General features: G+C 33.6%; 6 protein-coding genes and 1 non-coding gene across 8 annotated transcripts; 5 read left to right on the top strand and 2 right to left on the bottom strand.

Moving 5' to 3' along the window:
• The first annotated feature begins 3,542 nt into the window (after positions 1-3,542).
• On the top strand, positions 3,543-15,752 carry LOC142639197 (putative WD repeat-containing protein C2A9.03). The gene is made up of 10 exons (XM_075813322.1): positions 3,543-3,843; positions 11,207-11,369; positions 11,579-11,746; positions 11,939-12,025; positions 12,361-12,495; positions 12,629-12,739; positions 13,211-13,302; positions 13,385-13,490; positions 14,445-14,531; positions 14,633-15,752. The coding sequence occupies exons 2-10, from the start codon at positions 11,229-11,231 to the stop codon at positions 15,044-15,046; spliced, it is 1,341 nt and encodes a 446-aa protein (XP_075669437.1). The 5' UTR covers positions 3,543-3,843; positions 11,207-11,228; the 3' UTR covers positions 15,047-15,752.
• Positions 15,753-17,679: 1,927 nt separating this feature from the next.
• TRNAW-CCA (transfer RNA tryptophan (anticodon CCA)) lies at positions 17,680-17,751 on the bottom strand. Its single transcript has one exon. It is a non-coding gene; the product is annotated as a tRNA-Trp (tRNA).
• A 159-nt stretch (positions 17,752-17,910) lies between these two features.
• On the top strand, positions 17,911-18,806 carry LOC142638137 (photosystem I reaction center subunit V, chloroplastic). The gene has a single exon (XM_075812139.1). The coding sequence runs from the start codon at positions 18,071-18,073 to the stop codon at positions 18,557-18,559; it is 489 nt and encodes a 162-aa protein (XP_075668254.1). The 5' UTR covers positions 17,911-18,070; the 3' UTR covers positions 18,560-18,806.
• Positions 18,807-26,589: 7,783 nt separating this feature from the next.
• On the top strand, positions 26,590-32,064 carry LOC142641127 (high mobility group B protein 10-like). The gene is made up of 6 exons (XM_075815519.1): positions 26,590-27,086; positions 28,795-28,873; positions 29,793-29,955; positions 30,047-30,118; positions 31,054-31,409; positions 31,689-32,064. The coding sequence occupies exons 1-6, from the start codon at positions 26,821-26,823 to the stop codon at positions 31,776-31,778; spliced, it is 1,026 nt and encodes a 341-aa protein (XP_075671634.1). The 5' UTR covers positions 26,590-26,820; the 3' UTR covers positions 31,779-32,064.
• A 7,506-nt stretch (positions 32,065-39,570) lies between these two features.
• Positions 39,571-41,873, top strand: LOC142641387 (uncharacterized). The gene has a single exon (XM_075815808.1). The coding sequence runs from the start codon at positions 39,796-39,798 to the stop codon at positions 41,500-41,502; it is 1,707 nt and encodes a 568-aa protein (XP_075671923.1). The 5' UTR covers positions 39,571-39,795; the 3' UTR covers positions 41,503-41,873.
• A 6,275-nt stretch (positions 41,874-48,148) lies between these two features.
• LOC142638564 (uncharacterized) lies at positions 48,149-53,564 on the top strand. 2 transcript variants are annotated; one of them, XM_075812593.1, is made up of 9 exons: positions 48,149-48,433; positions 50,005-50,156; positions 50,410-50,585; positions 51,041-51,108; positions 51,252-51,353; positions 51,507-51,662; positions 52,672-52,785; positions 52,978-53,107; positions 53,182-53,564. In XM_075812593.1, the coding sequence occupies exons 2-9, from the start codon at positions 50,050-50,052 to the stop codon at positions 53,289-53,291; spliced, it is 963 nt and encodes a 320-aa protein (XP_075668708.1). In that variant the 5' UTR covers positions 48,149-48,433; positions 50,005-50,049; the 3' UTR covers positions 53,292-53,564. The 2 variants fall into 2 exon arrangements, with proteins under 2 accessions (XP_075668708.1, XP_075668709.1); XM_075812594.1 differs by having other exon boundaries at positions 48,183-48,433; positions 51,046-51,108.
• Positions 53,565-54,531: 967 nt separating this feature from the next.
• Positions 54,532-59,101, bottom strand: LOC142640607 (WPP domain-interacting protein 2-like). Its single transcript, XM_075814782.1, has 3 exons — positions 58,879-59,101; positions 57,439-58,579; positions 54,532-55,444 (listed from the first exon to the last, which is right to left on the bottom strand). The coding sequence occupies exons 2-3, from the start codon at positions 58,499-58,501 to the stop codon at positions 54,705-54,707; spliced, it is 1,803 nt and encodes a 600-aa protein (XP_075670897.1). The 5' UTR covers positions 58,502-58,579; positions 58,879-59,101; the 3' UTR covers positions 54,532-54,704.
• Between the last annotated feature and the right edge of the window lie 788 nt (positions 59,102-59,889).

Below are 59,889 nucleotides of genomic sequence, written 5' to 3'. Positions count from 1 at the left end.
GAGCTTGAGTTGGACTTATTAGAGAGATATAATTTCACTTCTTGTTAAATTTTGATTAAATAAAAATAATTTTATTTTAAAAAAAATGATAATGATGAATTTGAGTTTAAATTGGACTTGTTAGAAAGATAGAGTTTTACTCCGAGTTAAGTTTGAACTAAACAAAAATAATTTTATTTAAATAAAATGATAATTTATTTAAATATTGTGTTAATGAGAAAAATTGTGAGAGTTTCAGTTTTATATATATATAGATAGATATTAATATAAAACAATATAATACACTTGCACTAATAAATTTGGAAATATATATATATATATATATATTGTAATTTTTAATATCAAATAAATTGCATTAATCTGATCTTTAATTAAATAGTCTTTTTTTCATTCAACCCAACTCAACCCCATCCCCTACCTTTTTCTTCCTCCGATCACTCAACGCAGGCCTAAGATATCCTCCAATGTGAGAAAGCTAGTCACGTCAGGGCATGCTGAAAGGGAAATAGATGTTGAAGAGGTTGAAAGAAAATTGAGGAGCAACAAACAACCATTATTTTTGTGTTGTCATCTCAATCCTTATTCTGCATTTTTTTCCCTATATTATTAAATGAAAAGTAGACATATGTATTTTCTATATAATTATTCTCGTGTATGAGAAACTTAAAAACACTTTTTTTTTTTTTGGGTGCCAAAATCCAAAAAAATAAAATGCAATTACTATTCTTAAAAAGGTTTTTTTTTTTTTTTTTTTTTTTTAAAAAGTTGTATTGGGTGGGGGGGGGGGGGGGAGGGGGAACCTGGGAAGACACCCCTACTGCTCTCCTTTCTTGAAAGTTTGAAGAAGTGTGAGTTACAGTTAGCTCAACTGATAAAGTCTCTGATAGTTGAATAAAAGATCTGAGATTCAATCCTCATCTACATCAAAATTTGATTAGGGTCTTGGTTTGATGATAAAGAGCTATCATCAGGAGCGGATGCTATAAGTTAAAATTTTCTAAAAAAAATTGAATTAAAAAAAAAAAGTTTGAAGAAGAGGATAGTAGAGGAATGAGAGGGAGGGAGAGGAGATATGAATGATTATCATTTTCTATTATTTAGATTTTTTTTTTAAATAGACAAAGTTTTGCTACAAATTTGGTTGACTACAACTTATATTAAATAAATTAAAATAACTACATATTTTGAAAATTTAACTGTTAAATTGGATATTTTTTTATGTTTTTAATTGTCAAATTTTGTATGAATCAAGCGTATTTACTATTTGATTCATAAACTTATATTTTATGTATAATTTTAGACTACAAAGACTTGAAATTAAAACATTTAATTGATGATTTAGCTATTGATATTTGATTTTCTGAAAATTTTGTAAACATGATGAAAGATAGTGCAGTGGATGAAACTTGAAATATGAATTTATAACATGTCTTTCAACTCTATTGAACTCATTGTTCAAATGACCTTAAAGAGACTTTGTTCATGAAAGTTAGCCATTAATTAACCCATAATCATGATCATACACAACATAGTCACAATGCAAAATTTCCTATTTAAGCATGGTCAATAACTATAAAGAATCGATCAAGTGGCAGCATTTTTTTTTTTTTTTTAAGAGAGAGATTGTGGCATCAGATTGGTTTTAGTGAATTTTGGAGATTCAATTTAGGAAATCAAATAGTGTCTTTTTCTCCTTAGTTTCTTTTGAAAGTTAAGTGGATCTCAAATAAGTCAATACGTCATTGTCCAAATAGGTTAGAAATCAATTAGGTAAGCACGTTATTAACCTCTGTTTAGATTGTACCGAAAAGAAAATAAAAAATAAAAAATTGGTGTCTAGAGGTCTTTGTGTGGGTCTGTAGACGGTTTACTGAACAAGTATGAATTTCAACAATTTTTTTTTAAAATTAGGTCTTACAATACTATTTACACATTTAAAAATAATTTATTACAATATTTTTAATTTTCAGTAATAAGCAGTATTCAAACCGATACCAAATTTTTTTTTTTTTTTTTTTTTTAGTATACCACATTCTTAGAAAAGAAATAATAAAATGAGAACAAGTTGGCCTTTAAGAATAGAAAAGGTTATATATATATATATATATATATATAAGAAAAACACCGACGAAATTTTTGACCATATTCAGTAAAAAACACGTATTGTATCATATAATTAAATATAATACACATGTCTTTTTTTTTTTTTTTTTGTGTGGCAAAGATAGACTAACTTTGCAGAGGAGAAAATCTAGAACAAAACAGCTCAAGTGGGCCACATCATTGAATACGTGAAGAGAGAGAAGTGATGATTGAGAAATTGGCAGGTTACAGATTAGTCATGTCAAAATGGTCCGGAAACAGGATTGGTCATTGGCTAACCAGAAATTACAGAATTGATTGAACGTGAATGTGTTTTTTCTCAACAAAAAAAAAAGTTATGTGGGCCTTAGTCTAGAGTTTAATTCAACTGATATCCCCTAATGTTTCTAACTAATGCATTCAGGATTTCAATCCTCCACCTCAACTAAGAGTCTTCATGTGTGCGATTCGAATGAAATATATTAAAAAATATAACTGTGAGGCTCGTTATAAAAGCAAAATTGTTATTTTCGTTCTTCTTGATATATTGTTAATTGGTTTGTAAAAAGTTGACCTCATAAATGTATGATTGGCCTCAACTTATCAATCTTATTTATTTATATATATATATATATATATATATATATATGAGATAGAAATTTTACGTTAGCTTAATCTAAATATATATATATATATATATATGAAACTTCTTCCTGAAGACTTGAACTTCAGTTTTTACTCCTCACACCCTACTAGTACTTATACTTGTGGAGTGACCATCACACAAAAAATGTGCAGTGAATTAACCTATCAATCTTAAAAACGTAAATTTCCTACGATCAGGAGCAAGTATATGATCCTAGAATAGGGTTATTTAGCTCATTGCAAGATAATAATAAACTAAAGAGAGAGTCCAGCTCAAAGATAAATCCTTTGTCCCGTGTGTGTGTGTGTGTGTGTTTATCTTTTTCATGCTAACAAGACTAATTATGTGGCCTATTTGACAAAGAAGCCCCTTAATTTAAATGTATTTAGCTTGAAGAGGTTTCAAAATTTTGGAAACTTTTGAATACATATGATGTTATACAAATTTATATAAATATGATGTTGTACAATGTTAATCAAATAAATTTTTTTATCTTTTATTTTCTTAAAAAAAAAACTCTTAAAGGCTAGTAAAATTAATGTGTTTTATCATATAATTTATTAATTAATAAAATAATTAATCTATTTTAAGTGAAATTCTATTATAACTCAAAAGTGCCTCACTAATTAATAACATAAAATTTTGATAATATTGATAAAAATATATATGATAGGTATAGAATAGTTAGAAATCTTTTATCAAAAAAAGAAAAAAGAAAAAAGAAAAAATCATAGTTAGTAAAAAATTGTGAACATTAAAATATTAAAAAAATTCACTAAAAAAAAGAAAAAGAAAAAACCCACCTGTCCTTTTCATTCAGAAATCCAGTGGATAAAGATAAAGCGAAAAACACCCAACCTCTCTCTCTCTCTTTCTCTCTCTCCTCCTCCTCCTCCTCCTCCTCCTCGCGATCCAACAAGACCCCCAAGTAAATTATATTGATTTTTCCAATTGGGGTTTCGTCAAAAATTAAATAATATATAAAAAAAATTAAAGCTTTTGCTATAATATATATACATAATAAATTAATCTTGCTGACGACGATGCTTTTCATTTTGTGAGAGTTTGGGATTTCCAGATCCATATAGCTTTCTCTAACCCTCAATCTCAAAAAGGTATATTTCATTTCTTTCATTTTATTTTATTTTTTATTTTATTTTTTTTAATATAAATTTTTGTTTTTTTTTAGGATCATGGGGTTTTGTTGTTTGATCTCTGTTGATCTTATTTGATTCTGTTTATGAAAGATTGATTTTTGCACTGTTTTCTGAATCCTGGGTTTGTGTCTGTTTCTAATGTAAATTGTTTTCTTTGATTTGCTATATTCATTGTGCCTTATTTGATTCTGAGTTGTTGTTGTTGTTGTTTTTTTTTTTTTTTTTTTTTAATTTATTTTAGTATCTAATTAAATTAGGGTTTGGTTGATTTGGTAATTAAAAGTTGGGATTAAGTATGGGATCATGATTGTTTGCATGTGGAATATGCAATTTTCAGAAAGTGAAGAATTTTTGTTTGTTGAGCTATGGTTAATTCATGTGCATAAATTGTGGTTTATGCCCAGATAGTCATTTTCAGTTTATGTTAGCTATTTTTGTTTGTTGAAGGTGGAAAGGCCATTGCCCTGTGGTACTTATGCCAAAGCATGCTTTTCTGTGTGTGTGTATATATATATATATATTTATTTATTTGTATACTGAAAGTATAGCAGAAGAGTTAATCTTTTATCTCTACTGAATGATTATATAATTATATAAAAAAATAAAATAAAAACCCTGAATGATTATATTATAATTGTATTAGCAATAAGATGAGAAATGATTAGGATATAGAAGATAATGTTGGTGTAAGCTCCGATGTTAATATGAATTGTATATATGAATATTAATGTTAGAGGTGTTTATACTCTTGTGGATTGCTGTTTGTATTGTGACAATGGTTTGCTATGACTTTAACCCTTGCAAAGCTTTAGAATGGTTTCAGTTAAATAGCATTTTGCCAATAATGTTGACAAATTATTTTTTTGATTAGTAAGTAATGTAATTTTATTAAAAATCAAATATACTTTATGTTTACGATGATGAACACAAAGTGTCAACAAATTACAAAAAACTTGAAAGGAAAATATAAGAGAAACTTGAAACTCTAAAATAGAAGAGCAATGTGTGAAACCCCAAATTCAGGACCAATTAAAAAGAGTACAAGAAAAAAAGTTTTCAATTGATCCAAGTAGCTCTCCAACTCCTCAATAGTACGTCTATTCTGCCTCCTTCCAAACAAGCCACACCAAACAAGCCAGCACCATGTTCCAAATATCTGAGCCATGTTTGCCAAATAAATTTCTCCAGCTAAATGGCATAACCTACTGAATCCCAAACATCTGAAACACATCTCCCCACAAAGCAAAAGCAATATCAGTGGATTGAAAGGTGATCCACTGTTTCCCCATTGCTTTAGCATAGACAACACCAATTAACCAATGACAAACCCCTCTTTGTGAGGTTATCCAAAGTAAGAATGTTTCCCAATGCTACTGTCCACAAAAAGAACGACACCCTCTTGGGAACCTTGATGAACCAAATACCCTTGCAAGGGAAAGGAACAATATTAGCACCCTGAATCTGCCTGTAAAAAGACTGGGTATAAAAAATGACATTCCCCTTAAGACACCATCTCATCTTATTCACCCCTCCCCCCCTAGGAACCCAAGAATAAATGAAATCAAAGAAAGAGGAAGCAACATCCATCTCCCAATCATGAAAGGCCCTGTGAAACCTCAGGTTCCAATTTCTTGCCTCCCCATCTGGTTGAGTCCAACACATCAGAAATAAAAGCATCCTTCTTTGCTGAACATTCAAATAGATTAGGGGATAGTAATTTTAAAGGGAGGTCCCCGGCCCAACGATCACGCCAAAACTGTATATGGTTGCCCTCTTCAACATCAAAAGCCACATGCAAAGAGAATATGTTCCAACCTTCCCATACACTCCGGCATAAGCTACACGCATGAGTTCCTCTGCCAACTTTAGTACACCAACCCCCCCTATACTCCCCATATTTAGAGATGATCACTTGCTGCCACAAATGGGAAACTTCATGCCCAAACCAACATAACCACTTACCAAGCAAAGCTTGGTTAAAGTGCATAAATCTCCTAATCCCCAAACCCCTTGTCTCTATATGTAAACAAACCTTATCCCAAGCCATCAAGGAATATTTGAACTCCTTCGAATCCTTTCCAATCTATTAGCTAGAGACTTTTTTGATAAGTAATAAGTTTATTGATGTCAAAAAAGGGGAACACCCTAGTACACAAGGAGTGTACAAGGGATGAAACAATCAAGAACAAAAATTACAAGAATTTAAGAAATCAAGAAAAGATAAAAATGATTGGTTCTGCAATGCAGCCAACCAATCCATTAAAGTTCTAAAGAAAAATAGTTTCAAGTCGGATATGGATCTCTCCTTGTCTTCAAAGCACCGACTATTTCTCTCCCTTCAAACGCACCACAATAAACAATGGGGAACCATCAACCATATATACCCATTTCGATGACGACCAAATCTGCCTTGCCATCATGCTAGAAGCCCCATTACCGATTGCGGCATAACCTAGCTCACTCCAAACAAACCGAGCACCATAGCCCACAGATCCATTGCAACCGGACAATAAAGAAAAAGATGATCAATCGATTCACCATTACACTTGCACATGTAGTACCAATCCAATATCAAAACTTTCCTTTTCCTTAAATTGTCAATCGTTAAGCATTTCCCTAAAGCAGCAGTCCAAACAAAGAAAGCTACTCGAGAAGGAATCGTTTGTTTCCAAATGCTTTTTCAAGGAAAGGAATAGTCGTTAGAGCCCAGTAAGAGACTATAATAATCCTTAACCATGAAGCCTTTCTCACTATTGGATTTCCAGCACATTTTATCCTCCCCAAACCCTCTCACAGAAGTACCATATATGGTATCTATGAAACCAGCTAGCGCCTCTAATTCTCGAGCATGCACACCCCTAAAGAAACTGACATCCCAAAATAGGGTTCTATTATCAAACTTCATAATCTCAGCCACACTAACCTCTTGATTTCGGCAAAATCGAAATAATTCAGGATAGCTGACTGCAAGAGATGTTTCGCCACACCAACGGTCTTTCCAAAATTTCACCCTAGAGCCATCCCCAATATCATATAGAATGTGGCGGGAAAAAGAAGGCCATCCTCGACTAATAGTTTTCCACAAGCTAACACCATATGTGCCATTAATAGGTCTAGTACACCAGCCACCCCATTCACAGTCATATTTCACTACTATCACTTGCCTCCAACGGGTAGCCCTCTCCATCCCGAATCTCCATAGCCACTTCCCAAGCAAAGCTTCATTAAAAAGTCTTACCTTCCTTATCCCCAAACCACCCAAAGCAATGGGACTGCAGACAGTAGCCCAATTAACCAAATGGAATTTTGGTTCATCACCAATGCCACCCCATAGGAAATTCCTCTGAAGTTTCTCAATTCGGTTAGCCACAGCAGCAGGAATAAGCAATAAATATAGAAAATTCGTGGGTAAATTAGATAGAGTGCTTTTAATTAAAGTGAATCTACCTCCCTTGGATAGGTACAAACGTTTCCACCCTGCTAATCTTCTTTCTATCTTCTTCAGAATTGGATTCCATATTGTCTTATCTTTGACTTTAGCACCCAAGGGAAGACCCAAATATTTCATTGGAAGAGTACCTTGTTCACAGCCAAGGACAGTCAACAGTAAGTCCAAATTATGCACCATACCAACAGGAACCAACTCTAACTTGCCCATATTTATCTTTAAACCAGAAACTGCCTCAAACCAAATGAGGATCATACGGAGAAACAAAACCTGATCTAGATCAGCATCACAAAAAATAGACACTGCCAAAGATCTTCCCTCTAAACGACCCACACCAAAGCCTGACATGTGACCATCATGGACAACTTTATCCAACATCCTCCCAAGGGCTTCCATAACCAAAACATACAGCAAAGGGGACAATGGGTCACCTTGTCTCAACCCCCTAGAACTCTTTAAAAACCCATAAGGAGAACCATTTATCAGGATAGAGAAGCGAACTGTAGATATACAAAAGAAAATCTATTGCCTTCATTTAGCAGAGAACCCACCCTGTTTTAGTAACTGCATAAGAAATCCCCAATTTACATGATCAAAAGCCTTCTCCACATCTAATTTGCAAAGTAGCCCTGGCAAACCAGATTTCACTCTACTGTCAAGGCACTCATTAGCAATAAGCACAGGGTCAAGAATCTGCCTGTTCCTCACAAAAGCATTCTGCGAAGACGAAATTATATCTTCCATAACCGTGCGAAGTCTAGTGGCTAAGACCTTAGCAATGATCTTATAAACCCCCCCAACAAGACTAATAGGTTGAAAATCCTTGACTTCAATTGCTGCATTTTTTTTAGGGATGAGAGTGATGAAAGTTGCATTCAAACTTTTCTCAAACTGACCTTTAGCAAAAAAATGATGAAATACCGCCATATAAGATCAGGTTTGAGAATTCCCCAACAAGCTTGGAAGAAGGCCATTGGAAACCCATCCGGTCCAGGCGATTTATCTCCATTAAAATTCTGAATGACATCAAAGATTTCTGCCTCCTCAAAGGGTCTATCAAGCCAATCTGCTTATTACTGGATATCCTTGGAAATACCAAGACTTCTGGGTAAGAACGAACAACTTGCTGCTCAGAGTATAAATTCATAAAGAATTGAGTAATACAATCAGCAATCATACCTTGATCGAAAGACAAGATTCCATCGACCATAAGGCTCTCAATACTGTTATTTCTTCTATTGGAATTAGCCATTCTATGAAAAAATTTGGTATTTGCATACCCCTCCCTCAAGTGAAGCATCCTAGACTTCTGCCTCCAATTAATCTCTTCAAAAAGGGTGAGCTTTTCAATATTAGTACGGAGATTAAATTGTTCTAACTTTTCCTCAACTGTTAAAGGATGAGTCTCCTCTCTAACATCCAAATCATTCAATTTGTTCCAGAGCTGCTATTTCTTAAAAGTGACATTGCCAAATTTTGCTTCATTCCATTTTTTTAGATCCAACATCAAAGCTGCTAATTTCTTAGCTAGTATAAAACTAGGATTTCCTTGGAACAAATAGGATTCCCACCAGGCTTTTACTTAATTAACAAAATTTTTCACCCTCAACCACATATTTTCAAAACAAAAAGGTGTTCTACCTCTCTGATGACTCCCCCCCCTCCAACATAATTGGGTAGTGGTCTGAAAGTACTCTGGACAGCCTTTTTTGTGAAAATAGAGTGAAGTGACCCGCCAAGAGCAGAGTAAAAAGAAACCGATCTAAAGGTATATCCATCAGCCCATGAAGTGAGAAAAAAATCAGAAAATTCATACATTGCCCGAGTATGTCTTGCAGCCCCTAATCTTTCCGAAGGAAATCGGATTATATTAAAATCACCTCCTAGACACCATGACACATCCCACCAACTAATCAGTCCTATCAGTTCCTCTCACATTTTCCTACGCCTCTTGTTCAAATTTGGTCCATATATACCAGTAAAAGCCCACTCAAATTGATCACCTATATTTTTAAATTTGCATGAAATAGAAAAGTGCCCTACTGCTTCCTCCACCTTTTCCACTGCCCTTCGATCCCACATCAAGACAATACCTCCAGAAGCACCTTCCGAACCCAGGTACAACCAATCTACATATGGGCAGCTCCATATACTCCTGACAATTCCTCTAGTAATCCATTCAAGTTTAGTCTCCTGCAAACACACAATATCAAGCCTCCATGCACGCAGCAAATTACGAATCTGAACCTCTTCTCAACCTCATTCAGTCCTCTGACATTCCAGGAAAGCATCTTCAGGTTCATTTAGGGATAGATAGGGCCCGCTCCCTATTAGTAACACTGCGCCTAGTTGAAGTAGAACCATAATTGTTCGAGCTGAATAGACCTTTCAGCTCTCGTATACCTTTCACTCCAGAGCTAAATAGACCTTCCAAACTAAGATTGCCTTATAGTACGCACCTAAAGGCATTCCCTAATATGTCATTAGGTAACTACCAATTTTGCAGTGGGGAATATTAGTTAGTGCAACCAAATTACTTGCCAACAGGAACTATTTCACTTTTTCCTGCATTAACTTTCAAGCCAATAAGAGCTTCAAAACAAATCAAAACTAGTATGATATATAACAAATGTTCTCTAGAGGCATCGCAAAATAGAATGGTGTCATCTGCAAATAGAAGATGTGAAATACTCACCCCCTCAGAATTATTAAGCCCCACATGAAAACCACGAATGAAGGCTTTCTCAGTTTTCTTCAATAGTCTACTACACTTCCATGACCAACAGAAAAAATAAAAGAGGCAACAAAGGATCTCCGTGTCTCAAACCACGAGAACTACCAAAAGAGCCAGCAGGAGAACCATTAACCAGAATAGAAAATCTAGCAGTGGATACACGAAACTTTATTGAGCTCCTCAATCTCTTCCCGAAACCAAGCATTTCCAACAGATAAAACAACATATGTTAACTCACATGATCATAAGCCTTTTCTCTATCCAGTTTACAGATCATGCCCAGAATATGACTTTTCAATTTGCTACCTAAGCACTTGTTAGCAATAAGAACTGAATCCGAAATCCGCCGTCCAGCAACAAAAGAATTTTGAGATTCAAACTGAGATTGTCCAAGGCCGCCCACAATCTGTTAGCCAACAACTTATACACACTTCCTACTAGGCTAATAGGCCAGAAGTCCTTGATATTCACAGCATTATGCTTCTTTGGAATCATTGCAAGGAAAGAGGCATTAAGCGATTTATTAAAAACACAGTGTCTGTGTCAGCAAAGAATGCCAAAACATCCCATTCCACCACCCTCCAGCACTTTGAAAAAATTCCATAGTGAAACCATCTGGGCCTAGTTTTATCACCCTCCATCTCGTTCAATACCATAATGATCTCCTCCTTAGAAAACTCTCTCTCTCTCTCTCTCTCCAGAATTTGCTTCTCATGAATGCAAGCAAAATCCTGAAAATTGACTCATTATTATATTGCTATTTACATAAATCACCTGAGTTAACTATTGAAGAAGTTTTTAATACGTTGCAAATTTTTATCATCAATGACATATATAATTTGTTTGTGGAATAAGTTACTTTATATGAATATCCATTGTGATAGTCTGATCTTGATACTTGTCTAACAGAAAAAGTTATAGATGAGTTCACCTAAATAGTGGTGATACTCCAAAGTATTGCAGTCCTGCAATCTTTATATGATCCATATTGGTTAATTAATAGCTGATAAGTGTAATACTTAAAACCCTTTTGCAAATGTGGTGGTGTAGCTTGTAATTAGATTTCACTGTCTATTGCTACACATTTTGGGCTGAAGTGTGATCTTCTTGTCTTTGCTGATGATTTGCTATTGGAGTAGGTGTGAAATTGTTAGAAAGAACATGTCCCAATACCAAGGGGATGATGCTGAATACATGGGGGATGAATATGAAATGGAAGATGTAGATGATGAGATGGATGATGAGTTTCGTGGTAGAGACATGGCTGGCTCGGAGTCTGATGTTGATGAATACGACCATGGGGTTTGTGTTTCTACTCATATCCCTTGTGAGATCACATACATGTATAGCTTCAATGAATTTAAGCATGGTCATGTTGCCATATGTTAGTGTAGAATACATATTTCTTTTTAATTATTTTGGTTTTTGTTAGGTAAAAGTATATTATGAAAGTGAAGTAGCCTTTTCTTAGGTTAATGAGTACATGGAATAACTTTCTGTCTCTGGTGCAGAATAGCAAATTAGCTGATACTACTGCTGCTCAAGCTAGAAGTGGAAAAGATATCCAGGGAATCCCTTGGGATAGGCTTAGCATCACTAGGGAGAAATACCGGCAAACTAGGCTTGAACAATACAAGAACTATGAAAACATACCTCAATCTGGAGAGGGGTCTGGGAAGGTAAATTTTTCGGGGGTTGATTTTCATTTTTATAGATCAACTTAATAACAACTGGGTTGATAATTGTAATTAAACCGATTAAATTGATTTATCAAAAAATAAAAATTAGACAGAGTAAATTGACAAAATTATCCTTTTTCTTTATTTATTTTATATCCTTTTTCCCTATTGTTTAAAATCCATTTTAAACAGGATTGCAAAGTTACAAAGAAAGGGGGCTTATATTATGAGTTCAGGCGGAATTCAAGATCAGTGAAATCAACCATTCTTCATTTTCAGGTCAGGTGAATGAAAGTTATTGTAATAACCTGTAGGCTATATTTTCCCTTGTCATTATGAATTCAGTGATTCTTTTTGCGATTCTGGCTGTCATAGAACTGTTTTTCCTCACCTTATTGATCCTCTTATTAGTGTAATTTGCTTGAATGAATTAATCTCATCTCTTTGAGCAACAATTCTTTGTCACACATTTGATAAAACGGGTTACTTGAATTGATGTGCTGATATGGGCACCAGACAGATTAAACACACAGACACATAGGCATAACACTTTCTGGAAAATAAGACTTGTGGTATGACTGGCCAACCTACATTTCTATTTTTTGGTGATGCAGTTGAGGAACTTGGTTTGGGCTACCTCAAAGCATGATGTCTACCTTATGTCTCATTTTTCTGTCGTCCATTGGTCCTCCTTAAATTGCAGCAGGCAAGAAGTTCTCAATGTCTCGGGGCATGTTGCACCATCAGAGGTGGGTGTTTGGGATATGATATTTGGTTTGAAAAACAAACTTGGTTTTGTATATATTTAATGTACTTAATATCCTTCTTTTGATCTTGAATTATGCTCTTCCATGAAATCTATCTATCTATTTTCTCCCACAGAAACATCCTGGAAGTCTGTTGGAGGGATTTACTCAGACTCAAGTGAGTACTCTTTCTGTAAAAGATAAGCTACTAGTTGCTGGAGGATTCCAAGGAGAACTTATTTGTAAGGTAAGTTTCATAATATTCTGTGTGTGTGTGTGTGTGTGTGTGTGTGTGTAGATAGATAAGTTGAGTTTTTGGCTTCAAGGGGAGGGGGAACGGGAGATTTGAACTAGCGACCCTTCGCTTCATGAGAGGTTACAGACTGAATAAGCATTGCCGCTGCAGTTGCAGTCAACCAATGTACATGGTGACAGCACATACTTGGCTTTTGATAGTTACTTGTGCAGTAACAATTTTTTTTATTGGCATTCCTTGGAGTGACCTAGTAATCAAGCTGTCCTTAAATAGAATACTGATCCAATACGAAGAAAACTCTTAAATTTTGAGAATGGACTAGGGTTTTCCAGTAGGCTTTTGATAACTGCTATCATCCAGCCACTCTATCCCTTTAAGAGCTATTAAGTTGCATTATGAACGTATCATAAAATATCGGGCTAAATGTAATTCTCTTTTATTTTCCTTTTCACTGGATTACAGCATCTGGATCGGCCTGGTGTTAGTTTTTGTTCCAGGACAACTTATGATGACAATGCTATCACCAATGCTGTTGAGATTTACATCAGCTCCAGGTATTTATTTGCCCCTTGTCTTGGTGGTGGAACTGTGAACTTCCAAAATAAACCTAATTGAACTTGTCTTCTTCAATTTCAGTGGTGCAGTTCACTTTACAGCTTCAAATAATGATTGTGGAGTTAGAGACTTTGATATGGAGAAATTTCAACTTACTAAACACTTCCGGTATCCTTGGCCAGTGAATGTGAGCCCCCTATATTGTATTTTCTGGCTATTTATATCAATAGTTGGACAATTTTGTAAATCTGGGTTGTAAATGTATTGATGACATGGGTACCAAGTATCACATGCTTCACATCATATCTCATGACATGCATGCGGATCATGTTTACTGACAACGTGGAGCCATGGATTGCAACTTAATATTCAGAATACTCTTTGGGTCATGGATTGAGATATGTACTTCGAATATAAGTATATAGTTTTACTTATTAAGAAAAAACTAAGTACTTTTATGTCATGACTTGTCTAATTAATGGGATATTGAAGCAAAAAATAATGGATGGAGGGAATATATTGGGATATCTGTCTTGGCAACAATGGTTTGACTTGTAATGATGAGAATATTTTGCCAAGGCTCAATTGATAGAATCATATCACATCATTTTGTTTGCCTGGCCATTTCATGCATTTTTGTTTAATACATTATCCTTCGGTAGTTATTTGGTGGCTATGTTGCCAATATTCTTATAGATCAATAGGCACCTCTTAGTGTTTTTAATGGGGGACATCTAGGGTTTAAATCCCCGGCCCCCAACTAATAAATTATCAAAAAAAGAAGTTATTTGCTATGTTCCTATACTTCTTGTAATTCTGCTGGACAAGATGTTAATTGTGTAAAATGATGACTAACTCTTTGGGGTATGGTTGAGATGGTTGTGGTTAAAGATGCGTTATATCTCCTTTTCTGTTTACCAGTATTAGTAGTTTGGATTGCATGCAGAGGTTTATGAGTATGAGACATTGTAATTATATTTTTGTTAGTCTTGGCTCCATTGGGCCACATTTGACTGGGAGAGCCAAACAACTTGATGTTGCTAGATCATGGATGAATTGCAAACTATTGCTACTTCATGTCACTAAGTAAAAAAGTGAATGCCCCAGATTGTTTTAACATGCTTTTGTCTGCTACTTGCAGCATACTTCTCTGAGTCCTGATGGTAAACTTCTTACAATTGTGGGAGATAACCCAGAAGGTCTGCTGGTGGATTCCCAAACTGGAAAGGTACTCTTTGTTTATAATTTTTTGTTAGCTAGACTTGTTACTATCCTTCTGTTGCTGCTTTGATGGCTAAGCATGCGTAATTTGAATTTTGATTCTTGTAGATGGTCACCACCTTGTGTGGGCACTTGGATTTCTCATTTGCATCAGCATGGCACCCTGATGGTGTCACTTTTGCAACTGGGAACCAGGACAAAACCTGCCGGGTTTGGGATGTCCGAAATTTATCCAAGTCAGTCGCTGTTCTGAAGGGCAACCTTGGAGCCATTCGATCAATACGCTATACTTCTGATGGTCAGTATATGGCAATGGCAGAGCCTGCTGACTTTGTACATGTCTATGACGCAAAAAATGGATATGAGAAGGAACAGGAGATTGATTTCTTTGGCGAAATATCTGGTGTATCATTCAGTCCAGACACAGAGTCTCTTTTTATCGGAGTGTGGGATCGTACATATGGTAGCCTCCTTGAGTATGGTAGATGCCGGAACTACTCATACCTTGATTCTCTAATTTGAGTTGAATGTGAAACCTGCAAATAAGTGTGTTAGTTGCTGATAACTTTTCAGCAAGATTGAAAAACCTAGTATCAAATTATGCAGTTGGAGAAGGGGGTAGTTGTATATTTGTTATGTTGTGCAATGTAGCAAAGTTGTTCTCTTTTGGTGTAAGTCTGGATTTTTATCATAAAATGTGTAAAAGGGAGGGAATGTACAGAAGGCTAAAAGGCAACGATTGTGGCAACAAGGGAAAAGAAAACCAGTGTGTCTTAGGGTTGATGGCTGGATACTATCCTTCATGTATGTTAGAAATTACTTTATTAGAACCGAGCTTTGTGGTGCTTCCAATGATGTGGGCTGTTTTCTTTCTCATCATCCCAAATGTTGGTTCTTTCATCTCCCAATTCTGACTTTCAATATAGCTCAGAGTGTACCCCATCTTGTGGTGCTTCCCAATGATGTGGGCTGTTTCCTTTCTCATCATCCCAAATGTTGGTTTTTCATCTCCCAATTTTGACTTTCAATATAATAGCTCAGGGTGTTCCCCATCTTGAAGTAGGTACGCTTAGACCAGCTGAATTCCTTTTGAAGGAGCTCAGCTTTACTAACCTATTTATATCTTGGTCTCTTGTTTTGTATGGATATATTGTTTAGAAATATTTCCTTTTCTCTATAATAAAAATGTAAGCACTGGTTTTAATCATCCAGCTGCATTATGATGCTACATGACCGTTCTTCTTATGTTCTTAAGTGTCCATGTGAACTTTTTGGTAAAAATGTATTTGTTAAAGCAAATGGAGCATGAATATCTTCAATTCTGTGCAGCGGCGAAGCAATCGTTCATTCCTGAGCTCATTTGTCACAGCTTATTCATTCCTGGTATTTTCAGCTTATTTAATTTATGTGAAACTTCTGAAGTTTTTAACACTTTTTCTCTAAGGTACATGATTACTTCTGTTCTGTCTAAACTTATTTTTTGAGTTTAGTAAGTTGAAAATAAGCTCACGAGTCACGACATCTTGTGAGCCAATAGTTTTCCATTCGCTATTTTGCAGACTGCATATACACATTGAATGGAACCATTTTCACAATGTCAATGAAAATATAAGTTACTCCAAAAGTGGAGACAATGCATTGCATTTACTGAATAGAACTGCTTAAAAAGGTTACTATTTTGTTGTATAGTGAAAGTACGATTGGAATTAGTAAACAATAGCAATGTAGGGAAAGTTATATAAAAGATTTATGGAAATGTTTGGTGATAAATTTAGAGGACTAAAGTGAAGTGGTTGAAATAGTATAATCAAAGTCACAAGAAAGGCGGTTTGCATGATGAATTGATAAAAAGAGTTTTGGTCTTAGTCTAGTTTTTTAGGTGCACCTTGACTTCTTGTTAGTGCTAATAATAAATAATACAGTAATGCATTGTTCGTGTGAATGTGAGAGCAAGATTGGTATTCAACATCTGGTGGGCCATGATTTAGCTATGCATTTATTTATTTAGCAAATAGCGGTGCATCAAATGATGTAGATGCAGAGAGTATTTACTCATTTAGTTGGTGAGTCACTATACCCATTTAATGACAAAGTACTCATCCACCAAAACCTCCTACATCCAGCGATAATCAAAAACAGAAAAGAAAAAAGAACTCAACAATACAAATAGAATTAGAAGATGCACACACTGAATTAGATAAATGTGAGCACTGAGCAGCAAATTAAGCATCACATAGCAGGAGAGACACAATTGACTATATGCATTTAAGAAATCCTAGAATCTGGACATCTAATCAGCAAACACAAATAGAATTAATGACAATGGAAAATTAATGACAAATGTTATGTAACACCACTACCCTCAAATCTAATTAACTTGGAAATAATTTTAGTGACTTGGACCCAAAAAACTGTAGCACCCTAATTTTATTTTGTATACTTTTCTCTGTTATGATATTAAAGTCCTTGCCTTAATATATTGCTTATTTAAATTTTGAGAAGCATGGGCATGGACGTTTCGGGGACACTTATACATATGTATATCCCTATTTTGTTAGGAATTATTTTTAATTGATTTTTTTTTAATTTTAGAAATATTTTTAGAAATTTTGATAGCCGTTAGGTTTGACCTAATTTTTCAAGAATTGACATATCTAGTGTTGTTTGTGCTAATGTCTGTATCCATGTTTGGAGCATTTGCATTAGCTAGTGCAATATTTTTTCGTCTATTTTAATTAGCACTTGCACCATATTTTATATTAAATTTCATTAAAATATTAATTTTTTAAATTGTTCATCTATCTTGACATACAACAAGTCAACAAAGATTATCCACTTTTTTCTATCATTCTCATGATTTGTAAAGAAGTAATAAAAAACTAAATGCAAAATAAATAATCTGAATGTAAATTTACAAGCTTGCTACAATAATCATGTAAATTTATACAATATAAACTCATTAATGCAAGTGATTTTTAGATTAAATGAATAGTGTCTATTACGTAGGTGTGAGTGCTTAAATATTCAAAGAAAACAGTGTCACATCCAATAAAGAACCGCTACAAGTAATAATGCTACGGAAAAAAAAATAATAATACTAATAATGCTACCGAAAAATTTAAAAGAAAAAAAAAATCCGTTCAAATAAAGGGAAATGAACCCGACGTGAATCGAACACGCAACCTTCTGATCTGGAGTCAGACGCGCTACCATTGCGCCACGGATCCTATGTTATTATATTCTTGCAATACAAATTCAATACGTTACATTTAGGTTACTCTGCCAAAAGTTCTGCCGATTGAAAGAAAAAATCTCTAATCCATAAGTAACCAATCAATGAAGTCCAACTCACCTTCCAAAATCCTCTCTCTCGGGATTCCCATCCTCACAATCTCTCCCACTTCCTCATGTCCACCACAATTGAACTACATGATCCTAATTCTTAAACCACACTACTACTACTTCTACTAGTCTAGCACACAATCTCATCTTCAATTTCTCATAATAATCTTGGCATATCTAGACCTCCCCAAATTAAACACACAAATGGCAGCCTCTTCATCCACCTTGTTCTCCACCCCAACCTTCTCACCTACCCTCCAAAGGCACCCCAATTCCCACCTCTCTCCATCCAACATATCCTTCCAAGGCCTCAAGCCCCTCATCACAAGGCTCCCAAAGACCAAGTCAAGCACCAAAGTCATAACCACCACACCCAAAAGAAATGTTGTGAAGGCAGAGCTGAGTGCACCCCTTGTGATAAGCTTGAGCACAGGGCTATCACTCTTCTTAGGAAGGTTTGTGTTCTTCAACTTCCAAAGAGAGAACGTGGCCAAACAAGTGCCTGAGCAAAACGGTGTGACCCACTTCGAAGCTGGTGACACTCGTGCTAAAGAGTACGTTAGCCTCCTCAAATCCAATGACCCAGTTGGGTTTAACATCGTGGATGTCTTGGCTTGGGGTTCTATTGGTCACATAGTTGCTTATTATATCTTGGCCACCACTAGCAACGGCTATGATCCCAAGTTCTTTTAATGAAGAGTTTTTGTCTATTTTTCTATCTCGAGCTAGCTATGTGCCAGTGGCCCAGTGCCACCCCTTTGTTGATTTCTGTTTTATCGCTCTGTAACATTGGAATTTGTATAGTGTATGTTTTTTAGTTGGGGAGGTTATTTAATTTCTTTGTTATGTTGTTTTTAGTTTCATTTTCATGTTTGCTTTTGTATTTGGGTTTGCATGCATGGAGGAGATAATTGGATAAGGGTTGTGTTTTTTCTCTTTATTGATGGCATTTTATGTCATCTTTTACCTATTTGCTATATAATTGATCTCTTATCAAGAATAAAATTTCAAAATCTAGAGCATCATCTATGGTTTATCTGTACTTTAGATCATAAATTCACAAGAGAGACGCAATCTTCTCTTTGAAGAAAATGACACAGGCAGAGAGAGGCTCTCCCTGCGCCTTGTGTGGCTTTGGATCGATCTATATTTCGCTATGAAACAGGTTTAACCATGGATACTTCAAAATGACAAAATGGTAGGTATAGCCGTGTCGGACGCATGTTTAACTCAGACACGTTGGGATAACTCTTGTACTTGAGGAAAATATAGTATTATGTTTATTTGAAAAAAAACTCATTTGATTTTAGATACTTGTTTTTGAAGATTTTTTATTTAAAAATTTATAATAAAATGTGCCCAAAAAAAAGTCTTTAAAATATACTATTTCTTAATTATGATATCAAACCTAAAAAATATAAATAAGATTTTGATTGATGTCTTAGTATTGCCTTATTCTTTATTCCTAATAACATTAGGGAGCCTCACTCAGTCTCCTAGCCTGCCCTCATGACTTCGAACAGCTTTGGGTTCAAACATCAAATTGCTTCTTCACACTAGAAATGGATTAATGCAGTGATGAAAGGAAAATTCTCAAATTTACATATAATGATATGCCAAGTAACATATAAGAAAAACTCTTGTGAGCAATTAACCCACGATTAAAATGCAATTTCATTTTGCTTCTAGGGGCAGGCACGCGCGCACACATGCACATATATTAATAGCCAAAACTCAGAGAAAATCCAATTAGATTTTAATTGGATTCTCAATTTTGCACATATCCTATTTAATTTTTAATTTTGTACAACTGAATTATTGAGTGTAAAAATTAAAAAGTCTAAACCAATTAGATTCTAAATTGGATTTCAATTGGAGTCCAATTTTTCTCCATGTGTCTATTTATTTTTTTAATTTTTATGGCAAGTGAATTATTGAGTGAAAAAATCAAAGAGTTTAAATCCAATTAAATTCTAAATCATATATATAATTAGTATGTTTCCCATGCTTAGGCACGGAAATAATGAATTGTAGTGGTGCTATTGATATTAGCTTAGGTTATTAAATATATAGGACATAGTTTGACCAATATATTTGGAGGTACTAAAATAGTTTTTTCTTCCAATTTTCATTATATTGGTTACGTCAAGTTTCTCATTACATTACTTTTACGTATATAATTTTGAAAATCATTATTAGATCTACATATACAATATCAATTCACAATTATTGTCTATGAAATTCTACTAAATACAACACAAAATAAAATAATAAATTGGTCAAATAATATCTCTTAAATTGAACGGAGATATATGTATGAGATCGTTCAGCTCAATTACAATTTGTTATGTTCAATATATTCGCATACAAATATCTGAATAGAAACTGTATAAAAAATATGCTCATTAGTTCAGAGAAAAATAATAACAAAAATCTAAACCATTTAATTTTTATGGAAAACTAACAAAAGCAAAATTTAATTTTGATTCTAACTGAATTTTCTCTAAACTATGGTTTAATATATATATATATATATATATATATATAATTAAGTTTGTTTATGGTTTATTTATATTGGACTCATTGTTTTCTACATTAAATTTACTTATTTGGCACAATTTTTTTAAAAAAATTAGATTATATGGGACACATGGCGTAAGATTAAACTCTAATTGAAATCTAATTTTTACATTAAATTAACTCACTTGACACAAAAATTTAGATCTTAGATTAGATGAAATACGTGGCGCAAAATCATATTCTAATTGAACTTCAATTGGATTTTCTCTTAACTTTATTTATCAATACATATTAGCTTGTAACCCTATGCATACACTTAAAAATATACAATAAGATGCATAATATAATTCCTACATATATATAATTTAAATATTATTGATATTCATTTTTATATTTTGTTAACTCTTTAAAAAATTTGAAAGAATATTATTAGGTATAAAATGTAAACTGTCCACTTTTTTTAATTACTGCTAAGCATTTTTTTTTACGATTCATTTATTCTAGATTCTTTAGTTTTTTTACTTAATAACTTACTTGGATGAATATTTATGATGTGATCTCGTATTTAATTCTAAAATTAGGAAATAAAACTCTATAAAAATAAATAACTTAGGAAGTTAGGACACATGACGCAAAATTGTACTTTAATTTTAAATTCTAATTTGAGTTTCTCTCAGCTCCATCTTTTTTTTTTTTTGAGAGAATTTCAACTTATGGCGTCCACTCTTGATGATAACTCTTTATCATTAGATCAAGACACCAATCAGTTTTTGGTGTAGGCAGGGATTGAACCCCAGATTTTTTATACAACCATCAGAGACTTTACCAGTTGAACTAACTGGAACCCATAACTCCATCTATTATTAAATATAAAGACTAACTTGTTACACCATGTATATGCATGGATATACTTAAAAATATATAATAAGATGCATGATATAATTCATATATATATAATTGAAATACTATTAATAGTCATTTTTATATTTTGTTAGCTCTTTAAAAAAATTTGTAAGGATATTATTAGATATAAAATGTAAATTGTTCATTTTTTATTATTATTGTGAAACACTTTTTTTTAACGATTCATTTATTCTAGAATCTTTGGTTTTTGTACTTAATAATTCACTTGGATGAATATTTATGATGTAGTCCCACATTTGGTTTCTAAAATTAAGAAATAAATACTTTGAGAATAAATAATTTAGGATACATGGCGCAAATTGGAACTCTAATTTGGAATTCTAATTTGAGTTTCTCTCAACTTCACATATTATTATGTATATAGACTAGTATGTAACGCTGTGCATATGCACGGGTACATTTAAAACCAATCACAATATATATATATAAAATTTAGAATCAAATTAGATTTAAACTATTCTGTTTTTGCACCCAATAATTCACTTGCCACAAAAATTAAAAAAAATTAGATGACACATGGTACAAAATTGAAATTCAATTTAGAATCTAATTGAATTTAGACTTTTTGATTTTTGCACCAAATAATTCACTTGACACACAAATTTAAAAATTAGATAAGACACGTGGCGCAAAATTAGACTCTAATTTAGAATTTAATTAGACTTTCTCTCAGCTTTTGCTGTTAATATATATATATATATATATATATATATATATATATAAATGAAAAACCATTACATATTTTAAAAATGTATGCTTTAAAAAAAATGTAAGCTAATACTATGTATAATTTGAATCTCTTCTAACTAAAAAAATGTATAATTATAATTATTTTTAATTGTACTTGTGCATATGCACGAAACTACATAGTATTATATATTTTTTTGAAGCCAGACCAAATGTATTCATTCATTTATAGAAATAGAGTCCAAATACAAAGCCTCAAGGGCTGGAGCTGGAGACTCCTCTATCCAAAATTATCCTCATCAATGGACCTAGCATTTGGCTAAGGAATGTGCAGCAGAATTGGCTTCGCGTTTGACACAGCTGAAAGATTTGCATCTAGAACTTGCAGCTAGCCAACTGATGTCCGCGTAAATATTTCCCAACCGAGACCGCCAGGCCCGTAGTGAAGTTATGGAATTAATGACTGTGGAGTTGTCACCTTCAATCATCAGCTCCTCAAAACCAGCATCGACGGCAAACTCAAGAGCTCTCCGACATGCAGGTACCTCTGCTTCTTCACTGTCCATCACACCCGGCCCTTTGGCTGACATAGCAGCCATAACTTGTTACGAATGATAGCCCCAAACCCCGAAGAACTTGTATCAGAAAACACTGCCGCGTCAAAATTTAATTTGTATAAAGAACCTGTTGGAGGACGCCATTTCTATACTGAAGTAACAGTACCCGAAACTGACAAATGTTTACTGTGCAGCTCTAAACTCATCTAAATAATCTTTGGCTCGCTGGTTCAATCGTCCTGGGTCTTGAATGATGCCCCCATGCATTAAGGCATTTCGTTGATTCCATATAAGCCAACATTGGACCCAAAAAAACTCCAACTCCTCGTCCGTTAGGCGTTGCTGCAGGTGTTCAACCAGCTGCACCATATCTTCAAAACCAGACGTTCCTTTTTGCAGATGACTTGAGCAACCAGCCCATATATCTTGGGCTAACCCACATTCCCACAAAACATGGTACCCAGACTCCTTAGCCTGTAGACACACTCCACATTTGTCATCTACAAGAATCTTCCGCCGATTTAAGTTCACACGGGTAGGCAGAATGTCAAGGCAAACTCTCCAGCCAAACACCTTGATTTTATTTGGAATCTTGATTTTATAAGACTACACAGTATTATATTAAATATACAAAACATATTATTATTATTATTATTATTTGAACAAGTTTGGTAATGCCTCAATTAATAGAATATTATCAAACAAATCTTGCCAAACAAATAGGTAAATGTTTTAAACAGCAAAAAGAATGAGAGATTTAATTACATTTAAATGATTTAATTTGAGAGTGAGCAATTTAGACCCGATTTAATAGCTTATGTCAATTTAAAGTTAATTCTAGAAATTAAGCCTAGTTATTAATGTGATTAACCGATTGACATATACATTGATAGATAAACAACTTAACAATAACAATCCCAATCCTAATCAACAAACAAGCACCTATAAGAATACCAAAGTGTTTTTGGAGAGAAAAATTCGAGAACCAGGGAAAGAAAGAACTCCATAGTACCATAGGTCTATAGCACCAAATGATTCACTAGTCAAGAATAATTGCTATACATATCATTTACAAAACCCTTCAAGTTAAGTAATGACTCAATTATCACAGAATCTGCAAGTCGAGCTTGTTAAATTACCATTTGTCTCAAAAGTTTAATCTATTAGGATATGGTAAATTTAATCATTTAACCACACAATTCTAACATTCTTTCTCACGTGTGGGCCGAAAAGCCTGCAACTACCTTTAAAAGTTTAGGCTCAATATGTGAGATTTTAAATAGGAGATAGAGTGGAGAAGATAAGGATTGAACTTAGGATTTCAAGCTCTAATACCATATTAAATTACCGATTGTACCAAAAACTTAAACTGTTGAGATATGGTAAATTTAATCATTTAACTACACAATTCTAACAAAACTTTTGGAATAATTGATAATTTAATATGGTATCAGAGTAAGAGATCTTAAGTTCAACCCTTGCTTTTACTCTATCTCCCATTTAAAATGTTAAAATTCTCATATATTAGACCCCCACTTATTGAAGGGAAGTTTAGGCCCACACGTAAGGAGGAGTATTAGAATTATTGTTAAGTGATTAAATTCACAATTTTCTAATAGTTTAAACTTTTGGAAGAATTGATAATTTAACAGAGCTACCAACCACATGATGAAGTCTTCTTGATCACTTCAAGGTCTCTTGAAGATTTGAGATTGTTCCAATGATTCCCAAGCTCCAAACAACACCAAGAACTAAGGATTCTTTGTGTGTGATTGTTTTAATCTCCTCTCCTGTCATAGTAATTGATAATTGGAGAGGGAGAAGATAGAGAGAATGGGAGGTATAGTTAAGGTCTCTCTCTTACTCTTCAATATAGGAATTAAGATTCTTAATTTTGTTGGAAATGAGAGATATATAAGGCTAAGGGTTGGTATGGAAGAGAAATTCATAACTGAATTCTATCATGTCATTTCCACGACAAAATTTTAGATTTTGTAGCCTGCAACTTTAGATTTCTCTGCACTTGACCTCTTCATCCCATTAAAAATTAAAACCGACAACAGTAAAAAAATTACAATGTAGAATTGAGATCCAAATTACATTTTCAATTGGCACTGAAAATGCCAAAATACTAAGGGTCCTAACAAATTACAAAATTACTACAATGGGAATATGTTAATATTCTCAATTGAAAATATTGGAGAAATAACTACTTATTTATTATGTTATGTCTACACCTATACCCTAGAAATAAAAATAACCGAAGTTGATTTGTCCGAGAGATTAGATCCATTTTAATCCCATTCTCTCAATTTTTAATAAGGTTCTTTCAAAATTTTTTGGTATGGTTATTAATTTCTACTATACTTGCTCTTAAAGTTGTGGAACTTTTCCTACCATTTTAATTTAAAACTTTTTCCTCAAAAATAAAAAATACTCCTACTAATTAAATTTTTTTTAACAGGTTGAAGATATCTTCCTATGTAGCTTGTTTTTATCAAGCCACTCCATTGCCAATTTTTATTTTGTAAAAGTTTGTACATGTATTTATTTATTTTATTTTTTGGAGGTAAACACAAAGCTTGTATAAACAAAACAAGTCAAGTATGATTCAACCAAGGTCGAGAAATGCTTATGACAATGACAGTTATGACAATATGACCTACCTACTAAATGAACCTAAGCGCCATGGGTGAAGCATGAAAAAAAAAAAAATTGTTCCAACATGTGTACTAAATTCTTTGCCCAAACAATTAAGTTTTTTCAACCTTTTAAAGCAAGCCAAAAAAAAAAAAACACTAACAAATAGTATATTAAAATGACGCTTTAAACATAAAACAGTATCGTTGCCACTTAAACAAACGATATCATAGTACATAACAAGTTGCATAATTGTGGAGATGTTTGATATATGAATTGATGTCATTACTCACTAACACAAAATGCACAGTTTCAGACAACAAAATTTGTTAGCATTGTCCAATGGCTATGTACACGTTGTGATAGCTTTTATAGATTAGATGTTAATTTGTTAGAGTTTGCAGAATAATTATAATTATTGAGAAATGATATGTCCATAACATTTTTACAACAAATCTTAAATGGCAGGTTGTTATTAGTTGTTATTGTTGGAGCAAAGAAGTAATCTTAGTGCTAGGTTTTTTTTTGAGAATGTGCTAGGTTTAAATTTGAACCAATAACAACTAACCACCTATAATTTGTTATGAAAAAATTATAAAAATATTGTAAACATAGTATCTCTCATAATTATTAAACCATGTTGTGTACTATAGAGTAGATCTCATTAGTTAATTAAGATTTGTAAAATCTCATTTTCACTTTTCTAGCAAGAAAAAATTATTAGTTTCTACAAAAGTTAGATTTCCTTTTCAAGCTACACCAATAACATTAAGTTATCAGTCGAAAATTTGAATGTATTTTAATTTAAAGACGGTTTGGTAGTGTATTTTGAATAATAATTTCAGTGTTTAAATAACATTACAAATATTTTTTCACACTTATTTACACACATATATTTTAAAAATATATATAAATAACATTACTAAAATAAAATTAGCAAATTGACTCTTAAAAAAGTATTATTTAAAAATTTATCTGGATAAAATCCCCTTAAACAAAGTGGTCCCTAACCTAATTCACAATTAAAAAAAAAAAAAAAGCAAATAGTTCAAAGAGAGATAAGAGTACTTTTTATCTGTCATTAGAAGTATGTAGACCAAGTAATTAATTGATCAATACGTGTCATTCTTGTGAAGGATCGGGATCTTGCTAATCTTCTTACTGTCATTTCACTTTTATGCCCATTCTACTTATTATTGGACCGCCATTGCCCCAGAAATCTAACACGTCTTCCATATTTTTCTAGTCCTAAATTCTTTGTTTCTCAACCAAAAAAAAAAAATCCAGAATTCTTTATTCTCCTTTATAAAATATAATAAGAATTTTTTGATAGGATAATAATAATAATTAGCTCAATATAGAAAAGTCACCATCTTTACTTACTTTACCCTTCTTAAACCAATCTGGTCTTTCCTTATTTTACACCCAACATCAACAAGACAACAACAATTAAAAAAAAAAAAAAAAGACTTTGGTTTTATCATCATATTATATATATATACATAGTCGTATTGGAGTAATAATCTAATATTGTTATCTATTTTTGATAAGCTGGTAATTGGTATGTTCAGGTAGGAGTAGAAAATCCATCTTTTGCTCCTTTTACCTATATCTCTGTGACCAAAAATGTCGACCCATTATCACCATGTGTCCGAGGACCCAACCACACCAACACCAACAAGTACTGAGAACCCTTCAGTTATTTCAGCTCAGCTTCAACAACAGCAGCAACAACAGCCTGTCAGTGAGAGTTCAAATGGCCAATTATCAGTCACCACAACCACAAAGTCTTATCCTTTAGCCACGGCTTCCTATGAGGAAGTGGCTCAAAGTTTGGACCTTTTCTGTGAAAAGCTCCAAGCTTTTCACCAATCCTTTGGAACCAAATTCGTGTAAGTTTGTTTCTCTTTATACCCTTTTAACTGATTTGTGTCCTGCTTTTGTTTATTTTCTCAGATGGGTTCTTGTTTTTTTGTTTTCTGGTTCAGTTGATGACCTGGGTTCTTGTGCTTTTGCTATGTAGTTTCAATTTTTAACGATATATGTTTTAAGCTCTTTGTGCCCTCTTACCATGTTGCCATGATCTATTTATATATGTTGGATTCTCATTCCTTAAAAAAAAAAAAAAATTGGCCCTTGATGTTGAAGTACAGTATATAAAAGATCTAACAGTATTAAAATTTTCAAGTTGTTCAGTGACTGTAAGTATGTTGCCCTTTCCTGTGTCTAATATTTTCAAGATCTGTGTTTGAACAAGCACCATTTTCAGTTAGGCCATGTAATAATGATCTTATTGTATTAAATTTTTCCAGTTCTTTAGTGACCAAAATATGTTGCCCTTTCCTCTTATCTCTAACTTTTGAAGATTTGTGATTGGACAAGCATCACAATTAAGATATATTTTGTTTTTGAAATTACTGGGATTTAACTCAAGGAACTAGTTAAGATTTAATATATATATACACACACACACACACCAGCATGTTGGATATAGCAAATGTAATTTTGATATTGCATAGGAAATTAGGACCAATGGCTTTCTCTCTCTGTCTTCCATATGTTTGAAATTTCTGTAAAAATACTACTCTTGAAAAATAGTCATGCCTTGTTGTGCCAATCTTTACATTGTTCTGAGTTATCATCATTGTTATAGATGAGCAAATTCAGAAATCAATATAAAGTTCTGAATTAGTTCAATATGTAATCCTATATCTTCTTTGAGGATTGCGTTAAAGACCTCTCTAGTTTAGTAATTGCTGAATAACTTGGTTCTTTAAAATTCTTTTCTTTTTCTGCCATTCAGGCAGTGTGACCTGCTCTTACATTAAATATCTGAATGCAACCCCCCCCCCCCCCCCCCAATTATATAAAAACCTGTTTAATTGGAGTAGTTGATGCTGCTTACAGTGGGACTGCCCTTTAGCGAGTGGTTTATTCTTTTTTGTTAACATTTTTCCCTGCCCTTTTAAAGGACAAGTTCTGGAACATTGTTAGAAATTGATGATTTCACAACATGGCGAAGAAATGGTTAATTCTTTTGTTGTATCTCTTACTACAGCTTCTTGGTGTTATTCTCTGGGCATAAACCACTGAAAGCTATGTACAACTGTTAGTGAAATGGTGGAAAATGGTCTTGTAATTTTCCATTGAAGAAAGATATATAAAAGAAGAAGTGTTTTTCATGAGCTTTAATATGTGAATCCACAATAGGTTACAAATTACAGGATACTAAATATTTGCTTCTGTAAGAACATGATTAGCTGAATGATATTTCTACCTTCATTCTTTAAAGGAAGTAAAGGACCTACCGTGATTGGCTATTAAATATAATCATATAAAGCTAGTTGAGTTTGTAAAACTCTTACCGTTCCAGGATTGTTTGGTCTACTGATGAACATAATTAAATATGTATTGGTTTTATTATACTCTTCTGTGATGATTCTATTATGTATTGTAAACCTCTCCCCACCTGCTAGCGGCATATCCTGTTTCCTTTCTGTATGCTTGCCTAACCTTCTAGGAACACATTGTAGAGTGTAGGAAATACAGAAAATGGATTGGGAAGTGATCAATGTTCTTCTATGCCTTTTGCTTGTATAGGGTTCCTACTGTAGGAGGAAAGGGGTTAGATCTATATCGCCTCTTTGTAGAAGTCACATCTCGTGGTGGCCTTGAAAAGGTATATTTCCTTTTTTCCTGTGTTCTAATTAGATTTTGTTTGCAGTATTAAGTTTCAGACAGAAACTGGTGTCAAAAAAATGTTCAGTGTTCAAAACCTTAGGTTATGTTTGGTAATAGTTTTTGTTTTTTATTTTCAAAAACTTGTTTTTGGAAATATAAAGAATTTTTTTTTTTTTTTTGTATTTTTTATATAAAAAACATGCTTGGTTAGTTGAAATTAAAAAAAAAAAAAAAAAAAGTTTTTTGAAGAAAGCAAAATAGAAAATACTAAACTATGTTGTTACTATGATTTGAACTCTAATGATAACTTACTAAATGAGACAGATTCATTATATTAAATACGTATTTTCATTGACTTTTGAAAATTAGAAACTGAAAACAGTCTTTTGCATGTTTTTAGCTTCCTTCACAAATTAAGTTTTGAGAATAGTGTTTGTTTTCTGCCCAGTTTTAATTGCCAAACAAGTTTTTTAGTTTCAAAAATAGAAAATTGTTTTTGAAAATAGAAAAAAAAAAAGAAAAAAAAAAGGGAAAAACAATTACCAAACATACCCTTATATTTCATTGATTTGATCAAAGTATGCTGTCAAGTGTGGTAATACCTGCACTGACATCCTTTTGTATTTCTCAAAAAAAAAAAGAAGACTTCCTTTTTGTTATTTTTATATTTTCCTTTTAAAAGAAATGTAAATGTGATGTAGGGGGCTATGCTTTACTGCTGACTGTGATGCTGGGATGACTTGAAACTTTAACTTGTCCCAATCAAAGTCCTAAGTTAGCATACAGATTTTTGAATGCGTGCAACTTGATCCGTATCATAGTTTATTAATTTTGAGGATATTTGACATTCATATTTTCTTATTTCCGAGATTTTTTTTTTTTTTTAATTTTTTTAAACTCTCTTGAACTTGTTGCAGGTAATTAGAGATCGTAAATGGAAAGAAGTAATTGTTGCATTCAATTTCCCATCGACAATCACCAGTGCATCATTTGTCTTACGCAAGTACTATCTATCGTTGCTTTATCACTTCGAGCAGGTCTACTACTTCCACAAGAAGGTCCCTCCAAACTCAGTGTCTGGTAATAGGCGTGATTCCTGGTTTATCAAATTAAGTTGCTTCAAATTTTTCATATGGGTTAGGTAATTATTTTCATTGTTTTATGCTTTCAGATCCTGTAAGCAGAAACCTGGTCAATGGCTCAGCTACTCTTGAGGAAGGTGCTGCTAGGAACGAGTTGCCAGGTCAGGACAAGTACACCTTCCAATTTCTGGTGTTTGGCTCTATTGTGTTGGTTATGATTATATCACTAATATTGATATTTGTCTTTGTTAAGTTTCTCTTCTAAATAGCATATTTAATTTCTTACTTCTGACGCTAGTTATAGAGGATTAAATTAGTACAGTTTTTCTTTTGCCTTCTCAAGGAGCTTGTTGATGCCATATTTGTTGGTGGTTATATTCAATCTTATTCAGATCCGTTGCAACAAATGATTGTGACATTAAATTTAGCGGGTCTCACAATGCCGAAATTTTTTTAATGATTGATTTTGAATCATGAGATCTGACAATGCTATTTCTAAGTGTTGTACAACTTTTGTTTGAAAATTTTATGATGAATTTAATTAGATGGCCTAATATATTTGATGAAATGGCCTTTGGCATTGATTTTAGTGTGTGCGGCATGCTGGGCATGTTTCATGGTCAAGTTACAAGGCTCAAATTCAAATCACTCCTTTTCTGTAATTTCCCTCCCATGTCTGCAGGTCCAGATTGCACTTTGGAGTGTAATATTTTATTTGGTTACCTTTTATTTGCAAAGTTTAGAATTTCTTTGGAGAACGTTTTAAGCTTTGAAGTAGAATTGCTTTTTTTCATCATTTCAAGTTAAATAGTTGAGTACAGAAACTCATTATTAGTGATTGAGCTTGTACAATTCCCCATTGCACTAACTTCATCAAATTGTAATTAAGAAAGTCAATCAGCTGTAGAAATTTTAATAGGGAAGCTGTCTGTGAAATTTGTAAACTTGCTCTGAGAAGTTTTTACATTTGTTAACACCTTTCTTCACAATTCCCATTTTGAGCATTATGCCTATGAGATATAGTTTTCCAAGTGGTTGGCTATATGTTAGCATGTGTCGCTGCAATAAAGATCTATGCTATTTATCTTATATGCAGCTTCTCCAATACTATCACCTGGCTGTTCGGTGACTGGAACAATTGATGGAAAATTTGACAGTGGATATCTGATTACTGTAAACCTGGGTGCCGATCAACTGAAAGGTGTCTTGTACCATATTCCTCTTAATGTTTCTAAGAATTCTTATTCTTTGACCAAGCCTACTCGCCGGAGCCGAAAGAGATCAAGGTTGGCATTACGTGATCCCTCTCGGCCCAAATCAAACAGGAGTGGTTACAATTTCTTTTTTGCTGAGCATTATGCCAGGCTAAAGCCTTTATACTACGGGCAAGAGAAAGCCATTAGCAAGAAGATTGGGGTCCTGTGGACCAATCTCACAGAAGCTGAAAAACAGGTACGTATCGTTATTTCCTCTCCCTCTCTCTCTCTCTCTCTCTCTCTCTCTCTCTTTTGGCCATACTTATGTCTGACTTGCCAGATGGATTTGTTAATGATTAGTGACATGTCTATAGGTTAGCATAAAACATTGGTAAAATTTTTACATGTATGCTGCATGCTCTTGTTATAGCATGTCATTCCATACTGATTTTTGACAAAATGTATGTTCTGTGTGTTGAGAATTTTCATCTCTATCAATATGTCTACTCTTAACATTTTAGTTGCTACCATGCAGGTTTATCAGGAGAAAGGGTTGAGAGACAAGGAGAGATACAAGACGGAAATGTTGGAGTATAAATCTTCCTACGATTCAACACCTCATTAGTCTCCATCTTAGGTCATTTAGCCACCCATTTTTTAGGACTGCGTTCTCCTCTCAGCTTGTGTTGTTGTTGTAGTTGTTTGTTAATCTTTTCCAATTTCCCTCAATATTTCTTTACAAAGACTACCCCACAGTATACACCTTTCAAAACCGTGGGAGATCAAAGAGGGCAGCTCTGTAAGATAAGTAGCAATATTTATTATAAATTTTGATTTGGTAGAACACAATTTTCATCACCCTACTTGATTTGGAATTGCTACTAGTAAAAGAATTGTGTTAAACGTTTAAAGATTGGAACTTTACATCTGTAGTTCCACAACACTTTAAACTCGAACCCATCTAGACCCCTTCATATCTTTCTCACTGCAATCTTTGCTTCTCTTTTGTACCAATTATCCAATTCAATCTCGGAAGAAAGTCACTCTTATAACAGTTGTACCAAGTCACTAGTGTAATGATCAGAGGAAGTATCTCTTATAACAGTTATACCGTGCAACTCATGTAACAACCCAATGAGTGAATGTTTATACTCCTGTCATAATTGAGTCCACCAACTTCTGACATGGTATTCACTCATTAAATTGTTACATGGATAAGTTGGTATAACTGTTACAAGAGATATTTTCTCCAAGCAGACCCTTAACCCTTCTTTTCCTTGAAATCGTTGTGGTTTGGCAGCCAGCTACAGCTTCATAAAGATAGCACCTTGCTGCATCAACCATATATATATGTTTGTGTTTCCTTGGGCTTTTTTGTTCTCAAATTGTGATTTTTAACACAAGAGTGGAGGTGGAGCTTTCTGTATGATTAACCAAATGAATGTCTGTCTTCTAAAGGTGTCGTCTCATAGCTCTTTATGGCTCCTAGTCTTTGGAGTTTTGGACCCAAAAAGGCAGCTCTTAACTGTTTTTGTTGCCTTTTGGGAAGGTGTCATTCTGTCTGCAAAATTCACAACATCCCGTTTGTCTTTGTTCAGAGTGTTTTGGACCTATTGTACTAATAAACCATTTTTATATGGTAACTGGACCGTCCGTTAGCAATTATAAAATGCTCTATACGACCAATGTTATTATAATAAGATGCCAATGACCCTGTGGTATTGCCTGATTTTCCGAGAAACAGAACGCGGGTTTAAAGTTTCTGTCTTCCTTTATGAAAGTGGGTAATCGTACCCAGTGCATAAAATATTAAAACTCTAATTTTTGTACAATTTTGAAAAGATGATTTGTTGGTAATCTTATTTACAATCTTTAATAGCTGTATAAGAGATTTGGGTTTAATTTCTGCCTATATCAAAAACTGATCGATGTCTTGATCTGATAATAAAGAGTTATCATCAAGAACGGACGTCATATGTTGACACTTTAAAAAAAAAATCTTTTTTAAGAATTTGATTATTATTTTTTAACTTAATAATTCTTATTATAATAAGATGGAAGCATCTACAAAATTGAGGTAAACTTTGGAATATATTTTTTAATCAAATCTATCAATTAATAATAATAGAAATGGGACCATACCAAATCAGTATAAGTAAGAATCCAGATCCAGATCCTTACGTTCCCTCTGATGTAATTAGCAGTTCTCCAAAATGGAACCTTTCTATTTTGTAAATGGATCGATTGGACTGAGTATTGAATTAAACTTCTCTAATTTCATAAATTTTTTCTATTTAATATTATGAAAAGAAAATGTCATGCAAACAAAATGCTTTCTACAAAAGTATTATACAAACAAGGCGTGAGCGTGAATATATTATTTATGCTTTGAGTAATATATCACCCCACCTCATGTAATTAATTTACCAACAAAATGTTTTTTAAGACTCGTTTTCTATTCTTTTTTGCTTATTACAACAAGCGGGAGATTGGTAATAGCCTCATTGAGTTTGACAAATTGGTATTTTACATCGCATCACTATATTTTCTCTTTCTTGCTTTTTATTTATTTATTATTATACTAATATTTTAACGAACTTTGATTATATGGTGAAGTTTTTTTTTAAAGAAGAAGAAGAAGAAGAATATATCACCAAGGTAATTGAATATAAAATGTAGTGTGTTACGTTGTTTGCAGTAGTTGTGGCCATATCAGTGTCAAAAATTTAAATTGTAACTTATGTCGTGATATTTTTGACAAAAACGTATATGTTCAATTCTCATTATTCCTTTTCTATTATTGTAACTGAATCATAAAAAAATAGTGGAAACTAAAAAGTCTTACGTATATTCATGTTCAGTTGTTTCTCATAAATTTTTTTTTTTTTTTAAAAACCACTATTTTTGGACTTACCAAGAATTTTTATGAATTTTATAACAAATTTCATTAATTTACAGCATAGGTTGTACGAGTAATTCCATTTCACTTATCTCCTTTACATAAAACCGAGTTGCAGTGCTGTTCCATAAGAAATAAAGGCCATCAAAATTTCGGTGGGCATATAAACCAAAAAAAAAAAAAGGTTCTTACTTAAGAACTTTTTGTTGGGGGCGATGATATTGAAGAGGAAAAAAAAAGGCAGCGGAACAAAAAATTAGTAAGGAATATGATGAGTATAATAGTACGTACCCCACCGTGAATCACTCCTTAAATTTTATAAAAGTCGTATAATAATGGGGTAAAATGTCCAAACCGATTTGTTAGACTTAGCCATCTAATCACCTCCATCCATGTTAATATTAAAATGAACATAAAATATGTCAACGTTGAAGGTTTTAGTGAGGGCTCGCCCCGTTTGGGTTTGGTCATAGGTGGCGTTTTCTCGTGATAGATTGGGATGAAAAATTAAAATTATTTTACTATTGAATTTATTTTTGCTATTATTTATAGGTCTTATTATACTTTTTGATACTATTCATGAGTCTCATTGTACTATTTTAACTAACTTTCACCTTTATCTACAGTACTTTCAGTATTAAATTTTTAGTTTTAGCAAAATAAGCAGTATTCAAATACACTTTAAGCCGTTGTATTAATCAATACAACAAGCAATGATATCTCTTTTCTAAATAGATTAAATTGAACTAAGGGTGTGTTTGTTTGAAGGCAAAATAGGGTAGATGGAAAACTTTGAAGAGAAAATGAGAAGAACTTTTTTAAGTGTGTTTAGTTGGGTGAGAATGGAAGAAAATAAATAGTGGAGCTTCATTCACGTTGCTTTTCTTCACACCTTTTTCTTTTTTCTTTTTCTTTTTTTTTTCCTCTTGAACGTTGCCTGTCTTTTTTTTTTTTTCTCTGGACGTTGCCCACCTCTTTTTTTTTTTTTTTTTTTTTTCTTTTGATTTACTAGGCATGCTTGTCCAGTATTTTTTTTTTCTTTCTTTTGTGTTTTATTTAGATGTGATTTTTTTTATGGACTTGATTTTTATTTTTTAATAAATTTAGGTGATTGTTTTTTTTTTTTCACTTTTTTGTTTTAATTGGGCATCATTTTTTAACAAGGGTATATGTGTAATTTATACAAACTCACTTTTTGCATCCTCCATTTTTCCACTTCCAACCAAATAAAGAGAAGAGAAATTTTTTTTTTTTTTTATTATCCTACTTTTTCATAGTCTCACCATTTTCTATCCTTTCACTTTTCCACCCCTCCAACCAAATCAATCCTATGAGTCTTGTATCTTTTTTTTTTTTTTTTTTGTTGAGAAAAACACACATAAAAGGCTTCTAATATAAAAGCATACCACAAACTCCATTTAAAAGCCATGATAACTTTTAAAAGGAGGACAGAGCTATCGTTTTAAAAGCCAAAACAATCAAAAAATCGAAATTAGGTCCAGTAAGGTTCTTGATTTTTACCAAGTTATTACTGGTTTGCAGTTTATTACTGAACCAGACTATGGTCTAGTTCTCATTTAACCCGGCTTTTCCGGTTTTTAAAACTATAAATAAGGGAAGTTATATTACACATAACACACTCTTTTAAGAAATGTGTGACAATTACCATTTTTTTTAGAAACTAAATTGGTACATTTTGATGTTTCTAATGGAGATGTAGTTCAATGCTCAATGTAATGATATAATTGAATTTAATTGGAGAATCTTAGATACATTTTTTCTAGAGAGTTTCACCCTATGACATCCACTCTTGATGATAACTCTTTATCATCGGATCAGGATACCAATCAGTTTTTGGTGTAAGCGAAAATTGAACCCCAGATTCTTTATTCAACTATCAGAGACTTTACCAGATGAGAATCTTAGATACTACACATAGAGAATTATACCTAAGTTTTCTTAATAATGAGAACTAGTATTCAAATCATCCGCTCCTTTTAAGGGGATAAAAAATTAAAGGGGTAATTATACTTTTTCATCCTAAACTATATCCCAAATTATGTTTTACATTATAAACTTTCAGAATGTACGATTAACACCATAAACTATAACTCGTGTTGTATTTCGCACCCACCATCAATTCTGCCATTATCTTGGACTAATAACCAAAGCTTAGGGGTGCAAAGTGTAAACGAGAATATAATTTAGAGTGGTAAAAATAAAATTTCTCATTTGTTTTGAAGAGATTGCGATGAGCGCCAATTGGGTCATTTTCACGTGGTGTCATCCAAAATAATGGCAAAATTAACGACAGTGTGCAAAATGTAACACATGTTATAATTTAGGGTGTTAATTGTGTATTTTGAAAAATTAAAATGTAAAATGTGTTTGGGGTAATCCAAAATAATGGCAAAATTAACGTTAGTGTGCAAAATGTAACACGTGTTATAATTTAGAGTGTTAATTGTGTATTTTGAAAAATTAAAATGTAAAATGTGTTTGGGGTATAGTTTAAGGTGGTAAAGTGTAATTTTCTCAGAAATTAAAAATCTTTACAGGGAGAGAGAGGGAGAGAGAGAGTTTCAACTTATGGCGTCCGCTCCTGATAATAACTCTTTATTATCAGACTAAGACACCAATCGGTTTTTGGTGTAAGTAGGAATTGAACCCCAGATCTCTTATACAACCATCAGAGACTTTACCAGCTAAGCTAACTGAAACCCACAATGTCTAATAATGTTGATCTTGAATATTGGCATGCATTTAACTAATACCGTAGTATGAGTATACGTTAGCAATTGTTATGATGAGTGTTAGGGCTTTATAATGCTTTCAACATTGGATTGATATAAACATTTTTTGCAATTAATCTACATAGTCTCTTTTTTTTTTTTTTTTTGAGAATGTACATAGTCTTTCTTTTGATTGTGAAATTGGATTCTTTACAAAAAGAAAATTCATCTCTTTCTACGGTCTAATAGTTTAAAACTAATTGAGAAAGGTCCGACTAGCAATGTCAATGGACAATTGAGTTTTTGTTTTTTATTTTTATTTCCTGGTTGTTCAATTCTATTCATTCTATTGGAATTATAAGTGGTGAAAATTGTTTAATAACTCGATTGAGCCGGCAAAGAATGATGACATCATAAACTAGGTTGATTTTCCTTCTCAATTTTATTTTCATTGTTATCAACAGTTTCATGGACAACAACTCATAGTTTGATATGAAATTTCTTCTTATCCAATAATCTGATATGTAACTTCTTATCTAATAAAAATGTTTTTGAATATATGCAACCTTCACAAAGAAAGATAATTATTACTTATCCAATAAGCAACATCCATAAGGGTTTTTAGTTGTCTTTCCCTCTTATTTAAAATAAATACAGTAATTGCTTTTTGAATAGAGAATATTATTTAATGGCAGCATGCCAAAGTTCATAATATAATTAAGGATTACAAAAGTTCTATGACATTATCCTTAATTTTTGTTGTAATTGGAAGAAAAAAAAGCATGGTTTGACAAATAAGTAGCATGCTTATAAACACACATCTCCAAAAAGAAAAAGAAAAAGAAAAAGGTAAGAAGGTCTTATTATTGTTATATATAAGACAAAATAGAAACTAAATTTAATATATTTCATTCATTCAGAACGTAGAAAGTAAAAACGTGATAAAGTCATCTCAATAAATAAATGGCATGCATGATAAGTTAAGATGTATTTCATCTTGTATCATTCTCATTTTTTTTTGCCTGTCACCTGTCTTTTTTATGAGTCATGAAATTTTACACCCAAACATTACATGAAATTGAGAAAATGGTACTATTTATTCATTCCAAACCAATAATAAATATTTACATGATGGCCGTGTCACTGTCAATAAATATAATTTCATGCATATGAACAATTAAGGGTTTGCTAAGATTTTTTTTTTTTTTTTCCTTTGTGATATTTGCAAAGTCTTTCTTTTAGACTACTACATTTTTTTTTTTTTTTGGAGAAAATTTTAGACTACTACATACACTATTAGTTTGGATAATTTTTAACTAATTGTTAAGTGTTAAATACTTAGTATTCTAAAAAAAAAAATTGTCAAGTGTTGAACTTGTTAATATCTATGAATTAGATGATGTACCTAGGATAGGAAAATGCACAACACAAACACAATGTTGCCAAAACAAAAAAACAAAAATGCACCCTTATACTGCTGGGGGCAAAATTGGAAAAAGAAGAATGATATGGAGAGAGAGTATAGAGAGGTTGAAAAGGTTAAGAAATAGTAGCGTGTGAATTACGTAGCATATATATATATATATATATATATATATATAATAAAGATAAAGATTAAAGAGGCCGTGGAAATTTCCTTCCTTTGTACTGTAGTTTGTTAATAGCGAAATTAGTGGGGAATTAAAATGGATAGTAATGAATAGAGATACCGATAAGCACGGGTTTTTAAAACACCAATCGCCTCTTTATAGAATACAATTCCGGACTCCTTATTTTTCTCCTCCAATTTCAATCCAATTACAATATCATTTCTCATGTAATTAAGCTTTTTTTTTTTTTTTTTTTCAGAAAATCTCGGGTATTAAATGCGTATATTTGCAAATGGAGATTCTAGGCACTTGCCGTAGTTCTCAAGTAAAATAAAAATAAAAATAATAAAAGGTAAAATAAATGTTTTTTTTTAATCACTTTTATACCCATCATCACAAAAAGTTGTGTGGTAGACCAATTGAAAAAAAATAAAAAAAAACACTTTTTCTTAACAAAATTTATTTTATGCACCAATCATAATAGCTAGTTATTTGATAATAAAAAATGAAGAAAAATATTTTAAATAAGGAGTAAATTAAAGGAGGTACGTAGGAGCAAAGCAATAGGACAAGCGGTAGCACTGCACTGGTTGGAGAGTGAAGGGAAGGGGTCGTAAAACTGGTAGGTGATGGTGGAGGCGTGAATAAGTGTGTGACTCATAATAATAATAATAATAATAATAATAATAATAATAATAATATTCTCTCAAAATAGTAGTAAATACAGAAGGCGAAGGAAGGCAAAGGGCAAAAGGGTTATGGTTTGGCTTGGGGGGTATATAGGAGGAATAGGAAAAGGAGTATTTATTTAGGGGAGTTGGAGGAGGTTCTGAAAAAACGGAATAAGAGGCAAAGCGACGAGGAACGTGCTGCTGATGCTGAGTCTGAGTCGGCTGACATTCACTCACTCTCACACTCACAATACACTCTCTCAACACTCTATTTTTTCCAACTTCATTCAATACTTTTACCCAAACCCTTCCCTTCCCTTCCCGTCTTTCTCTCTTCTTTCTTCCGTGTTTTCTCACTTCTCTTCTCTTCTTTTCTTTTTTTGATAATTTTGAGCTGAATTTCTTATTTTTCTGATCTGTGAGCTCGATTTCCTTAGGTGGGTCCTCGGATCCTTCTAGGAAAAACAAAAACCCTTTAACCAAAAAAAAAAGAAAAAAAGAAAAAGAAAGTCGGTTTTTTTGGGGGGTTACTTAAGCTAGCTATCCCAACCCTTTTTCGTCTGAATTGTTTTTGTTTTTCTACTTCTTCTTCTTGGAGTCGTACCCTTTTTTCAATAGTCTCTCCCCCTTTTTTTTTTGTTATCAAACAATCACCATCACTATCCCAACACCACTCACAGAGAGAAAGAAAGAGAAAGAAAGAGAAAGCTCAGCTGGGTCTTGTGCATATCATTCTTTTGTAGCTGAGCTAATGGATGATAATCAAGAAAGTCAGATTCACGGTGATGATGGTCTGGAGGAAGACAACTTGGGCACACCAAGGGTTTTGAAGGAGGAGGAGAAGGAGAAGAACGATAATAAGGTTTCGGCTGAGAAAAACGGCAGGCTTTGCTTCAAGCTCCTCAAGCTCAAGTATCCAAATACTGAGTCTTTTTTACAACAACATCCTCCTCCTCCTCCTCCAAAAGAAGAGTTGCTGGTGTCGTCGCCGTCGCCGTCGCCTACTACTCGCATCTGCAATATTTGTAACAGAGGCTTTGGCTCTGGTAAAGCCCTCGGTGGTCACATGAGAATGCATGTTCAAGCCAGAAACAAAGAGCTCCTTGAAAAGTTGAATAATGCAACCACCGCTAATACTGCCCATGATATTATTGCCAAGACCCATGAAAGCTTTTCTATCATGGAAGAAGGTGAACCCACTTGCTACGTTTGTAAAAAGACCTTCTTGTCCATGAAATCCCTGTTTGGCCACATGAGATCTCACCCTGAAAGGGATTGGAGGGGAATTCAACCACCAACTACTACTCCAACTGATCACAAATATTACAACAATTGCTGTTCCTCATCTTCACTATCACTATCACTATCTGATGAAAAGCTTGATCCTTTCCCTGTAATCACTGCAACCACCTCGGAGGAGGTTTTTGTTGATCTATCAGAGTCTTTATCGAGTTGGAGGGTGACCGGTAAGAGAGGCCGGAAAAGCACTGATTCAGCTGATGATTCTGGTCTTCCGCTTGATATAGATGAGGATGCTGTGTTTGGTCTTATGACGCTGGCTAATGTTGATCCTAGGCAAGCATCTAATAAGTCTGACCCCACTTACTGCAATTCAACGATGGATGCAAGGAAGAAGCTAAGGATTGATGATGAAGCTCGAAGCAGCCGTGAAGTTTTACACAATAAGATTGAGGCCAAAGGGAAAGGAAAGCCTGTGGTAGAAGAAGAAACTGCTCTAGAGGTACCACTCTTTATGAAATGGAATTTATTTGGGTATGAAGAAGAATCGCCTAGAGAATACTATAGACACAATTCTATTGATAGTAGTGAGCTTGATTTTGCTGATAAAATTGTGGGAGAGACGATGATGATGAGCAATAAGAGGAAGACAAGGAAGGTTAAATTAGTAGAGTTGGAAGCACTTGGTGGTGATCAGAGTCAAAAACAAGTTTATTCTGTGACACCCAATCGATACATTTGCAGTCTTTGCAATAGATCATTCCCAACCCACCAAGCTTTGGGTGGTCATAGGTCCAGCCACAACAAAGTGAAGTACATACAACAGCAGACTTTGGATGAATCTGTGTCAGCAGATGACTCAGCTGCTGAGAATTATGGACATTATGCCAACCCCACTACTACTACTACTACTACTCAAATGGATGAAGAAGCTGTACTAGGACCAACCACACACCAATGCAAGATTTGTGACAGAATTTTCCCAACTGGTCAGGCGCTAGGGGGTCACAAGAGGTGTCATTGGAATGGCACTGTGGAAATGCAATCCAGTCAAGTCACATCCCCCGAAGGAGAAGCCAAAGCTCAATCCAGTCAAGCAACATCTCCAGGAGAAGCTAGTCAGACTGGTAGAAGGAATTTGGAATTTGATCTCAATGAGCTACCAGCTATGGAGGTTGAAGAAGGTATCGTTGAGTCAATCTATATGGTTGCAGCCTGAACATGCAACAGCAGCAGCTTCTGGTTATATAACAATTCATTTAGCTAGTCAAAACAATTTCAGTCAGTGATCATTTTAGGAACCTAGTTACAGATATGTCAGAAGCTCAATTTTTTAGCTTTCTGGTAGTTCTGTTAATTTTTTTTGGTCCGTTTCTTGTTAGGCTATAGTAAACTAAGCTTTCATTAATCAAAAACAGTTGCGGAGGAACCCTCTTGGTTCTTTCAAGTTTTCTCTAGTGGGGTCTTTAAGAGCTTGTCATTTTGTGCTTATTTTCTTCGTGTAAAGCATGATGGTTCAGCAGGCTTGCTCATAGGAAAGATCCAAAAGTGCTTTGTGTCTTTCTTTGGGGTGGTGAAAATGTAAAGAATATGCGCATGACATTAGTTAATTTTGGTTATTTCTCTCCAATTTTTTACTCATTATTATTTATCTCTTGGTATTCAACTATTCATCACTTTGTTCTATCTAATTCTTTGATTATCAATTGGGTCGAATGCTAGCTTGAATATGGATTTTTGAGTGCCAAAAGGCATTCTAACCTCTATAGAAGTTTGTCTTCTAAAATATATTTGCGTTTGTTGCTGTATTGACTTGTTTATTGGAAGATGTGAGGCCAAGAAAATAGCATTAAAAGTAGTGGAGTTCCTGAACAGAAAGCGCCATTTTGCTGGACTGAGAAAAAGAAGCAAATTAAAAAGTCAAGAGACTTCTCTACCCCAAGAGAAACCTCACCCTGTGACTTAACTTGCAAGAATAAACGCCTTTTTTCTTTATGAATTTTAGCTTATATGAGAGAAATATCAAACATGGGAGTTTCTCAAAGCAACTTGTTTGGGAGTTTTGGAACTTCCACAAAGACCACTTGTGGGGTCATTTGAGAGGGTCCTGCTAGACTGATAAAGATGTATAGGATCATCTTCCATATATTATTATTTGTTATGATACTTAATGAATAAGAAGAAACTATGGCCTACCCTAAATAGTTACTTAGAAAAACACAACTGCTTAATTAAGTATATCCTTATCACCCTTTAGCATTCAGGTTCCTCTTCACCTCAAGCTAGCTTGGTCTCTCTCTGCTCAATTCAGTCATTTATGACTGGGTCAGCAAATCACAAACATAGAGAGTACCGGGGTCACAAGGCGGCTAGATTCAGATTCAATGATTAAGTTCCCAAAGTGAGTGGTATATTGACTTGTATACACCGAAATCATCAATTGAATGGTAGGAGACTAGGAGTAATTGTTATATGACTAAATACGTATGTACATACATACATAAAAATGTAATGTTGTATTAAGATCTTTTTTTCATTTGTTTTTTTTTTTTAACAATAGAGATCATTTTGAGGGAAGAATTAGTTTTTTATAATTAGTTATTAAGATACATGGGATTAATTTTTTGGGTACATTGTATTAATTTAAATGATATTGTATCACATCATATACTATAAAATGAAAGCAGCACACACTTCTTTTAGGAATATTAAATGACCTAATTTATTTAATGTGCCAGTTCATTGCTGCTAAAGTCCAAGTTTCCATCCATTTTAGTTGTCCTTACTTCTTTTAGGAATAGTAAAAAAACAAACAAACAATCATCAAGCCCCATTTATCGCATGGCAATTTAAATTTTGCAAACATGGCATCATAAATTTTGCCTCCTTTTCTTCATTCTTATTGTGTGTGTGGCAATACGAAATATTTTCCCAAATCTCCTGTAAAACTCCACTTCCCAAGAAAATCCTAGTATGAAGAATCTTTAGGCATGGTCTATAAGTCCCTCTAGGTGTCAAGAGAAGGTATTTGATATCAAATGATACAATGTCAACGGTATCAAAATATAATAAGTGTGAGACATGTCAATAAAAATTAACTACCTACTAATAAAACATTTATTAGTGGGTAGTTATTTTTACACACATGTCTTTCATTTATATCATTTGATACAAAATATTTTTTTGTAAATGTGAGATGGGCATGTGTTATCTTGTAAAGCGAAGTGTCGTTGGTCGTCTGTTTATCTCTAACGCCGGACAGCTGGTGCTAGATGGGTAGTACATAGTTGGATGTGTGCTGATTAATTAGTCATTTGGTCAACCCTTTTGAAAGACTAGATCCTGTCAGAAGACTAGAGGCCTATTTGGTTTAAGGGAGAAAGAGAGGGAGTGGAGAGGCCTGTTTGGTTTAAGGGGAAAGAAAGGAAGTGGAGGGGAATAGAATAGGGTTGGCTGAAAATAAACTAATTTTTTGTACTTAAAACTACTCTACTCCCCTCCCTCTCCTCAATCCAAATAAACCATAAATTCTGCCAATCATCTTGCTTTGTAGAAATATTAATTATCATGAAACAACATCAAACACCATAATCCTTCTTTTTGCATATAAAAATGGTGGAGATAACGAGCAGAGGAGATAATATAAGACAAAGAATAGCAAAGACACCCTGTATCATCTAAACCCTTCTTTTCTTTTTGCATATATTATCATTTTTTTTCCTTGCACAGATGGACAAACACCTTATGTCTCACAATTCACACGCAATGAAAATGCTCAAAGATCCACACACTTCACAAAAAATTACAATTAATTTTTATCCCTAGCTTATTCTAATTTTTTTAGGCGTTTGGTTTAATGCAATTCTGTGATTTCTTTTTTAGGAATTATAAGATTATTTTTTATAAATTTATTTCTCTTGGAATTGGAGGACTTGGGAAGATGTTTCAATTTAATTTGTTTTTCTTTTGATAACAAGAAACAGTGTAACATTTTTTGTGACACCAACAAGACTTGGAAATTCAAATGGCTGACAACCACAAGGATGACAAGTCTTGAAATATTTACAATGAATTGAACCCTCCTCATTTACTATTGCCGTGTTTATAGATTTGTAAATAACATGTGTGGGAAAAATAAATAGGTAAACTAATATTATATAAGGTAGTACATAGTCTCAATTTATAGAAGAAAATGATAGCTCACCTGTTTTCTTGATACATTCTCGTGATCAAGTGAAAGCAGCACTTTCTATACAATCATTTTTGACTTTATGTTCATTACCACCTCTCTCACGCCATATTCTTAACTCCCGGATAGTACTGTGCTTCATGCTCATTCAAGTTTTTGTCTCCATGGACCATGGCTTCAATGCTTTTATGGGCTTTGTACCTAATAGAAAATCCTTCTTGATTATTTAATAGTAAGATTATACTACGTATTCAATGCAAAAATTCTGCTTCATGTTCATGGAATTCATTTTATGTACAATACGTGTGATATTAATGTAATATTGCAGGAGGTACATTTTTTTTTTTTTTTTTACATCGTATCATTGAAGCTTGATCTTCTTGGGGCTGATTCAATTCTTTTGAAGAGCAATGAGTACAGTTTCCATGTGTGCACATTTACATATTCGATCGAAACAATTTATATTATTCACATTTAACAAAACTGAATTATTAATATTTATAAAAATAAAAAATAAATAAAAAACTGAGGAAATGAAAAAGTCATGCTGCCTGGAAAGTCAAGTGGTCCATATTGTTAAGTCATATATCATTTGCACAATTAATTGGCATCACCGTAAAATGTAAAGCATGGTCAAATTGTATTTATTATTTCCATTAATTATATATAATTCTTGAATTAGGGTAGAAGGCAAAACAAAAGCATCGATCCCTCTCAATGAAATTGTCTACTCTTGTATACTTTTCCATCTATCACTGATCTTCTGACATGTAATACATTAACCTTTACACACCTGATGAAAAAAATTGGTGTATTGGAGATGTCAATAATTTGGCAATGCCTTAAACTACAATTAAGACGATCATAACAAAAATTGGACATGTCATATATATTATGGCTTTCAAATGATTAAATTTGAATATATGATCTTTTGGTTACACAAATACATGTGATTGTTTATACTCCAATATGGTAAAAGTAATTTCATATATACACACTCAAACCGCTATTTCCCTTTAAACTAAAATATAGTATTACTATTTCCAGATGTACACACTAATTAAACTGTCACGAATTCATGACGAATCACAAGTTCCCTCTGACATGGAATCAAATTCCTTAACCTATATCCAATCAGAAAAAAAAATAAAAAAATCCTTAACCAATAATAAGTAAATAGTTAATTAGAAGGTGGCATTCATGGCTGAGATTGTGACATGAGATAGCCAAAGGTAATATGACAAACTCTTATTTCCATATAGAGATTTGTCCAAATTTTGTATTTTATGTGCCATTTGGACTTTAAGTACTTTTTTTCTTTCATTTGATTTGGATTAAGAGTCCAATTAAACTGATAGTCTGAAACATGTGTGATGTTTATTTGGATTTTCTGAAGTTTCATGGCTTGAGTTTTTACTTTTTACTATAAGTTATGGTGATGATTATTTTCTTATCATAGTTCTCTAATAAATAACCACTAGGTTGTAACATGTATTTACACATAAATACATTCAATAATAGTGATGATGATGATGTGTTCTTATCATGAGTGACACTTTGTTAAAAGTTTTGTATTTCATCTAATGCATTTTAATATTTTCAATTGAGATATCCAAGATTTAAAATTCACCTCCTATCATTATAATTTATAACTATCAAATTTATAAAACTCTTAATCTGAGGTGTGAGTATAGATAACAATAATAAGGTAAAAACCAATTGCACATGGTGTATGTGCAATACACTTGCTCTAATAACATAGAACATATTTGATATATTAACTTAAACACATATTTTTAATTTTTAAATAATATTATATATATTTTTATACACTTTTTTACACATGTATATTTTAAAAAGATTAAAAACTATTAGTTACACACACCTAACATTGTATTAACATCATATTAACAAATAGTCCCCGTACAATTTGTGTGTCCATTGAGATTTGAGATATTGACGATTTGACGTGTTGGGCAGGCAAAGGTAATAGGTAATAGGTAATGGGAAGTGGTCAATCCTAACTGCCATGTCAGTTGCAAATCTTTCAGTTGGTGGGCTTAGTGATGCAACATTGGGGGCCCACCTCTGGGTCTTCATCATTATTTTATGTGGTTGACTCAGGAATCAGGAGCATCTTGATGACTATTTCGATAATTCTAATAGAATAGTATTGGGCCTTAGACCAAACCAAAATTTAAAGATTCAGATCCCTTTACTTCTCAGACTTAAAATATAGGCTAATGATGAGACTTTTCATTTTTACCCCCACCCCCCAAAAATCATTTCAAGTTGAGAATTTTTTTAATGAGAAAAAAAAGCATTTATTAAGAAGTAAGTACTAAATTTTATCACTTACTCTGCGATACTAACTGTTGACATGCAATTTTAATATTGACATATGAGTGTATGTCTTTATCTCATCCTCTTTTTTCTATATATATATATATATATATATATGTGTGTTTTTAAAAAAATAAAAACAATAAAGCTTATAGTAACCGTAGAAGAAAAAACTAGCGTGTGAATAGTAAAAACTCAAAAATATAAATAATACACTTACATGGGCAGAAGCATTTAGAATCCTAATAAAACTCTAAAATGCTTTTTTGTTTTTTCCTGAGAATATAAAAGAGTGTTTGGTAGAGTAGTTTGAGATAAAATTTTTATATTTTTTTTTTGTAGTTTTTTAAAATACGTGTAGGTGAAAATGTATTTAAAAATGTGTGTAATATTATTTAAAATGTAAAAATATGAGTTTGAAATTAATCACCAAACAGACCCAAAGTGTTTCTTAACAAATAAAATATCATCAATGATGATGGGTCTTAGCTTTTTGCTAGCATCTAATGCGTATCTTAGAATCACCTTCAACAACAATCAATTTGCTCACAACCAACTCTTTTTCCTTCAACAAAGCTCAAATAATAATAACAACTTTTGACCATAGCTCTGCAGGGTTGAATTTTGGAATGATTTCTACTAGTCCCAAAACTATTAACCCATTTGCACTGCTGTTTAGGTGAGTCATCTTTTCTGCTATCATTCTGCATGATTGACATATAAGGTTTTTACAAGTAAAGAGTTCCAAAAACTTGATTATTTCTTGGTTTTGGTTTAAAAACTTCAGATCCAAGGAATCCAATGATCTTCCAAAACATCAATCTCATTTCCAATACTGTCCACACACCCACAAAAAAAAAAAGAAAAAAAAATAAAGCAACCTTATTAGTTATTACCCCCAAATTTGTGCAAAGTCTAAAGAATGATTATTAGATCCATATGGAGAATAGTTGAAATGGTCTTTCCAACTAATAAAATAATGTTACTAATGTAAATGTGTGAGTTAGCTTCCTACTCAACACAATAAATAAAAAATAAAAAAATCACTAGATAATGTCACATTTACATAAATAACAACATTTTATTAGTTAAAAGGACCAGTTCAGCAATCTTTCGATACACCTAATAATTTTTCCATGGATGGAGCTTCCATGGCACGATATGTGATTAAATATAGTATTAGTTGATAATGATTTGGATAATTGATTATAACTTGCATATCTCACTAGTTTGAGAAAAATATAATATAATAATATTTTATTTTGTAAAAACTTGGCTCTAAGCGTGGGAGAGAAGGATCAAAGTTCAAGTTTTTGAGAACTTTATACACATTTAAACTTGAACTTGACAGGCACAATTCAGTCCAAAAAAAAAAAACTTGTTTCTATTTCTTTTCTTTCTCTGGTTTATCACACAAAGACAGACAAAGGCACAACTCCTTCTCAAGCTCTCAGCTCTCACAAAGGCTTTAGCTTCACCGATTCCCATCATCCTCATCCACAAACTCTCACCGATTCATCAACCTCCTCACCGCCGCCGGCACCAAAGCTCAGCTCATCTCTGGCGAAGCCGCCGCTGCCTTCCTCAGCCCATTGCTTCGGTTTTCCGCCGATCTCAGGTATCACTCTATTCTTTCTCTCTTCTTTTTGTTTATTTATTTATTTATTTTTGCGATATGATTTGTGGTTAAGAGACTTATTACGAGTTAAGATATGTGGTTTGTGGTATCTGAGATTTTAAGTAGTGATTTGGGTATTTGTTAAATTCGTGATTAAAATGGTGTGGTTTGTTTGTTCACTCTGTTCTGGTATCCTTGCAACCCCAAGTCTGTGATGGGATCCTTGTGAGTGATTTGGTTGTGGTTTGTGAGGCTTTAAGTCACTTCATTGCATGTCAATCAAATGGGTATGTTGGGGGAAATTCGGTGTTTGAACCTTTTTTGGCTGGGTTTTTATCAAAATGTTTAGTTAGTTTAAACATTTTGGTTGGCTGCTGAGAAAATGCTGGTAAAGGGGAAATTTAGGCTCTCAGTTTAAAGTTTTATGGTTATATACTCAATTTTAAGGAATATCTTTTGATTGCAAGGGGTCAGGGTAGTTGAGATTTGAGATGGGTGAGGATTAATGCAAGCAACTGTATGACTTAAAGTAGTGTTTAAAAAAAAATAATGTTGTTATACTAGACGCTAATAGGCTATCATGACAATTGAGAAATTTTTTTTAGTCAAAAGATAAATTTGTATATATATAATTTGGGGTTAAAACAAAATATTATTGTTACACTAGATGATTATTTGCTATCATGATAATTGAAAAATTGTTTAAGTAAAAAAAAAAAAAATGTATAAGTATAATTTGGGGTTAAAAAAATCACTTATTAATACTAGATGATTATTTGCGATCATGTAGTGGTGGTGGCGGCGGTCGCGGTAGTGGCAGCGGTAGCAGTTGCAGTGGTTGTGATTGTTGTTTATTGTCATAGATATATTATTTTATTGTAGTGGATATATTATATTATTGTGATGTTTATATTATTTTATTGTGTTAAAAGTTAAAATAGATCTACTGTTGCTGGATGTTTTGTAAAGTGAATAGGTAAAATAGACTAAGTAACTTTTTGTGGTGCCAAATAGCTAAAAAAATAGCACCACTATTGTGGATGCTAAAACCATGTGTTAAGAAAACAATTTCCGTCTTAAATATATGTTAGTGTTCCACACACTCTCTCTCTCAAATCTTGACTCTCAGAGCTTTCTCTCTGATATCACTCATTCAAAGCCTCTCTCTCTCTCTCTCTCTCTCTAGCACAATCAATCACTCTTGGTCTAAGATTTGTGAAATTCTTCTGCCCCAAATTTTGTTTCGGTTCACCACAAATTCAAGGTAAAAATTGAAAAAATATATAATTTTTCTGTTACTAATCTGTTCATTGTAAACATTTGGGCTTTGATTATTATGGGACTGCATCATGAATATCTTTGAATTAGACTCAAGTTGTTAAATTTTATTGTTATTTTTTATTTTTCAATTAAAAATTGAGGCTTTTCAATGTTTGGTGAGTTAGGGTTTGCAATAGCTACTATGGGGAGTTAAATGCTGATTAACTTATGGTTAGGGTTAGAGTTAGGCATTTCATTCACCAGCTGTCATGTTTTGTGTAATTCTCTTTTATCTTTTTATTTGGTTGCAGGTTGCTTGCTTTAGTGTTTGTGTTGTGCAACAATCCTAAGTATGCATGTTGTTGTTGTTGAGGCATAGACTAAATTTCATGATGAATATACGTTGCTTTCAAAGGAGCTTCTCTGCTGCTTCTTTGGCCCCAGTACAGCTTCCATCTCCAATGTATGACACACTTTATGCCCTTTACTTTTATACACTATGTACCATTTCATTAACTTCTCCTTGTCTCTCTGCTTATTGTTGAATATTTTGTTCACAACCAGCCCCAAGCCCGAAAAAAGGAGTAGGGTTGATGTCCAACGTAAAAAATTTAGTTACTCTATTATGCATATGTTCTATTGTTTGGATATTTCATTCTAAACTTTATTAGCTACATCAACAATGTGAAAACTTTTTTTTTTTTTTGGGTTTCTAGGGAAACCCATTTATGGTATATATTACCTAATGAGGTGAAGAATGCAAGCCTTCTTAATCAATATTTGGAAATTCTGTCACCATGTGAGAAAGAAAATGTTTTCCGTATGCGTGGAGATCAGCTCCAAAGAAGAGCGCTGCTTGCCCGTGCATTGGTTCGCACTACCATTGCAAGATGTAGGTCCTCTTTTGCTTAATACTTTTATTATTCGTTCTTCTTGTTAAATTTCATTTAATAATTCTTACATTTAGGTTGTCGCCATTGAGGTCAAATATGGTGAAGTGTTTCTTACATGTACATTGTAGAGTCCATGGTTTTGTTGTATTTGTTGTGGTACACAACAAATTGTTTATTTCAACCCTGGTCTAGATTAGTTGTACTGACAGGCGTATTTTTTAGTCTGAATGTGGCACAAAGTGGATGGCAACCTAGGCTTTACTTTATAAAGATTTTGAACTATATACATGTATGTACAAAGCTATTTTAGTTATTTAAATGCTATCCATGTCCTTTTGTTTGATTTCTTGACTATCCACTCTTTTGTCATAAGAAGCATTCTTATTTTAAATTTTATAGAATATGTTGCATGGAGAGGTTGGTGTATATTTAAACAAATTTTGTTTGTTACTAGATCAGACAAATAGTCAAGTTGAACCAAGATCCTTGAAGTTTAAGAAGAATATATATGGGAAGCCTGAGGTGAGTTTGTTTTCTGACCATTGATGTACAATAAGACTTTGCTCTCTACTTTTTTTTGTACCTTCCTTGCTTTTCCTTATTAGCACATTTCTTTAAAGTTCATTTGTTTTCTCATATTTGTTTCTGATAGCATATGTGAATAGGTAGAGTGGCAAGATGTTGATGGCTCACACCTACCACCATTGCATTTCAACATTTCACACACTTCTTCTATAATAGCTTGTGGAGTGACCGTGAATTCAGCAGTAAGTTTTTTGTATATTCATGGCCCACTTATAACTTCTGCATGTGTGATCATTATATTCTGTTCTGATTTTGTTTGATGTCTTTATTGAATTATCTATTTTGTTGAAGAAACAGCAAATTTAAGCTGACATGATTTGCTTTTCCTATTGTAGATTGGCATTGATGTGGAAGAGAAGCAACGGAAGTTGAAGAATAATATCTTAGCATTTGCTCGAAGGTACTTTTCTCCTTATGAAGTGGGACTTTTAACTGCCATTTCAGACCCTGAATTTCAGCGTCAGGAGTTTATAAAATTATGGACTCTCAAGGTGAGTTAGGTTGTGTGAATATTGATATGCATCAAGTACCTTCAGTTCATTGTTATAGATGGATGAAAATCTAATAAATCCTAATAATGAGTTTCATGGTAGCTTCTGCAGCAAATGCATGGTATGTTATAAAGTTTGGTAGCAGTCAATTTTGTTTACATTGCTAGAAGACCATTCCATCTTCAAGCAGTAATTCTAGTGATATGTCTTTTCATTAAGGAAAAAAAAGAGTAGATATAGTAGAAAAACTAATGTGTTCTTAACTTGTTAGGAAGTTTTACTCTTATTATAGACAGTTCAATGTAGGGTGCTCAGCAGAAGTTTCACCTTTAAAGGAACTAGGATTGAGTACCTATATTCTTTATAAAAATAAAAAGTAGAAACAACACTCTTGAGTCATGACACGCTTGAAATATATTTCAAATTTCTTTGGATTTTTTAAAGATGCATGTGGATAAATTCTCCTGGAAATTTTGTGTATTATCATTATCATCATTTGTGATCATCATCTTCTTCTTCTTCTTCTTCTTTCGCAAGCATATGCCTGTGTTTCATTATGTTGGGCTCAGATATGTTGGCCTGTCCAGCTTGATTACCAGGTTTTCTTTTTATGTGACTAAACTATATGAATTATTCTTTCTATGTATTTAGTTTTAAAAAAACCAATAGATATCAGACAAAAGAAAGAAGAGTCTAAAAGATTGTCCCAGAATTTACATGCTTTATAGGAAATAATGCAAAGCAGTATGGATTTGAACAGTTGGATATACTGGAGTATGCATACACTTCTACATGAACTCAAGAAATCAAAATGATAGGATGATTGAGCTTTGCAGCCAATGAGCACTGGCTCAAAGGGCACCTCCTCATAGGTTAAAGACTGATTGGGTCATTTTGGTGTGTGTAAAATACCACCAAAAAAGAAAAATGAATGATTGAGCTTTGAGAGTTGAATGTAATGTTTCTTTTCATGAAGCTGTTTTATTAATGTTATGGATCACACTTTCAGGAGGCATATGTGAAAGCATTGGGGAGGGGCTTCTCAGCTGCACCTTTTAAAACCTTTACCATTCGATTTAGGACTGCTACACAAGGACATCTTTCTGAGCGTAGAGATTCTAAGGTTCTTAATTGAAAATTTTCAAAGCATTCAAAGATAGTATCCCCCCCCCCCCCCCCTAACTCCTCCAAACACATACATTTTTACATATTGGGAAGTAAATTCTCATAAAATGTTATATGAAACACAAATTGCATAAACATTTTTCCTCAAAGAAGTTTCTGAAATCTCTTTCGGTTTTTATTATGCTGTCAGGCATTTGATGTAGTTGTTGATTCTTTTGATGATCCCAAGAACCTGACAAGAAATTGGCAATTTGCTCTCTTAGAATTGGCTGGTTCTCATTATGCTGCCATTTGCATTGAAGGGGATAGAACCACTGAAGGTAAGAATCTGAGTTTTCTGAGTAATATAAAATAACTTGCAAGTGTGGGTACATTTTTATATCGCTGTTTGCAGGCAATGGGACCCACCCAATGAAATTGACAGTGCGGAGAACCATTCCATTTGTTGAAGATGAATGTGTTTCTGGAACTGATGCTGTGGTAGCAATAGTTGGCTTAACTTAAGAATCATAAATGATTAATGGTTTTCATTGTGAACTCAGCTCTCCGACCTTTCCAAATTGTGTTTTAAAGCAATTGGAAAGTATAACTTAACAGTATTATTATTTACTATCAGCAAGCAATGCACCTCTGCTTTGCCTGTTGAATGGATATCAGATTTTGCAAAAAAAATTGTCTATTGTATATTCATTTTAAATTTAAAGACCAATTCCTTTCATCAACTCTGAAATTTTTGTCTATGCAGAAATAAAATATTTTTATGTTGGTACCTTTTAATTATCAGTTATCCATGCCTATTAACTATTTTATTTGAAAAAAAAAAAAAAAGGATTGCAGCATGAGCTGTCTTCTCTACATGCCATCATAGTTAACCATCTCTCACAGAGCATAGAGGATTAGGAAACATCAAACATGGTAAAATAAGGTGCTTCATTGATGATTACAACACCTGAATCTTTCCCACATAACATTTAAAGAACATTAGGGGACTTCTAGTACGAAATGAACCAATGGCATCCGTGATGTGCGGTATTATGCAGCTTGAGCTAACGTCATTGTACAAGTTAGGATAGCCACTTTGAGGCTCTTGCAACCCCTGAAGCCATGCTTTGCCTTATGTTGCAGGTTTTATTATTATTATTATTATTTATTTTCAATTAAAAAAGAAAAGAAAGAATATTCTGTTAAAGATTGGAGAGGATATGGTTTACCGTTTACCCATTGTATTTATACAAATAACAAGTAGTGTGTTTCTTGAAACGTTTGGAAAACTTTTAGGGGTTGGTATACTTTGTCGTATTATAATTAACACATAAAAGGCCAAGAAAGATAAAAAGAAGTATCATTTTTTCTTTTACGGACTTCATGTTCCATCACTGCGTGCATGAAAAGATATACGTGGAGCCAACATTACATTTTCTTGCAGCATGGAAAAATATATCATGTATACGATCCACGAGTCCCTCTTACATGGGGTGGACCCCAGGCCTCAATCAAGCATGTGCAAAGATAGGACTACGCCACAACACAAATAATCACCAGCCAACTCAACATAACATTGCTTTGTACTTTCCTTCTATTTCTGCAACACATTTATCTCTCCACACACAAACATGCAAGCACACATGACGCCCTGCCTCAAACAGAGATCCATTCCAGCCAGCTGAAAATTAGTATTGAATTTGTATGGAAGTTGTAATTTTGTGACGCTCTTCTCAACAAAAAAAATTAGCACAATAAAGAGTTACAAAATGTGCATAATTTGACATTAAACCATTCGTACAACCGCACCTACCCCAACTCAACAGAGGATGAAAAAGTTTGCACAACAACGATGAACCTTAACATTCAAATATTTGCCCTAGAGATTTTCAGATTACACAAAAAGGAAAAAGAAAAAAGACCTACTGTTCAGACTTATGTGGGTACAACCACCCCAGAACGAGGCGAAAACTGCAAAACAAAAAGCCAAAACATCGTAACAAGCAATATCAACTGTACGAAAAAACACGATGTAACCTTATACATCCTCCCCTGCATCTTCAAAACCTCTTCAGCTCCTATGATTTCTCCACAACATTTCTCTAACGCCACTGCTTGTTTTTGAAGCATTGTGGCCTTGCTTTCTGCTTCTCCAAGCTTGTTCAGAACCTGTGCTTGCTCCCCAGCCAGAGCTTTTTGTTCTTCTATGATTGTCAACTGATCACTAGCAGCAACCTTCATTTTCTGTATTGTCTTTGATATTGCCAGATACTCAACCTCAGCTTCAATCTTTTGCTTGAAGAGACCCTCAAGCTCAGTCTGTGTCTCTCTATGTTTTTCCTCCTGGGTGCTTCCTGATTCCTCCCTTGGTGACTTGCTATTGTTTATAGTGGCTTCGAGTTCAGCTATCCTGACGTCCTTTGCCTCAAGCATTGTCCTTGCCTCCTCCAATTTGCTTTCAAAAAGTTTTACATTCTTTGTCAAGCTTAATACTTGGGCTTCCAAGGAAGTCAAAGCAGTTTGTCTAATCTTTTCAGATCCCAGCTGGTTGGATGAGTTTGGTATGTAGTTCTCTGGATCAGTAGTAGTGAAATCTGCTGGTATGCTATTTCCCTTGTTTGAAACGTCAGTGGGTGATGTAGGTACGTTTCCGATCTCCCTGAAATTCTGAACTTCTGCAAGAGTACAACACAAAACCATTTAAACTTAAAATGTTCAATTTGCAACAGAACTGCCATTGCCTAAATTTTCATTAAGAACCATTTCACAGATAACAGGCACGAGGAACTTCAGCAGAAAACATGATGTGATTTCAAACAAATAATGAGGCACAAATTACAAAGTTTTTAAAAATTTATTCGCAGGTCATGGCCTCTACAAATTAAATCCTATGCCCACCATTCACTTCATACCAGAAATGTATTGATGGCTAAAGATTTGGGCTTAGCAGAAAGAAATGGTGAACCCCTTAGCGAATGAGAGGGTGCAGGACCTTTCTCTCAATAGTGCTCTTGAGGGCCCACTATTCCCCTAACCCTTCTCCCCATGGATAAGCAAGGCCCCGGTAGCATGGGTCCACCACTTGGAAAATTAATTAGTAGATTGGCTAGAAAAATCAATGGTCAATACTCATGGGATGGGATCAGAACCCCAGTAAAAGCTAGTACACCAAGTATGTGAAAGAAAATTTGACCTTTCCTTCTTTAAATATCATGCAGTATTAGAATATCTAATTATTCTAACCTTCAAAAAATTTATTTGCTTCTTCTAATCTTCCCCTTTCTCTTCTTTCCTAACCCAAATTCCTGCAATATTCTCCTCCACTCCTCCACTCCTTCACTCATCCATTTCCTCTTGCATCTATCTCCTCCTTGTGCATTAAGCACAGAACTTAAATTCCTTGCAATGGCCATTTGCCTATGATTGGAGCCCCAGTGCAAATCACTAATTTTGGTACCAGAGCTCCAACTTACATAAACTTAGTAAAAAAAAGAGTCCAAATATCATATCAAGCCACCAATCCATACTCTTCACAAACCCCTTTAAAAATTCCCTCTTGCTCAGGGACGTCTTCCCTATTTTCTCCCCTAATTTCTCCCCGCAAAACCAAGAGTCAGCCTAACCCACAATCCAGCAAATCGCCACCACCTAATATATCTAATCCCTTTTATCACTGGGCCCACATACATCAAATAACAACCTGAGCCCAAAATATACACCAAATTCTTAGTAACCTGAATTTAACACAAATTTGAAGTCTTTCACAAATCATTGCCACCTTCTCAATAAACCAGAATCTTTCATCCAAAGCAAATCTTGACAAGCCCCCCATATCTAGCTCTGGCATCCGACATCTGCTTCAACTTCCAAATGCCCATTTATGTCATTCGTAAATCAAACATCCTCTTTTGTAGTTTCCAGGAGGGACTAAACAAAAGGTCTCTATTAGAGGGCAAACAGTGATCACAAATTACATTGTAAAAATTTTACTATGGTTTAACCATGAAGTCTACCATCCATCCAAGTTCACTCTCTGCCCTTCCTAACAATTTAATGCAATTTGCTTAACTATATATGTAGTCCAAAGACATTTTTGCCTCCCATCCAACTGATCACCACCTGTCAATCTACTCTAATCCTCCCTCAGATTTAGTCGCAAACAACTAAATCCCTTCTCATGCAACAAAAGAACTTGGGCATATGTTCAATTGAATTCCCCAAACATATGAGCTCTACACTAAATTGATCCCCCAGAATTTGTTATACAGACAAACCAAACAAGGTGGATAGGATAAACTTTTTGCAGATTTGAAAAGAGATGCAACCGTGATCACATATAATACATACTCTAGCATGATCTGTTACGAAATGATAACAATTTTTTTTCCCTGTATCAAAATTTCATAGCTCACTTCTATTGCAAACCGCAGTAAATGAGTAGAAAAGACACTTTGTAAAAAAAAAAAAAACCTGTGGTACAATATATGTTAGGCAACTTCAGCTGGGATCATAAAAACTAAGAGCGACCAAACCAATATAAACATTAACTCATAGGACACTGTATATCATTGCAAAGGGCAAGGTAATTATTGTACATTAGTAAGGTATACAAAGCATTGTAATACTGCTTATCAAAGTTGTCAACTTGTCATAAGAAGAGAAAACAAACCTTTTTCCAGAGCTTCTTGCACAGACCGGAGGCTAAAGATAGACTCAACAAAAGCATCTTGATCTGTGAAGGACCGATGGTTCTCCCTTTTTTCTTCCTTAGCCTCCCAAGATGAGTGTGCAGCTAAATCATCTTGTTGAATTTCCTGATTAAACTGTTGCTCACTTGGGAGAGCTTCATCACTATTTTCCCCATCATAATTCATTGACCTTCCACTTTGTTTTCCGTTACTAGTCGCACCCTGCACAAAGACAAAATTGGAGCTTCTTGAGTCAGATTCCATGCTGGAATGAGAGTTTTCCTTCTCAATTTTGACCCTTTCTCCTCGAGCCTTCTTACTGCCTTCAATCCGTCCCTTTCCTTGCTGACTCTTTTGAGGTGAATTACCTGAACTCTTCCCACTAATATTCTTCATCCTATTCTTCTCCCGTGGATGTCCCAACACTGCAGGCAGATCATACTTCATCTTCGGAACACTGGCTGCTGTGGAAGACTTGCTACTCCGATCCTCACTGTTCTCCGAATCTGTACCTGCAGCAAAAGCAGCCCCAGCTGCAAACCTAGAATCCGAAGTAGAACCATGGGTTGCAAACCCGTCAGTTCTAAATACATTTGCAGATCCTACTGAACCCTCACTATTTTGCTTGATCTCAATAGGGATGTGCTGAGCTTTAGCAGGATTCGCAGCACCAGACAAACCCCGCTTCAAAATTTTACTAGTATCTATACTTGGACTTACATCCTTAGCAAACTCTCTCCTAATTCTCCTCCATTTCTTCAAGCCATATCCTTTTGTTGTGGGAGGTGACCCCCCACCAGGAGATTTAGCGTCTAGTGGAGGTGAATTCACAGGTTGTTCACTTTCAAAATATTTCCCTCCTGTATCTATTACCAATGCATTATTAGCACTAGAATTTTGACCAGAAACCAACTTATCAATCTCATTAGGACAAGACCCATTATTACTTATCTCATTGTCATCATCATCATGGGGCATTCTTTCTTGGGTTACTTCATTATCTTCCACAGATTCAAGAACTGAACTTTCACTCTCCAAATCCATAACAAATAAACAACCCACCAAAATTCAGTCAGATCAAGATCAAGAAGAACAACTTTCATTCCATCTCATGGTCCAAATCTAGAAAAGTTTAATCGAAAAAAGAAAAAAGAAAAAAAAGAGAAAGATCAACCTCTATTATAACCAAATTTGAGACGAAAAATAATAAAATTCCAATCCAAAATCAACTGGGTATAAGTTAATTTATTAGTTTAAGCACAATTAAAAGTGGAAAAAGGAATAATTGGATTGAAAGCCAACAACTTTATAATGAAACTCTGAAACTGTACTTTCGATTGACATGAATGAAATGGATAATTGAATTGAATTGAAATGAAAGAACCTAAGAGAGAGAGAGAGAATAATGAGAAGGTACGTACCATAATATTATGACTGTCCCCCATAAATGAAGGGTTTGTAGAGAGAAATCCAAGGACACGGATTGGGAACCCTAAAATTTGGTTGGATTTGCAGTTTTATAGCCTTTGAAGTCATTGCCAATATTCTAACATTTATTACAACGAAAGATAATTACTATTTTTTTTTGTTGTTGTAAGAAAAGAAAAATAAAACATGAACGTGGTAGAGATGGAGATGGGCCGCATGTAGTGGCCCACATTAACGTCCTCGTATGCGTATGTGTATGTGTATGTGGGGACAATACTGACCATTCCACCTGGAACACAACTACATATGACAGGGTCAGATCCAACTACTTCTTAATTTTACCAAATCACCCTCCATCTCCATCCCCATTACATTTATAACTATTATATGTATAAAGACTTTTTACCTAAAAAAATATGGATTCAGATCCTCTAGAGTTTTTAGGCTACTCTCTACCCAGTAGAGTTCATTAAATCTTAACCACTCCTTAATGATTTAATGGTCTAGATTTTGTCATGTCAGCATTTCATTAACAATCATCTTAATTGTTTTGTTTACAACATTATTTTATTATTTCAAGAATATTATTAATGAAATGCTTACATGGCAGAATCTAAACCATTAAATCATTAAAGAGTGGTTAGGATTTAATGAACTCTGCTGGTAGAGTACCCTAAGAACTCTAGAGGATCTGAATCCAAAATATATATATATATATATATATATATATATATATATATATATATATATATGTGTGTGTGTGTGTATAAAAGGACTTTCATTTTTTAATTTTAAAATGGGATAGGAGGCCCATCATTTATGGTTGTCGTCTAGTTTTTAACTTCATGGGCCTTGGTCTGTGGTTTAGGTATTGTCACTTGGAAGAGGACTGAATACTCCATTTGATTTTTGCTTTTCTAATTCTATCTGCCCAACCTTCTTTTTTTTTTTTTATAATTTATGTGCCGACTTGGTGATAAAGACATGTGGAAGGATTAGCTAAT

The sequence above is a fragment of the Castanea sativa genome, chromosome 6, assembly GCF_040712315.1.
Source record: "Castanea sativa cultivar Marrone di Chiusa Pesio chromosome 6, ASM4071231v1".
Classification (NCBI taxonomy): Eukaryota; Viridiplantae; Streptophyta; class Magnoliopsida; order Fagales; family Fagaceae; genus Castanea; species Castanea sativa.
Note: the sequence above shows the minus strand (reverse complement) of the source record. Positions and strands in the feature narration are given on the sequence as shown.

Bases quoted from the DNA above. Each gene is read 5' to 3' on its own strand.
- LOC142640607 (XM_075814782.1), bottom strand. From the start codon at position 58,501: ATGGATTTGGAGAGTGAAAGTTCAGTTCTTGAATCTGTGGAAGATAAT. The intron at 55,445-57,438 runs GTTTGTTTTCTC...GTACTCTTGCAG, and splicing joins GCAAGAAGCTCTGGAAAAAG to AAGTTCAGAATTTCAGGGAG.
- LOC142639197 (XM_075813322.1), top strand. From the start codon at position 11,229: ATGTCCCAATACCAAGGGGATGATGCTGAATACATGGGGGATGAATAT. The intron at 12,740-13,210 runs GTAAGTTTCATA...ACTGGATTACAG, and splicing joins AAGGAGAACTTATTTGTAAG to CATCTGGATCGGCCTGGTGT. The intron at 14,532-14,632 runs GTACTCTTTGTT...TGATTCTTGTAG, and splicing joins TGGATTCCCAAACTGGAAAG to ATGGTCACCACCTTGTGTGG.
- LOC142641127 (XM_075815519.1), top strand. From the start codon at position 26,821: ATGTCGACCCATTATCACCATGTGTCCGAGGACCCAACCACACCAACA. The intron at 27,087-28,794 runs GTAAGTTTGTTT...TTGCTTGTATAG, and splicing joins TCCTTTGGAACCAAATTCGT to GGTTCCTACTGTAGGAGGAA. The intron at 31,410-31,688 runs GTACGTATCGTT...GCTACCATGCAG, and splicing joins TCACAGAAGCTGAAAAACAG to GTTTATCAGGAGAAAGGGTT.
- LOC142638564 (XM_075812593.1), top strand. From the start codon at position 50,050: ATGTTGTTGTTGTTGAGGCATAGACTAAATTTCATGATGAATATACGT. The intron at 50,586-51,040 runs GTAGGTCCTCTT...GTTTGTTACTAG, and splicing joins TCGCACTACCATTGCAAGAT to ATCAGACAAATAGTCAAGTT. The intron at 51,663-52,671 runs GTGAGTTAGGTT...TCACACTTTCAG, and splicing joins TAAAATTATGGACTCTCAAG to GAGGCATATGTGAAAGCATT.
- LOC142641387 (XM_075815808.1), top strand. From the start codon at position 39,796: ATGGATGATAATCAAGAAAGTCAGATTCACGGTGATGATGGTCTGGAG.
- LOC142638137 (XM_075812139.1), top strand. From the start codon at position 18,071: ATGGCAGCCTCTTCATCCACCTTGTTCTCCACCCCAACCTTCTCACCT.